At 33.9% G+C, this 60,948-nt stretch overlaps 3 protein-coding genes and 2 long non-coding RNA genes across 5 annotated transcripts in view; 3 read left to right on the top strand and 2 right to left on the bottom strand.

Moving 5' to 3' along the window:
* Positions 1-7,319: 7,319 nt before the first annotated feature.
* Positions 7,320-14,679, bottom strand: LOC103847869. Its single transcript, XR_628881.3, has 2 exons — positions 8,018-14,679; positions 7,320-7,909 (listed from the first exon to the last, which is right to left on the bottom strand). It is a non-coding gene; the product is annotated as an uncharacterized LOC103847869 (long non-coding RNA).
* Positions 14,680-28,239: 13,560 nt separating this feature from the next.
* Positions 28,240-28,809, top strand: LOC103847866 (defensin-like protein 287). The gene is made up of 2 exons (XM_009124904.3): positions 28,240-28,418; positions 28,510-28,809. The coding sequence occupies exons 1-2, from the start codon at positions 28,358-28,360 to the stop codon at positions 28,695-28,697; spliced, it is 249 nt and encodes an 82-aa protein (XP_009123152.1). The 5' UTR covers positions 28,240-28,357; the 3' UTR covers positions 28,698-28,809.
* A 6,736-nt stretch (positions 28,810-35,545) lies between these two features.
* On the bottom strand, positions 35,546-44,422 carry LOC117126615. Its single transcript, XR_004449276.1, has 2 exons — positions 39,256-44,422; positions 35,546-39,217 (listed from the first exon to the last, which is right to left on the bottom strand). It is a non-coding gene; the product is annotated as an uncharacterized LOC117126615 (long non-coding RNA).
* A 201-nt stretch (positions 44,423-44,623) lies between these two features.
* On the top strand, positions 44,624-45,910 carry LOC103847864 (PRKR-interacting protein 1). The gene is made up of 2 exons (XM_009124903.3): positions 44,624-44,952; positions 45,393-45,910. The coding sequence occupies exons 1-2, from the start codon at positions 44,695-44,697 to the stop codon at positions 45,720-45,722; spliced, it is 588 nt and encodes a 195-aa protein (XP_009123151.1). The 5' UTR covers positions 44,624-44,694; the 3' UTR covers positions 45,723-45,910.
* A 13,664-nt stretch (positions 45,911-59,574) lies between these two features.
* The window catches only part of LOC103847862 (reticulon-like protein B10), a 1,814-nt gene continuing 440 nt past the window's right edge, over positions 59,575-60,948 (top strand). Inside the window, exons 1-5 of the mRNA XM_009124902.3 lie at positions 59,575-59,821; positions 59,886-60,066; positions 60,150-60,291; positions 60,370-60,439; positions 60,550-60,722. Coding sequence (XP_009123150.1) covers positions 59,776-59,821; positions 59,886-60,066; positions 60,150-60,291; positions 60,370-60,439; positions 60,550-60,722 — 612 coding nt within the window. The 5' untranslated portion in view covers positions 59,575-59,775. The remainder of the gene's footprint in view (positions 59,822-59,885; positions 60,067-60,149; positions 60,292-60,369; positions 60,440-60,549; positions 60,723-60,948) is intronic.

Genomic DNA, 60,948 nt, shown 5'->3' with positions numbered 1-60,948 from the left:
AATCTAAATCCCTTATAGGTTGGGTTACTTAAACGCAGATTTGTCCATTTGACATATATGCACCATGTTGGTAAGTTGACCACGATTATTGGTGTAACTAATATCCGGTCTAATAAAAAAAGGTAGCTGGTTCGATTATTAATTTTCTAGGTTGTTTGAGTGCTTTTAAATATTTTGGCTTATTTGCAATTTAATATGCTAACTTATTTTATGTTATGTCTCTCTCTTTTTGTTTTGCCTTTTGCGTATTTAATTTGATAATTACTACTATGATTTGATAATAATAAACAGTAGTAATTCATTGATCATTTTTTTGCCAGACGTTACAATCTCATTCAATCTAGCCTGCATATATAGTCCAATTATGATGAAATCGATCTTGTTGATTGACTGATACACACACTTCAAAAAATGACTCAAGTCATGGGACAAATCTTGGCAGCTTCCATTTCAATGCTGGCAGTATCAAGACCATCCAACATGGAAGAGTCCTTGCTAACCAAAGAAATCTTGAGAAGCGAGAAAGATAAAAAGACATTATTAGTAAACAGATGATGATATTGCAAATTAAGCACCATCAATATAATATTAAGAAGGAAAAACCAGGATTGGCGTCAGCTGTCCTTTTAGGTCAAGCAGACCTTTAGCAAAAGCAGATGCAGACATCTGGTCAACATATGCGAACCAGTTCAAACATTATTTTTTTTCCAACACATATGCTTAATTATCTTCAGTAGTATCAATGTAAAAGGTGTACGTACCTGAACACTTCCTCGTCAGAGCTGTAAATTTTAAGATCATGACGGTATGTACTATGGAGACGAAGCAAACCAGTCCCTTCACCTGAAAAAGCATGTAATTTAAGGCCATTTCATCGGTGAAATACTCCAAAATAAAAATAACAGATCAGGGAGCCTTACCTGGATACATATTGTATCGGATGAATCTACCAAGCTCTCCTGCCTGCATGTAGATGAAGCAAACATTAATAAGTTAAACAATTCTTCCATATTTGGAAAACATATATATATATAACAATGACAAATTAAATGGTAGAGTATGTAAACACATGTTTTCTACCAGCGTGAGTTAGAACACCGCCGTATTGAAGAATCATAAGGGCCTCTACAGGTCTTTCTTCTTCGCCTTCACCATCCCACTTCAGCGGCTTCAGTTGAACATTCCTGTATATCCCTGAGAAATTTCCTCTCTGCGCTATTCCAAAAGGTTCTGGGCTATGAGAAAATGACCTCATGAATTAAATAAAAAATGCATAATGCTAGCTTACTTATAAGATAGTATATTCAACAAAAAAATGATATAAGATAGTATTACTAAATGATACTATGTAATACTTTCCCCGGACTATATTCAACAAAAAAAAAGAGAAAGTACTAAAGAACCTCTTCAAGAACTGCTTTAATTTGGCGAAGCTTCTCAGCATGTTCAAGGTCTTCTGGATCACTATCACTCCCACGACCTGGTCTACATATAAAAAAAGGAAGACCATATTGTCGTTACCAGTATTCAACACATGGAAAAGATAGACCGGACATGATTTTTGGAGACAAGACATAAATAGTTGAGTTCAGGGTTCTACCTTGTTCCATTGTTGCATCTAATAGGTCTTACAACTGGACTGCACTTTTTAGTTTTGTCTACAAAAAGAAGAAAAATATATAAAATGAATCAAGGCTCTGATAAAAGATGGATGACAGAAAAGCTGGAGCCTCTCGCACCTCAAGCACACAAGCAGCATCGTCGTAATACCTTAATAGTATGAGAGGAGAGATTTGTGAATTATACTTTAAAGAATGAAAAGAGAATGTTTGTATTTTAAGACCTTGGGTGTCTGCTATATATATACAGTCGATTTATTTCTCATATTAATAACGCACAATATTTTGCATAATAAATAATGAAATCGTTTAAAGAAAGATATTAAATGTGTATTGTCAGAAAATGATTTGCATATGATATGATTTTAACTTATTAAAAAGGTAAGTTATTAAAAACAAACAACCTAATTAGAAACATTAAAATATTTTGTAAGCAATGTAATAATTATGATATCAACATGCGAAAGTTTACCGTTTGAATAATAAGGAAAGTTTTTAATATTTGTCTTAATTCTAAATCTTGTCCAAGGGTAAACTAAATCGATAATATTTAATGATTTCAACTTGCGCAAGTATTCCATATTGTAAATAAGTGATTTGCATATTTAATGATTTCAACTTGCGCAAGTAATCCATATTAGAAATGTAAGTTATTAAAAACAAATTTTGTCAATAAGTTATTTGCATATTTAATGATTTCAACTTGCGCAAGTAATCCATATTAGAAAGTAGCCCTGCGACTACGGTTTTCTGAAACCGAACCGAACCGTCGGTTTTTGGTTAACCGAAATTTTAAAAACCATTTCTGAAAGTAACCGAATTAAATTTCGGTTCAGTTTGGTTTTAGGTTATTTTCGGTTTCACCTAAATTTCCGAAAATAACCGATTTTTATGATTTTTGGTTAATTTCAGTATAGGTTTTTAAAAAAGTTTGGATTTTACGGTTAAATTTGGTTATTTTCGGTTCAGATTTTCGGTTATTTTTGGTTATTTACTGTTACTTTCGGTTATTTTTGGTTTTTCCAAAAAATAAAAAATCAAAAACCGAACCGAACCAAAAACTGGATTATTTTTTAAAATCGTACCGAACCAAACCGATCTCGAAAACATAACCGAACCGAAAACCGAAAATGTTGATTCGGTTTGGCTAGTTCGGTTCGGGGCAAAGTCGCAGGGCTATTAGAAAGGTAAGTTATTAAAAACAAACAACCTAATTAGAAACATTAAAATATTTTCTAATCAAATGTAATTAATATGATATCAAGATGCGCAAGTGTACTGTTTGAATAATAAGGAAAGTTTTTAATATTTGTCTTAGTTCTAAATCTTGCCCAAGGCTAAACTAAATCGATAGTCATTATCCCCTAGCTATATATAGGCTTAACGAAATCGACAATAGTTTTGGGCTTGTCTATATAAACGATTGATTAAAATAAATGAAAAATAAAATTCAAAAAATTGACCAATAGAATTATAACAATTTTTCTTAGAAGCTCTATATTAATAACATGTCAGCAAAAATCACTAAAGTGACTTCTCTTTTAATGTATAGGAGGATAAGCTTTTTATTAAATTAACCATAAATTAATCATAAATGTTCTTTATTGTTTCCTTAAATAAAAATTACGGAATTACCTAATGTGGCTAAAGTATAGATGACAATTAATGATTTTGAATAATAAAGATTTGATAAAAATCAGTCTATTCTCTATCTTTTTTAATTCATTTTAAAATAAATTAAATAACCACATTAACTATATAATAAAAAAACAATTTTTTCGTATATGTTATATTTTGAATTTTAAAAAGCGAATATAAATGACTAAAGTTGTTAAAAATCTTACACTGAAATATTTGTGATCCATGGTTTAAAATTTATGTTATAACAAGATACAAATGATTACGAAATTACATAAATAGAAAGTCTCATTTAATAAATAATATATATATGCATATTAATATTTTTTAAAAATAAATTATGTACCATATAAAATACATAAGTATTTTAATTTTGAATTTGATTAAAATTTTTTGATAAACATTTTGAAAAATTATTGACAACTTAATATTTAGATTTTAAACTTTGCATTGAATGTTTTTAAAATTATAAATTACTAAAACTATTAAACATCCCATAAATTTTTTATTATTATCATTAATTAAAATTTTTTCTATAAAGAAATACAAACGATAAAAAATAATATGAGTATAAAATATTTTTTAACAGATGTCAATACTAAAAATCTATATATATAAAAATATGTTCGCCTCCCTCCTGTGATGCCACGTCATCAAGTCGTGCGTTATGGGAGTGACACGTGTCCCATTTTATATTTGAGGCCAAAATAAAACAAAAAGCTGTCAGGGGTAATTGAACTCAGCACCTAAAGTACTGGTAATTTCTCTTATAACCACTAGGCTAAAGTCATTTTTTATAAATATGTGACCGTGAAAATACTTATTATCGTGTTGGCTGAAAGTCCATTCTTCTTATGCTTGTGGCCAGGGCCGGCACTGAACTGACGTCAAGATGAAGATCGTGAAATTAAAAACTTTGCTCCAAACAATTTTGCAATGTTTCCAACCTTTATAACTTAATGCATATGATATATATCAAAATACATTGTTATACACGCTTTTATTATTTTTTCTTTTAAAAGAAAGTATTTGCAGTTATAAATGTTTTGTGCCAGTGAAGTAATGATTGAAAAACCTCTATACATATGTCATTTTAAAATAACACTCAACTTCTATATATAGTCAATACATATGTCCATGTTATATTCTAGACTAAATATTTTCTCTTTTAAAAATATAGAAAACAGTTTTTTTAGTCTACAAGCAAATGTTGTAGAGCAAGTATGCATTATACAAATTAATATATATTTAAAATCCATACGCAAAAACATAAAATTTGATATATGCCTCTTTCTGACACATGCACACTCCACTATGAATAATAATTATAAAAAAACAGTATTATCATCAAACTTTATCACAAATCCACATTTGTACATCTATAATTATGAATTGGACAATTAGTTAATTTGATACAATACCAAAGCAAGAATAATCGAAAAACAACTATACCACCGCATACTAATAAGTAACACATAAAAGACAACCAAATTCTTGAATCTTAAAACAAATTTCAACTCGAGCATTTAGTGAATATAAAATTAACTAATATCCCGCCCGTAGGACGGACCGACCCTAGTGTAATATATATCTATGTTAATATCATTTAAACTTAATTTTATAACATATAAAATAGAAAAAATAGTGTTTGTCTGGATAAATAAAATTTATTTACGTATTTGTACCAATTTAATTTATATACGTAATAGTTACTAAATTTTTAATTATTCAATATATATTTATTATGTTATAATATGTAAAAAATATATAATACTTAAAAATAATTTATATATAATATTCATTCCGCGCAAGGCGCGGGTCTTAACCTAGTATTTGTTATTATGAATCATATATGATTTCATCTTTTAAAATCTAATATCTTCTCAGCTTGTATTTAAATAGGTTGCCTTGCTATCATTTATTCATCACAGTCTTATTCCCAAAACTTCATTACAAATTTCATTTCTCAAGCAAAATACTTATGGTGGGGTTCTACTCAGTTGCGGATTTGAACCATTTAAGACAATGTGGAGAGTTAGGGTGAATATCATCCGATTGTGGAAGCTATATTCCTGTGCTTGTGGCCTAACCATTGAAATGGTTCTCATTGATTCAAGCGTAAGTCTTCTCTTTTTAAGTTGTTTATGTTTTGGGAACTCAAAGCCACTAACTGTGTCTTGAAGAATAAAAACTTATACGATATTGTTTTGTTTTGTACAGGGAGATAAAATTCATGCAAGTGTGAAGAAAGATTTGTTAAATCTATTCGATCCTTTCCTTGCGGAAGGGAAAACATTAACTTTTACCTAATTTTTCAAAATTGTGTTTGAGCCCAATGATGTTCCAAAAATCGATGTTTTAAGAATGAAGTAATACAGTTCGTTTAATGCTTTTGTTTAAATAAAAATGTTTAGTTTCATAAGCTAATATCTTTTCTTATTGATCTTAATAGGGTTACAAATGAAAGGGTTCTGAAGACACTTTTCACAACATTCATGATTTTTTAGTTTTTTATTTATTTGTTTATTTATAATTTGTTCCTATTACTCTGTTATCTATGTTTCCTTTTATCTTATACTAGTATACCTCCCGTGCTCGCACGGATCAATTTACTATCTTAAAAATTACTTGATTATGTTAAAATTTTAACTCACAATAAATAAAATATTTGATGACCAGTATCTGCATTTAAACAAAACAATTGAAAGAGGTAAACTGATAGTATTATAAACATGTATCCAATGTTTTTCACAAAATAACTAAAATACTTAAATATAAAAAATATAGTTAAAATACTATATTTATTTCATTACCTTTCTGTTGTGCAGGATATCAAATATTTAATTTAACATAATATAAATTTGGAATGTGATATGGTGTATCTTGTAAATTAATAATTTTAATCACTTTGTAAAATTTTATTTTAAATTTTGATTTTATCTATATTTCATGTTTATTTATCTAGCATTTTTTTAAACACATACACTTAAAAAAATCATACCACGTTACTTATTTTGATAGTTTTTTTTGGCTCATATTTTGATAGGTTTTTGAATGTTTAAGATATAATTTTACAAATTTGAATTGCTTTTTATAAAAAGTCATTTTCTTAGATTACTTTTTTAGGTTTTAGGAGAATTATTGGTTCTATTCAAAAATATTATTTCTTATATGCTTTATATATTTTTTAAACTACAGATTAAAAACTTGATAAATTTCTAAATTAATTATAAAAATGATTTAAAATTAAATTATTTCTGAGAACACGACTTTGAGTCACTTTGACAACTTAAATGGTCAATAAATAGTTTACAGCATTAAAAATTTTAGGCTATATATATTTTGATTAAAGGATAAAAAGTAAACAAATTATTTTTTACCTGGAATTCTAAATGGTCAAATGTTTTGCATTTTACCCATTTAACCCATTCGTCTTCAACCTTCCCGACTTTACCGAGGAATAGTTCTGATCCAAAAAAAAAAATATTTGATTTCTCGTTCTTCTTCAAATGACTTTGAATTCTCAAACATGTCTGCAGCAAACTATAATAATTTCAAAACTGAACAATACAAAATATTTATGCTATTCTTTTACTTTGATTTTGTAGAATGAGTTTCATATGAATTCGTTGCATACCACCAGGGATACCTGCAAATTCTAGATATCATGCAACAACCTCTCCAAAATCATCGATGCGCTTTCAAATTGGACTACCACAATGCAATTGATGCTCCGAAAGAAGTTCCAAGACGACTGTTGTGCTTTCAAAGTTTGTTTGGAAAAATGAAAACTGAAAATTTAGAATAGATAAAAGGATCAGTTGTGCTTTCAAGGTTCGTTAAATTTATGATATAAACAGGTTATACTTATATTAAAGAGGGGGAGATCGTGGATTCAAAACGAAATGAAAAAGATAGAGATCGTGGGTATATTCAAACAACGGTTTAGAGACAGATGTTAGTGATGCTTTTTTTAATTTTGTTTTTCCAATTAATTTTAAAGCACAAGCCTTGTGTCAGAATTTAATTGGCCATGTGACTTGTGCTTTAGTATATAAGAGATTTATAATTTTAATTATGAAAGCAATTTATTTTGCGTTTTAAAAATATACACAATTTCGTTCAATTGTTCATTATATAATATGTAATATTTGTGCCTTTGAATTTTACATTCTAATACTTATAGATTAAAAGTTAAAATATTTTTTAGCCCATTCACTCCGCGCAGGACGCGGGTAATCACCTAGTAAAAGAGGTAATCTCATACAAGTCTACTACAATAATCAAGTCGAGCTAAAGCCACAAACGACTATAGATAACACAATGTTTCTATCTTAATTCCTTCTATATGTTTTCATCATACGTAATTACAATTTCTTATTAGTAATATATATATTCTTGAGACACAATACAAAATCAGAATTTTAAAAATAGAAGGGTTCTCATATCTTACACTAAAAAGATAGCCATATCTTTGTGTGTCAAATTTGCTTCAATCAAGCTCATATTGAGTATTAAGTTAATACTGAAAGCGTAGATGAAATTTCTCAAATCTTCTGATATTGAATTGCATGTCCGAGCGGAGATTGAATACTGTTGGATTTCTTATGAGAATCACACATAAAATCTGACTTGGTACAAATAGCACCAATCTGCAAGGATTTACATAGTCCACATCATTATTTCTCTAACGAACTCTAAACCCACAGATCAGCAAAAACAACAGTTATAACAAATTAGAGACGAGAAAACTATCAAACCTTTCGAATTTGTAACAGTGTGAGCTTTAGATTTGAATCATCTTCATGGTTTTTGTTTTCGGTTGTTAAATTTGTGGGAGTAAAGAGAGAAGATGAGAGATCTTCACTGAACCGACATCAACAGAGAAAACGGGAAGATATTAATTAGTTAGGTTCTGATCGTACATGCATTTACTCTTTTCATAAAAAAAACAAAATTTTTTTTTGTAATGTTGGGTTTAGTCTAATTTGAAAATATAAATATGGCCCAACTGATCTAATTACATGTTCTACTGTTCCATTTAATTGTCAATATTTTCAATCAAAGACTTATTGTATTTATTCATTAAATTATTTGAATTTTTTTCACAATTAAAAAAAATATTAAAATAATATTCCAATATATATGAAATTTAAGTTTTAAAATATATATTTACTGTATATAAATAAATGAAAATGGACATAAAAACGAGTAGAACTTCTAATAATTTAATTCTTATTGTGTTAATAATCAATTTAAACCAAAAAATATATTCAATAACAAAAAAAACATTCAATATATATTAGTAAGATATTATATCAAAATAAAATCATTTTATAATATTGAAATAACTATGAATTTTCTTGTGTCCAAAAATAAGTAATCTATATAGATATATATATATATATTGCAGTGGTGGATACAAAGGTTTGAAGATATTTCGTTTGCTTGGGGTGGAAGAAAAAAAAATAGAATGGAAGACATTTTAGCTAAATCAAGAATCCCAAATGACAATTTATTTGTCTGTCATTATCATGTTCCTCCAATAATTGAACATTCTCTTCATGAAGATTATGTAAACTCTCTCTAAAGTTCAATAAAATTGGGTTATAAAAAAAACAAATATATATATATATATATATATAATAGCCTATTATTGTTAGTGAAATATATTAGTGTACAAGAGTAATATAGAAATAACATAAAAAGTCTCTATATATTTAATTAACTATTGTTTTATTTATCATACAATTTGCGGTTAAAAAGTACATTGTATAATTCAATAACATGGGCATTAAAAGTACATTGTATATATATATATATTGTACACTGTTTAGTTAAATATATTTGTGTACAAGAGTAATATATAAATAACATGAAAACAAAAAGTCTCCAGATATTTACTTAACTATTGTTTTATTTATCATACAATTTGCGGTTAAAAAATACATTGTAAAGTTCAATAAAATGGGTGTTATAAAAAATAATATATATATATATATATATAATAGTACATTGTTTTTTAGTTAAATATATTAATGTACAAGAGTAATATAGAAATAATATGAAAATAAAAGGTTTCCATTTATTTACTTAACTATTGTTTTATTTATCATACAATCTGCGGTTAAAAAGTACATCGTATAAAAATGATGTGAAACTGTATAAAAATTAGTATATAACAAAAAAAAGCAAAACAATATTTAGTTCCCATTATGATATAATAATATTCATGTACAACAAATATATGCTTATAAAATTTTCGAATGAAAACTGCACATGTTATTAAAATTTCAAAATAATATTATGTACAAAGAAAAAAGAAATAATTTTCAAAATAATCTAAAAATATTGTTTCTTTTGTAAATATTAATTTACAAAACCAGTTATACATAGACATCAAAATACTCATTGTGAATAGGAATTGTTTATTGGATATTGTTTATGGTTTTAAAGTTAAATAAATATCATTGAGATATTATAAAATTTGGAAGAATTTGATATTGAACATCCTCGGTCCGGATTGGTTTGTAAAAATCTAAAATATATAAATAAACTATGTGTTTAAAATCTCATTAAAAAAATTTCTAAAAAGGAAAAAAATTCAAAACCCGCGCGGGCGCGCGGTTCAATATCTAGTTATACTTAAATGCGCTTTGCAAACCCATCCCAACATTACCTTTATCGGAGTAGAGGTAACATGTGTCTTACTCAAGCTTTTTATTCTAAATTCTTTGGTTTGCTATAAAGCACAAAACATTTATGTAGGTTTCAGATAAGAAACTAACGTCGAGAAATGTGGATTATATTAAATAATTGTTTAAGATGACATTTCAAAAACATAATAATTTTATAGTTTATACTGAATAATTATATTTTATTTTTGAGATGTCGATTTTGTCATTCGTTTTGAGAGTTTTACCCGAACATCCGCATGAATGTATTTTCATTTTATTACGGATCAGAATTTTATACTCTTCAACACCTATATTGGGTTATTTTATATAAAATAATATATTTTCATTTATATATGTTTATTAATATATTATATAAATGATTCTTTTTATGTGGTTTTTAGTTACTATTAATAAATAATGAAAATTATAACTATATATCTTAAAAAAAATATTGTGTCTAAATTTAGTAAATAAATACTTAAATTGATTTAGGTGGCTTTATAGTTGTTTTAATAGAGTAGATAAATATAAATTAATACTTATTTTTAAAAAATAAAATAAATAGTTTTAAAAAGAATTTTTAAATTGACAAAAGAGAAATTAAAAAAATCGAAAACTAAAAAAATATAAAAAATTTTGATCTTGAAAACGTATAGTTATTAAAAATTTATTTATTTTACTTTTATTATTTATTTAATTATTATGTATATTTAGATATCTTGATATCTATAAAGCAAAGGTATAAGAGTCTTTTGCTTCTTTAATGAAGAATATACTTGTAAAAATATCTCTTTAATGAAGGTAAACATGAATAATAGTACCAAAAATGTGGTAAACATAAAAATTCCCCATATCTATGACTGTTCAGCCTTTTCCAAGAAAGAAAACTGAGAATTTTTTATTATTATTATTAGTTGTTTGGATATTGTGAGCATAATGTAAGATTTCGGTAAAAACTATGTTGATTCTAAACATATTTTCAAAATTGGTTGCAGTTTGTTAAATATAGTCGCCTGTAAAATTGTGGTTGTGTGTCCCTATGCATATACTATATGGGACAAAGTTGCAGGCAGGCTCATAGGAAGGAGAATCAACCCAGATTGGTCAGATATGCTCAGCTTTGTGCATGAAGGAGCTTTTACTCACATCGATCAGTTTCTCATTCGCTAACTTAATTTTTCAAGTGATAGTCTATCATGTCTGGTGGGAGAGAAATATTAGAAGGCACCAACAAGGGCATCAGGGAACAGATCAGATGATCATCATGAATAATAAAGTTGTCAAGGGTTATAAGGGAAATCACAAACTTGAAGGACTTCTAAGAAGGTGGTTTGAAGATTTTGAGTAAGCATGGAGCTCTTAGTACAAATTTCAATTTTCTTCTATAGTTATACGGAACCTCATTCTTTTTAGAATAGTATTCTTTGTATAAATTATCTTTGATGATGATCAATAAATTCAAAATGTCTTTAAAAAAATTGTGGTTGATTTGATTGAGAAGATATTGTGGGGATTTGGTTATGATTTTTTTAAGATCTTCCAAAATTATGTGTGGAAAGCTCATATGTTTACTTTTGTGGTATTTTAATTAATAATTAATGTATAAAAAAATATGGATTTAATTTTTACCAGGAAATTCACGAAAAATAAATCAGATTTAAAATTCTATTGAATGTTGAACTATAAATATGAGTACACGAGAGAAAATTGTATAACAACATACATTATCACCAATGAAAGACTAAGAATGAACCTGACAATTACTTTTTTTTTTGTGGTTTACGTCATGTCAGAAACTATGGATGTATATGGTATTGAATTTTTTTGTAGTTTTTGGTGATATCCTCACGATGGAGAAAGTGATATATTGCTTGGCAAAATTATTTGGCAAGAATTAAAACGTCTACATAGAAAGGTGTATGAACATTTAAAAGAAATGGTCTTAGATAGTCCTATAGCAATTTTTTCTTCTCATTCTAGACCTCAAGGTTCAAAATCACAAAAATATTTTATTTAATATTGATATTTACTATTTTACCCTCTTGTCTTCTCTTTTAATTACATTTTATATTTTTTTGGAAACTTACCTCGACGGTTTCGGCGTTTCATATCTCTGCCGTTGTCATCGCCGGCATTTCTCATCTCCACCGTTGTCATCTTCGGCATCGCTCATCGCCGGCGTCGCTAATCTTCGTTGTCATAATCTACGTCTGTCTCCCTCAGCTCCAATCGTTGCGCCATTAAAAATTTTGATGTCATTATCTTCGACAATCTCCGTCACTTTTGCGGTATCTCGTTGTTAACCTGTCAAAGTATTTTGTATCATGTTGATGATTAATTTTTATACAAAATTATATATAAATGATCTATCGACAATGCTTTTGTTCCAAGTTACTCACACTTTTTACTATATTGATGTTTAATTTGATAGGATTTGTGGTTTTAGGGTTCAATTATATTTGATTTTGTTCCTTTTAATTGATTTTCGTTTGATTTGGAATGTTTCATCCATGATTTAGTAGAGTTATCATGAACTGTCTCTGATTCACAGCTATACGATGATCACATTTTGATGGATTCGTGTGATTTTGTTTCAGTTAGAGTGATTATGTTGTTTTCATTTCAATTGCTTTGGAAGGATTTAGGAAATTTATCATCATTCTATGTTTGTAGTAAAGACTTCTGTTTGTTTGTATTCAGTTATCTATGTTTGTTTGTAGATCAATGTATAGAAAGTTATTTTCAGCTTGCTTTGCATTTGTTGGACAACTTACTCCTTTGTGGAGCGTTTCGTTTTAATTACAGTGAATCAGTCTGACTTTGGTGCAACTAGATTGTCTTTCTCATTTCAGTGTGTTATGAATGAGAGGTTCTATTTTAAAGTTCCCTTATATTACGTTTTTATGTTTTACTTTGGAGTTGGAATTTTATACTGTGAGGGCAGAGTCTAAATGCCAATTTTTGAAAAATTATTTGCAGAATAGAAACTATTTTGCAGGAATGCGTTGAATAGCATCAATATTGGTGACATAGGTGACATATATGACCCAGTTCTGCTTCAGTAGATCTCACAACTGTTTTAGAATATGAGTTCAGTTGTGTCTTCTGCTGTGTTGGTGGCAGTAAAATCTAGAAGAAAAGTTAAGTTGCTTCTTGCTGAGTTAAACGAGGTTCATTAGGGAAACGATAATCTGCAAGCGGAGCTATCAATATGTACATATGAAAATCAGTAACTTTTCAGGCAGAAGAATGTTGTGGAAGATGCAAAAGTTGAAGTCATATCACATTGTGAAAATTTATTAGTAGATAGGCTATATCAAGAGGATTCTTCATCCATGGAGTTTGTCAACATTGGTAAATAGGTTACTATTAGTTGTTAAAGAGTTTGTTGTAGTAAATAGCAAGAATGTGAAGAGAAATGAAAAGGAGATGAAAGTAATCATTGCCAATTTGCAAAAATAATATCTTTTCTCTTGAATTATTCATGATACATTTCCTAAACATGTAATAACTCTTTCAAAATATTGCAAAATTAGCTTCTTCTTTTTTTGACGTCATTCCAAAATTAGCTAAATATACAAAGAGAGAAAAAAAATGTCAATGCTTTTCACTTGATAGAAACATAGGTTAAAGGTTACGCTGAAAGCATATCTCCATGGTAGAGATTTATCTACTTGCACATTTCCTCAAGTTTTCATGAATAGGTGATTTGTACTTTTGTAAATGTATACATTTAAATTTTTGATATGAACAATATTCCACCATAGTCTAGCGGCTAAATCACTATTTTTACTATATATATATATATCCAAAATCAAATATGTTCCGTGTTTGAATCCAATTTTTTTTCCTTTTTGATTGAATATTAAATTTCTTGGAAGCCCTTCCTAAATATTTTAATTGTTATCCTAAATGTTATATGTTCCAGTGTAACCTATAGGCTAAATCATTACTCTTACTATACTTGAACCACACATACATGCGTTCAATTCCACTCGAAATCCATACACTTTCCCCTTCCAATTTAATATACAAACGATTTAATACAATTTTTTATTAGCTAGCCCGATAGATATAATATCCTAACCCATCAGCTAGCCACTATAATCCATACGATATCATTCAGAATATGTTCTTGGAAGCTCATACTAAATATTTTACACAATATATACAATTAAGTTTTAACTATGACTAATGTTACAGAATAGAACCATGCCCATTCTGCATTTTTCTTCACTGTTACAATGCTCCTAGCGAGGAAAACATGTATCATCTTCTCTAACAATACTAAATGCATCTCACTCAGTTTGTTTAGAAGGCGCATAAAATTTTCTAACTTAACAATTTTCCACTGTATTATAGCGGTTAAATCACTATTTTTTACTATATCCAGAATCAAATATGTTCAATATTCATTCACGTGGGAATCCAAATATTTTTTCTTTTTAATTAAATATTAAATTTTCAGGAAGCCCTTCCTAAATATTTTAAATGCTATCATAATATCTATATATATAGATATATATGTTTTCCTCTCTCCTAAGCTATCCACGTGGAAAGTCACTCTCTAACAGGCCGACTGTGACACCCCCGATCGTAGATAACCGGAAATGACACGGTCGATGTTCCTCGATGGTCGATCGGAAGTTCTCAGAATACCTCCGATCACCTTAGACCAACAACCAAAGAACACCAACGCTCCTATCGAATATCACTCTAGGCTTTTCAACCCGAAAAAGAAATATCCGATAGTTAGTTCGTCCGGACAAGGACTAATATCATATGGAACCCATACTTTAAAAACAATCTTAATATATATATATATCATTTAAAGGCATCTTACAAAAATTGTTATAAATTAACCTCGAGGTTTTTGGTCTACAAATCTTATAAATAAGATATATCAAAATGATTTTGCAAGGATAATAAAACTACCGCTGGCTAATGACGTTCCTTCCCGTCCTAGAGTAAGGTCTCCCGTCTACTGGTTACCTGCATCACAAATGAGTCATGAGTAACTAATTTACTCAGTGAGCCTAGTCCCTCACCCCAACATATATTAATAATATTCTCAAGCAATCAACTTCATTTGTATGCAGTGGAAATATATTCCATAACTGAATATTTATATATAAGGCCTATCCTTCCAACATTGTGAATCTAATCATATACCTCACTTCCTATTCCCGTCTCTCATATAATTCATATAATCATATTTATATATATATACCAGACCCGAGAAACCACAAAGGCTAAATGAGTCTAGCGAGTTAGCATCACCATCATCGCCATCAGATATTCAAAGATCGAACATCTAACGCTGCATGCAGTTACACGGCCTCTAGGGTGCGACCCCATCATCGTGTCTTCGTGACCTTGTTCCATATCGCAGGACCAATTCACGGTAATCATCATTCATACGAGAATATTTTGGAAGACAGGTTTATAATAAGACTTCACATGATTAATACTTCCATACTTAATTATATTTAATACTATACATATGTATTAGTACTTGAGAACAAGTACTAAGGTTTGGAATAAACCTCTATGATCATTCATAAATATTTAATAAGTGTTTACACTAAGTAAACACCTTACCAATTCAATATTGATCAAGAGACAAAGCCTATCAATCATCTACAATCAGTACGTTCAATCAAGAAATATTCATTCACTACTCACCACTCATCTATCTAGACTCACCTTTGATTCCATGAGATTGGCTAGGGAAGACTAGACTCGAGCTCAACTAATAACACTCCATTTCACTCCATTTTACTCCTGATTCAGAATGTGTGGATACAAGATCAGTCAGGTTGATTCCAACAGAAACTCTACTCAGCTTAGTTCAAAGCAGTTCAGTTCGGTTGAAGGATAATTCAGTTCAGCTAAGCCTTTAAAAAAATATCTAAGGGACATAACTGAACCAAGATCAATCCACAAACAGGTTTAAAAACTAATCTGGACAGGAAGCTTAACAAATCAGTCCACTTGTTCCAAACAAAACTTCTCTGAACTAGTAGCTATGGCTTACCGATTTCCTCAAGGTTTAAGATGAACTTGGTTGATATAAACTTCAAGCTGAACACACGTCGAACCTGTTCAGGACAAGATACCCATGATAGGTTCAAGATCAGAAACAGACCAAAACGTTTTGTTTACCTAACAAGAACTGAAGCTCAAGCAAAACTGATCTCATCAAACCCATATGTTCTTACCGATAAAATGAAAGGCTAAAAAACTTGGGTGATTCTAAACTCTTGGACGCCAAACCTTCAGCCCTTAACCACACCATAACACACTGGATAAAGTCACAGGATGGTGAGAAAGTTTCGTCCTTGCTTAATTCTCTTCTCTGAATTTTTTTTTGAATTTTTCAACTAATTTTTCTCACAGATTTCTCTCTCTTATTTCTCTCTTTCTCTGTGAATTTTTCTCTGGTTTTTCTTGCAGTAACAGGACGTCCAGAAGAGAAAAGAGGGTATTTTATATCATAAGAAGTTGCTTCAGATGAGGGTTTGCTCCCACAAAAGACAAAGCTGAGGGTAGACAGCTGGTGACATGCTTCAGCAAACCAAGCAGCACAAGCAGCTGAATATTTCCCTTCCATGAAGAAAGATACAAGCAGCTGAAGCAACAGCTTGTGACCAGCATGTGACTTCTAATGAGCAAGTAGGTAAGCAAGTAGGTGCATGTCATGTGACCTAATTACTGAGGAAGCAAGTAGGCTAGAAGGTGCAAGACATGTGACAGTTCAGAAATAATTTTAAGAGTTGTGTCGATATTTTTTGGACTGTTTCGACTAAATATTTTTCATCATTCGAATCTCGTCCTGCTCTGAATAAACTCGTCCTGCATGAATAAAAATCGACAATAATAATTAACACTCGACCAGAACCATCAAGAGATGGTTTTTCGACCAAAAGACATCCCCGTCGAGAGATTAATTCACTGTGTCAATTTTATTTAAATTCTGATCGATCAATCTTCAAACTGATCTTAGATAATTTTATCGACCAAAATTCTATCTGCTCGTGCGGATTATTACATTCTTTTCCCCTCAAAAGAATTCGTTCCCGAATTCTCATAACATAGATGTACACACTTTACTGAACAGTGGAGATTCTGCAAAAATTCTGGATATCAGCTCTGAACTTATCTTCACTGCCTATGTTTAAACAACTGATTGTCGGATCCCCAACTCTTACAATCAATCATTTCTTTTCTGAGCAAACACTTTGAGGAAGAAACAAATTAATTACTGCTACACAACTCTTGTCAACTGAGGTCTGGATACTTTTCTAACAATCACGAGTAGCTCTGAAGACTATCACTTCTGAAACTTTTCTAATTGGCTTTCCCTGATAACAACAACATGAAAATGTGGAACATTAGGTGATGTGCCATATGTGAAGGTAACATCTCGACTCTGGTGAATGTTAACGTGATTAACCGTGCAACAATCAAACAAGAACAGGCACAATCAATCACGCTAACATGAATCAGACCAAGGGTGCTACTCTCAAATACACACACTCACCCATTCCAAGATTGATTTCCCTTACGATATTCTATACACTGCTGATCTATCTGAGACCATCTTCATAATCTTCTGAACAACTTAATCTCTCCTATGTTTCCCATTACCAAGTCTGGTTCTATTGCTTTCTGAATTCTTTCCTATGCCCATCAACCGAGGATTCAACAGGTCCGTCTATATCAAGCTTTATTCACCGACTGAGTACTCTTGTACCACGACTTCACACTTTATGTATTGATACATCCTCTTATATCTTAAAAACCTTGGCATTCCCATATGCCTTACGGTCATACCTATTCCTTAACTCATCAATCTTCTTCGGCGTTCACTTAGCATCTCTTTTCTACTCATCTAGTTTAATCTTCTGGTAAAACTTGAGTTCCTTCTCCCACATCTTTTCTAACTATCCTTGTGTACATAACACTCCTCATATAATCCACTGAAATTATCTTCATTCAGCTCCTCCTAAGTTTTCCTTAAGTTCTAATTTCTCAACTGTGTTCCTCAGATAGAAACGAGTAAGCCATCTTGATTCACTACTTGCGATCTTGGAGACTCTATGCTCTCTCCTGGTATAACAGCCAAATCAATCATTTTTATTCTGCTTCTTGAATTTTGAGTTCCTTCTCCATATTGACACCAACTTCCCCTCTCCTCAAAGGATAAGCAATTGCATCAGTGAACACTTGCATTCTTTCTCCATACTGAAATGATAACCAATTCTGAAGAGCAAACAAAACTGTAGCCAACGCTTACTCGTGCATTGAATAATTTTAAGTATGCCTCTTTAGCTCCCCTGATACATAAACGATTATCCAATCGTCTTGCGTCAGCATTCACATAACTGGTTGACATATTAGGCTCATGCAAGGCTAAGATGTGTGTAGAGACATAGAGACTTCCTCGAACTGGTTGATTACTTCTACAATCATTTTACCTTATTCCAAGGTAACACTTTTCTCAGATAGTCGGCTCACTAGTTGATGGGTTCCAAATTTCGAACACACTTCTGATGGTAACCGGCCAATCCAAAGAACTTCGAATCTTGATAACAATCACTAGACACGACCATTATTCAATAGCAGCAACCTCTTTTTAAAATCTCCGACAAATCCTTGTTCCAACTTGCTGACTATCGGATCCAACATCCAATTTCCCAACAGTAGCATTTACTAAAACTTGATGCATCCATCGAGCGTCTTTGAAAACCGTTTGCACCTTGCAACTGATCTTAACCACTCTAGAAAGTTTATACTTGACAATAGTCATGACAGCTATAGTTGAACATAACCACAAAATCTCATCCTTCTTCTTTATCACTGACATGACACTCCCCCAGAAAAGATCTAGATCGAACAAAACCTTTCTTAAAACAAATCTTTTAAATGCTACTAGAACTCGGCCAGAACCACTTGGTGAGATACCTAGGCTATGGCAGCGAATCCAGGTTCAACAAGAATATTGAACAGCTTACTTCTAGATAGCAACAACTCTTCCAATTCCTTAAGCATAACTTCAAGTTCTCTAGCTATCGGATTGTTCACTATATTCTGATCCTTGTCACCTTCTCTTTTCCTAATGATCAAGATAATGAAATACACATCTTCACCTTTTCCCAAAACGTCTTCAACTCCCAAGACTGATACGAATGATGCTCCAACACTTGGTAGAATACCATTGTAGGCCATTGGCGACTAGTCTTCTTCCAAAAAAATTATTTCCTCCACATCCTAATTGAGCTCCGTAACTAGATAGCCAATCTCATTCTAGATAGAAACATACTGCTCTAACGGAAGTACTAAGGAATGGGGAAGGCATACCATTACTTCAAATGGCAGCCAAAACTTCCACAAATAAGAACGGATACTTGAATTCACCAAAGTGAATCCTTTCTAATACTATGACAATGCTCGGGAACTACAACTATGTGTTGTTCCCGAATAAAACACGATATGGGCGGAAAATTCCATCCATAGGCAAGGTCTCTTACGACACCTTGATCGCAATTCACATATATATATATATATATATATATTTTCAATCATTTATAAGATTTAAAAAACGCACACAACACACAATAGGATAAGAAGCAAACCTGTGATTGGACCTTTCCGGGGTTTTGACGGTCCAGACAACTATAAAGTGTAGGCTCTACCCAAATAGCCTAACACTTGGATGTGGACTAACAGTAAAGAAACGTGATCAAGTTCAACAAGTGTTATCCTAGGTATAGGTAAGGTAGATCGGGTAACTTCATGAGGAAGGGTAACCTAAAATCCTAACTCTTCACAAGAACCACCAAAGCGCGAATGATGCAAATGTTCCAGGATGTCCCAAACTTTGACAATCACAACCATTCTGTCCTTGCTAGTCACAACCATAACGGCTCAAGGTCCTCGATCTTGATCTGATGAAATGTACACCCAAAATCATCCCCAACGACTTACTTAACTCACTTCTTGAAACTGACCTTTGATCTGCGGCGGTTGGAAAATAAACGGTCTGCATGACTTGGTTAACTTCTTCAGCAATAATAGCTTCTTTAACATTCACGTCATACTCTAACATCTCCTCGAAGCTTTGAAACTCCATGGTCTTTTATCTACTCCAAAATTCTTGGCTAAGTTCCCAAAGATTTTCTGTGTGATCTTTGGCTTATTCGATGAATCAAATTCACTCGACCACATATCTCAATGCTAAAATTGTTGTATATGACTAACTCAACCTGAACCTCCTGGCGGAAATATCCCACTGTACCAACACCGTAAACTGAATCTTCAATCGGTCCCATATCTTGTGTAGAAAATTCTACTTCTTGAACTCTTGAGATCTGTCCAACTCGATCTCACCTCTCTGAAGTAATTCTTGACTCTCGACCAACAACTAATCGCGTTCATCTCCAAATAGCTTGCTACCAAATCCTTCATGTAATTCTCTGAACATTGGCCACGTCAATGTTTTGCTCTGGGTGTTTCATCCCAAATCTGCCTCAAGCCAAAGTATACCTCGAATGGTTTAGTCCTTCTTCAGTATCTTGTGGTCCCGCTACTTTGTCCATCATAACCTTCAAGATGTATTGTTGCCAACAGAAAGGTTCATGTGTGTCCATCATCTGGTACTACAGTCAAACCATCTCTTCCTCCAACGCTAAGATCCAAATAAATGTCGAACAATTCAGGCTTGTATGGCTCTGTTTCTTGTACGTCTTAGCATGAGCTGGTTACACTTGAGAAGCCGGAAGAATAAGTGCATCTGAGTGATCATGTGCATTTGAATCGGATCATAAACAACACCCACCTTGACATCGATAACACACGAGTCCGGAGATGTATTCGATGTATCAATTCTAACCCATAAATCTCTCTAAAGTATTAGCATCCCCCACTAAAACTCAGAAGAACGGCAGGAAGGCATGAGGTTACTGACTTCTAGCAGGACGGTAGTGAACCCCACCATGAGGGTAGCAAACTCGAGCCTGATGATAGTAACACCGGTAAGCACAGTCCACCCATTCAATCTTGTCTCGGTACTTCTGCTATGAAATATCACTGTTAGGTAACTACCATGACTATCTATCCTAAAATGAAGGAACAAGCCACAATATCCTAGTTATCCTTGCGACTCATTTTGACTCGAAAAACATTTGAAACAAGTCCCATTCAAGCATCGTATAACCATGCTCTGATACCACCTTTGTGACACCCCCGATCGTAGATAACCGGAAATGACACGGTCGATGTTCCTCGATGGTCGATCGGAAGTTCTCAAAATACCTCCGATCACCTTAGACCAACAACCAAAGAACACCAACGCTCCTATCGAATATCACTCTAGGCTTTTCAACCCGAAAAAGAAATATCCGATAGTTAGTTCGTCCGGACAAGGACTAATATCATATGGAACCCATACTTTAAAAACAATCTTTATATATATCATTTAAAGGCATCTTACAAAATTTGTTATAAATTAACCTCGAGGTTTTCGGTCTACAAATCTTATAAATAAGATATATCAAAATGACTTTGGAAGGATAATAAAATTACCGCTGGCTAATGACGTTCCTTCCCGTCCTAGAGTAAGGTATCCCGTCTACTTGTTACCTGCATCACAAATGAGTCATGAGTAACTAATTTACTCAGTGAGCCTAGTCCCTCACCCCAACATATATTAATAATATTCTCAAGCAATCAACTTCATTTGTATGCAGTGGAAATATATTCCATAACTGAATATTTATATATAAGGCCTATCCTTCCATCATTGTGAATCTAATCATATACATCACTTCTTATTCCCGTCTCTCATATCATTCATATAATCATATATATATATATATATACCAGACCCGAGAAACCACAAAGGCTAAATGAGTCTAGCGAGTTAGCATCACCATCATCGCCATCAGATATTCAAAGATCGAACATCTAACGCTGCATGCAGTTACACGGCCTCCAGGGTGCGACCCCATCATCGTGTCTTCGTGACCTTGTTCCATATCGCAGGACCAATTCACGGTAATCATCATTCATACGGGAATATTTTGGAAGACAGGTTTATAATAAGACTTCACATGATTAATATTTCCATACTTAATTATATTTAATACTATACATATGTATTAGTACTTGAGAACAAGTACTAAGGTTTGGAATAAACCTCTATGATCATTCATAAATATTTAATAAGTGTTTACACTAAGTAAACACCTTACCAATTCAATATTGATCAAGAGACAAAGCCTATCAATCATCTACAATCAGTACGTTCAATCAAGAAATATTCATTCACTACTCATCACTCATCTATCTAGACTCACCTTTGAATCCATGAGATTGGCTAGGGAAGACTAGACTCGAGCTCAACTAATAACACTCCATTTCACTCCTGATTCAGAATGTGTGGATACAAGATCAGTCAGGTTGATTCCAATAGAAACTCTACTCAGCTTAGTTCAAAGCAGTTCAGTTCGGTTGAAGGATAATTCAGTTCAGCTAAGCCTTTAAAAAAATATCTAAGGGACATAACTGAACCAAGATCAATCCACACACAGGTTTAAAAACTAATCTGGACAGGAAGCTTAACAAATCAGTCCACTTGTTCCAAACAAAACTTCTCTGAACTAGTAGCTATGGCTTACCGATTTCCTCAAGCTTTAAGATGAACTTGGTTGATATAAATTTCAAGCTAAACACACGTCTAACCTGATCAGGACAAGATACCCATGATAGGTTCAAGATCAGAAACAGACCAAAACGTTTTGTTTACCTAACAAGAACTGAAGCTCAAGCAAAACTGATCTCATCAAACCCATATGTTCTTATACTGATAAAATAAAAGGCTAAAGAACTTGGGTGATTCTAAACTCTTGGACGCCAAACCTTCAGCCCTTAACCACACCAGAACACACTAAGTCACAGGATGGTGAGAAAAGTTCGTCCTTGCTCAATTCTCTTCTCTGAATTTTTTTTTGAATTTTTCAACTAATTTTCTCACAGATTTCTCTCTCTAATTTCTCTCTTTCTCTGGTTTTTCTTGCAGTAACAGGACGTCCAGAAGAGAGAAGAGGGTAATTTATATCATGAGGATTTGCTTCAGATGAGGGTTTGCTCCCACAAAAGACAAAGCTGAGGTTAGACAGCTGGTGACATGCTTCAGCAAACCAAGCAGCACAAGCAGCTGAACATTTCCCTTCCATGAAGAAAGATACAAGCAGCTGAAGCAACAGCTTGTGACCAGCATGTGACTTCTAATGAGCAAGTAGGTAAGCAAGTAGGTGCATGTCATGTGACCTAATTACTGAGGAAGCAAGTAGGCTAGAAAGTGCAAGGCATGTGACAGTTAAGAAATAATTTTAAGAGTTTTTTCGATATTTTTTGGACTGTTTCGACTAAACATTTTTCATCATTCGAATCTCGTCCTGCTCTGAATAAACTCGTCCAGCATGAATAAAAATCACGAATAATAATTAACACTCGACCAGAACCATCAAGAGATGGTTTTTCGACCAAAAGACATCCCCGTCGAGAGATTAATTCACCGTGTCAATTTTTATTTAAATTCTGATCCATCAATCTTCAAACTGATCTTAGAGAATTTTCTCGACCAAAATTATATCTGCTCGTGCGGGTTATTACACCGACACTTATCCGTCTTCTGTGAAACGCGGCGCATCACTTGAGCTTATCGGTACTGGGTTTTATTTCTTTGGCTGGGCTTGATTTTAACTTTGGGCTTATACTATGAACAATTGACATGGCTTTTTACTCGTTAATATATATATATATATATATATATATATATATATATATATATATATATATATATATCTATATATAAATATGTTTACCTCTCTCCTAAGCTATCCACGTGGAAAGTCACTCTCTGACAGGCCGACACGTATCCGTCTTCTGTGAAACGCGGCGCATCACTTGAGCTTATCGGTACTGGGTTTTATTTCTTTGGCTGGGATTGATTTTAACTTTGGGTTTATACTATGAACAATTAACATGGCTTTTTACTCGTTAATATTATTGAATGTGTTAATTATTTCTTAATACATAGTAGATAAAAAAAACACACACACACATTACGATATGGATGTTATATTATCATCAAAGCAATCTTTACCCTATGTACCTCATCCTGTGATAATTTATAAAGTAGCAACGAATCTATGAGTTCAGCAATTTTGCAATTACATACATCATAATTTTAAGTATATAAACAGTCAACAGTAGTGTGTTGAATATTATAGTCATGTGATTTAAAAGCCTTAACAAATTTTTTATTTTTAAACATACACCAAAAACTTTATGAAAGTAAATATCCATTCAGGTTCTCAACCACTTCAAATACCACCAACGCCAAAAAAATTTAATCAAGTGCACGAAAACTATAATATATTTAAAACTACAATAAATACATTAGTTAATGAAAAATCCTTTTTGAAAAATATTATGGATGCATACATAAATATTAAGAGAAATGCATAAAAGGAAATAAAAGTAACAATAACTTGAAGAACAAAATGTATAAGACTGAGAATATTTATGATTTGTGGTCTAAGATATATTCAACTTATTGTCCTAATCAAGGTGGAATAAACATTGAATAATATTTGTTTAAAATTATATATAGATAGAAATATTTTTAGTGGTAGGGTATACTTATAATTTCCAATATTTGGCCAAATAAAGAAAAATGAAACCTGCATGTATATAACCATGAAAAGAAAACTACTTTAAATAATTAATCAAAACAACAACCACGTACAACTAAACCCGATGAACGTCCCAACCTCAAAAGAAAGATGGTATAAGAGAAAAAATCCCAAGACATGACATATAGTTTTGTACTAACAGCTTACCAACCATTTTAATTTACATAGTTCATCCAACAGTAATCAAAGGAAGCAAATATTGGTAGCTTTATAGTCTATTTAGTATTCAAATACATTAACATGTACAAATTTAATTAATATGTATATTTTTATATGATACAAATTTATATTAAACATTCATTCTAACTGTTTAAATTTTTTTTAAATTTTCATCCCGCCCCCTAGTGATGTGTGTGTGTGTGTGTGTAAGCCCTTCATAAATGGTTTATTCACTTAGAAAAAGATCTCAGTATGAATATTTTCTAAAGATGATTTCCAAAGATTTTCGTATTCAAGAGGAAGATATAAGTTTGAGCTATGAAATTTTTTTGGAGTTCAAAAATAGGGTTGAAGATGTTCCCCCAATCTCCATAGGAAACACTCGTCAACTAAGAAGTTTAATCGGCAAAACTAAAGGATTTGATGAAATCTGTCGGTTGTGTGTAAATGTTTGTTGTTTTATATCAACTAAGCATTATTCATGATAGCTTTCCTAATTATGTACTAAGCCTTCCAAACAAAATGAATCATGCATGTTCTTCCTGATTCAGGTAGCTGCAACAAGCAATCTACTGATTCATGTGCTTCTCAAAATTCTACATCACAATTTGAAACATACCAAAACTGTAGATATCAAATCCTTAGTTTTTGATATCATTTCATTTAAACTTTGTTAGATAAATACACACTAATATATTATTTCTGGAACCTATCCAAAATTTCCAAATGATTTCCAACTTATAATATATAATTTAGGTTTAAATAAATTTATGTGTTTGATTATAACAGATGATTATCTTCAGCCTAGTGGCTAAACCACTACTCTTCGTAAACCTGAAAGTCACCCCCCCCCCTGCGTTCGATTCCCCACGGAATCCGAACGTTTTATGTTGGTTATATTTTTTAACTTACATCAACAAACAGTTGTAACATCCTTGGCATATTGGCCACAGACTATGATTTCATATCCTAGAGTTCTCGGGTTCGATTGGTGGGATATACTAGTATATTATTTCTGGAAGCCCATCCAAAAATTGCCAAATGCTTCCCAACATCTATAACATTTTTTCTATTTTTTTTTTTGGTTTTGTAAAGTCATCCAGAATATGTAAAATGCTTTTTTGTTACATTCAGAAATCTGAGAATTTTACAACATAAATCTCCAACTGTTTTGCCTTGGCTCCGAACCAATAGGATACTTCAGCTCATGCAGTGCTAACCTGAGAGGCACTGAAACTCTCATTGTGTTACTGTCATGCGTAACCAAGAATTGGTTTTTTCAAATTTGTTAATATTGGATTTTCTGGACACCTTTCCTAAAACTTAAAAAAAAATCCTTCCTGAAATCAAAGAAACAAGCCACAAAGTTTCACAAACACAAGCAATCGACTAGAAATATCATAAGCAAATTCAAGAACCTACCAAAAATATCAGTATGCGTATAAACAAGTAACCAAGCAAATTGTTTCCCTAATTACTAATTTGTTTGATTAACATACATCTTTATCTCAGTATTCTGATTTTATTTCCTAATTAATGGAGATAAATATGACTACACACTACACAGTCAGGCTCATGTTTCACACTCCTATGCAGTATCGATGGCTACTCCATCAATACCTCAGAAGGCCTAAACATTTTACAAACTCTTCCTAAATTTGAACACAATAACATCATTAAGCTGACCTTCAGTTTGAGAGACTGTTTTTGGGACATTAACTTAAAAAGGTCTAATTTGAAGAATTTCCAAAATTTAATGTCGAAAATTATAAACGGGAAGTAAACCACAAAAGCTTATAAAGTAATTCATTTATAAATAACAAATTTATTTTTAAATCACATAATTATATGATCACGTTCATTTAGGAAATATTCCATAAACACTAATAAAACATTGTCCATAATATCCCCTATATATTATTTGAGAAGCATTGCAACATTTTTTTATAGCCACGTGTCATCACTAGAATAATTCTTAGAATCCTTAGAGAAATATGTTGGTCCATCTAAATATATAATAAGTTTTTTTATTAAACCAACCATAAATACATTATTAATGTGCTTCATTATTTCCTTAAATAAAATTACGGAATTGCCTAATGTGGCTAAAGTATATATGACAATTAATGATATTGAATAATAAAGATTTGATAAAAATAAGTGTGTGTTATATTATATTTGTTTAATTTTAAGCTATTAAAATAAATTAAACAATCATAGTAACCATATAATAAAAAATTTAAAAATTATTTATATATTATATTTTGAATTTTTAAAAACGAGTGTAAATTACTAAAACTGTTAAAAGTTTCACATTCAAATTTTGTGATCTATGATTTAAAACTTTTGTTATAACATGATACAAATAATTACATATAAGTTGAAATTCTCATTTAATAAGTATCAAAAATAAAAAGATATATAAATATATGTATCATTTTAAATTAAACTATATGCCATATAAAAATACATAAATATCTTAATTTTGAGATTTACTTTGAACATTTTTTTGATAAAAAATTTGAAAAAATATTGACAACTTAATTTTTTAAAATATTATAAATTACTTAAACCATTAATCACACAGTACAAATTTTGTTATCAGTAATTTAGATTTTTTGCTATAACATATACAAATGATAAAAAACAATATGCGCAAAAAGTATTATTTAATATATATTAATATTAAAATATACCATATATATGTTACTATCATTTAAATTTAATTATATACCATTTCAAATAGAAAAAAATATTTTTTCGATTTATAAAATTTATTTATATGTTCGCACCAATTTAATTATATAAGTAGTAGATAATAACTTTTAAATTATTCATTATATATTTATTATTTCATAATATGTTAGAAATATATAATATATAAAATAATTTATATATATAATGTTTATCTCGCGCCTTGTTGTTAGTAAAATTAAATAATAATAGCACACTTAACGTTTTCACATCAATGCGTTGCTATTAGTTAAAATATATAATGTTAATAAAGATTTGTCAACAGTTGTTAAGGGCCTCAATCTTACAAAGTATATTTTTATAAAATAAATCTCATAACTGCTCTAAAGCTTAGAATATCATTAATTTGTTCCATATTTTTTTTGACTTAGCATATTTTTGTAAAAGAGAGTGAGTGCACTCTACTTTATATATATATATATATATATATGTGTGTGTAGATTCTGGACTTTGCTAATATTAAATTTTTTATATATATTAACTATGTTTTAATATAAAGATATAACTTTAAAATTCAACCATATCCAACAAATCCATGTTTAAAAGGACATTTACAATTTTTACCTTATAATATATATGCAAATTCAATGAAAACATGATCACAAATAAACCATTTTGAGGTAACGTAATAACCTTCTTGCCCATGACGCTTCTATTTATACCTCTGTTATCCCAGTGTACGGTGTACCATCACTGAAACCAAACTTAAACCAAAACAAAAGAAGGCAGTTCCGAAATTCAGAGAGAGATGAACAATTTGCGCATTACTGTTTCATTATTTTTGGCCACTCTTGTCTTCACCGCGACGTGTATTTAGCTTCTTTACCTCAAACTAAATTTTACATATTGTCCGCTACAATATGAATGATGATTTAATTAAAATTTTCTTTGTTTTGGCAGTTTCAAACTCTGTGGTGCAAGCCAAAAAAGAAATAATAATCTCACTCAAATGCAAACAGAAATCAGATTGTCTATCGAACATTGCGTGTCAGGCTTGTGTTGATTGCCGATGTGATAAGAAATTGTGTAGATGCCATGGTTTCAAAGAAGAAAACGGGAATACAACAGTTGCACCATTACCAGTTTAAATTACTCATCATTTTCCTATTAAAGATCTATGCCTTTAGACCAAAAAAAAAAAAAGATCTATGCCTTTGTAATGCAAAATCTATATAAATAAAGTTAAACTCTATCCTCTCATTACGCTACCTCATCCGCCGAGTAATCTGAGTGTGCCACATCATCACTGCTCACACCTTTCCCCGAATGAGATATTGTTTTAATTTCAAACTAATTTTAAATCTTGGTCCATTAGCTATTTCAAAACATAAATCTTTTTATTGGGTTGAGTTTTTTATTTCTTCTCTTCAAATGATCTTCCTTCAACCGTGTTATTGTAACACCGGACATGCAAGTATGCAACTCCTGACTTGTTACGCCTGGGATCAACGTTACATACAAGTAATTTAATATGTGACTAGATGATAATCCGTGCGCGCATGTGCAGAATGAGTTCCTATAATAATATCTGTTTATGAAATGATTGTAATATTTTGCAATACTACAATGTTTATCGATTATAAAATGATGAATACAAATGTTGGTCTCTTAAGTATATCATCGTTCTTGAAGAGTTAACATATTACATCTCATTTTAATTATTTTTAAGATTTCATATGCACAAAAGAAAATTAAATTTTGCGGCTGACACAAATCACCAAAACCAAATAGGCAACATCGATTGTATAATAACAAAAGGGGATAAAATTTTCTGTTCTCGATTTATTTATTATTGACTCTCCATAAATGATTTCATTTTCTACCTCTATAGAATTGTGTTTTCGTTCTCGTCTTTGTTTCATTGATATGAATTAAGTTTTTTTAACTTATTTTATGAATTCAGTAAATTACATAAGTGTCAACTAAACAAAAATGGACATTTGTAAAAATTAGTTTCACTCCATATACATATCTAAGAATCAAAATTTTGAAAAAAAATCAGCGGCAAACTATATTAACAAGTTAGTGTTCAAATATAATATATCAAGCTGTTATAGAATATCCGTGCAGACTCGGAATATAAATGTTTGTCTAGTATATATTCACCAGCTCAGTCTAAAAATCATCTAATTAGAACAACAAAACAAATTACTTATTTCACCAGTTCGGATAATATCTGAATCCGAACGTGTAATATCCGAACCCGAATGGATATCCGAAGATAACCAAACATAAGTATATTTAACTCTATATTTCTAGTTTATTTCTCTCATTTTATTCAAAATATTTATATTAATGATTTTTATTTCTCAAAATTAGATAATATACATATAATTATGGACAAAATCATTTGCTACTCACTTAAAATACATATCAACTTCTTGTTTCTTGCATTAACAAAGTTGCATCTAAAATTTCAAAACAACAACTAAATTAGTGTCTTTCTATTTTTAAAGTTTTATCTCCAAACCTACTAATAGTTTAATTTTTTAAAAATTAAAAAAAAATCTAAGTTAAAATATATTTTAAATACAAAAAACTTAAACAATGAATAAATTATTTTATTTTTTTATAAAATTTAAATATTCGAACCCGAACATAAAATACCCAAACGGGTTCTATACCTTTATACTGAAATATCTGATACAAACCCGAACGTGTATCCGAACGCCCACCCCTATGATATATGATCATTTGTATCTTGCTTGAACAGAAAAAAATTAAACTATTGATCACAATTTTTTCATGCGGGGCTTTTACCATTTTTAGTAATTTATAGTCGTTTTTAAAAATTCAAATTATAACATATAAGAAAAAATCTAATTTTTTATTATATGCTTAATGTGATTTTTTTATCTCTTTTAACAGCATAAAGTTAAACAAAAAAGAGAGAGGTTAGAATTTTTTCTAATCAAAAAGTATTATTCATAAATTCATAATCATTAATTGTCATATATATGTTCACCATATTAGGTAATTTCGTATCTTTTATTTAAGAAAAGAAAAAATATTCTCTTGTACACTATTAATTAATTTGATAGTTAGTTTAAAAAGCATATTATATGTTTATATGAACAGTTTGCTCGATCCAACTCGCCCGTTCAGCGAGTTGGACGATGGGTGTTTCCATGTCCAGGATCCGTTGTCCGAGGCTTTGAGTAACCTTTCTCGAAGACTTATCGTGTTAATCATTTTCAGAATTGTTACGGAACTCGATTTAGGTGTTCCCACTTCTCTTATGTTTTGAATTTTATCTCTCATTTTCAAGGAGGACATTTCCGGGGAAGTTTCCTATGTTGATTTCATTGTAACCGATTTTGACCCCAACAGTTAGCTCCCCAGCTCGCTAGAATTTTCTTGATGTTCTTGCGAGCGGTTAGGCAGGTCAGGTAAGTTAGGCGGAATTATTGGTCGGGAGTGGTCTGTTTACTCTACTCAAAGTGGAGTGCGATAAGATTAGTGTTGTGCCTTGTGAAGGCTGCCTACGTACCCTTGTCGAAGGGATCAAGCCTTTCGTAGTTCGTTCTGGAGTTGAGATTCTTACAAACTGTTTTCCAGTTAGACCTTTATGGTCTAGTTATGTGTCGCATAGATGTAATTGAGCATGTTGTTGCTGATGGCATTTTATTTTGGACCTTTGTCGGCCTCGGGATTGGCCTCGTAGGCTGATTTTTTTGTGTGGGTTATCTCCTTTTAAAAACGTATAGAGAGGCCATAGGCGGAGATGAGAGAAAGAGTGTGAGTTGTCTTCTCATTTCTGACTCTGCGGATCGTGATACTTGTCGTTCCATAAGATGAGAACGTCCGAAGACTTGTGTTTGAGAAGTCTCCTAAACGCGCAAATATGACGAAGGGACATGTTTTAAGATCTCGTATCTTTGATATCATGCCTTGAGATGTTGAAGACCAATGTGCTGGGTTTAGGGCAAGACATAGGCTTAGTTCTGGTTTGAGGGTGTGCGATGACTAATTCGGCTTACGTATCCCGTTGCAGTTTCAACCTGATTCCATACCGATTTAAAGTCCACAATAGGTTCTCGGCTTATACAACTTGTATGGTTTTAACCGAGCATCTCTTCGAGGACAATTTTTAAGTCTCCCGAAAATGCTGACCAAAATTTTGGAATTTTTATATGGCGCTATTACCGTTGTGTCGGGTGTTCGAGAGCTATCTCTACGAGATGGCTTAGTCTGTTTAGGACGTTAAGAGTTTGTTGTGATCAGCAACAAACTTATTGGTAGATTTTACCGTTTTTGAGTCTTCACGAAGAATACGTGTTTGAGAAGATGTTAGTATGTATGACTGTTTGGTCTTCCAAGAAGGTGCTTTTATCGAGGAAGGTAATTTTGTCAAAAATGGTTCTTCAGGCGTCTGCGACATCTCGTAATGCTGAAAATTTCTTTTTATTTCGTATTTGTGTGCTTGAAATGTTTGCGGGCTTGAAGATGTTTCGCGATATTTCAAGGGTTTACTCTTAACCCTACGTTTGAGAAACATTTTGGTTTGTCTACAGATGTTTGCAGCCAATATTGTTGTTTCTGTTTGGATGCTAATAATTTGATTTGCGATCGAGGAATTAGGACAAAGGGGTCGCGTAAATTTGTCCTTGGGAAGAAATGTTTTCCTTCGTAGTGCTTTGTGAAGTGTTGGCTTTCCGAGATCTATTTCGTGTATATTTGAGGATGTTTCGTATAGCTCTAGGAGCTATGTTACGAGTTTTCCTCACATGCCGCATTTTAAGAGTAAAACAGCGGGCTTTAAAGTTAATTGTGGAACATATTGAACTTGGTCGATTTTTGACAAGTTTAGGTTTTCCGTTAACTGTTTGGTTGTTAAGACTGAGTTTTGTTACGAAGAGTTTATCATATGATTTACGACTATGGGTTATACGATAATTGTTCCATTAATAGACACATGACGTTTTTAGACAAATCGCAGATTGTCGTTTAGCCGTTAAGTGATGGAGCAATGGTTGCTCAAATGCTTTGGCTTGGCGTGAAGAATGTGTTCACTCAGATAGCCAAAGACGTTGTAGGTTAAGGATTAGACCATGGTACTTTCGTGTTAACATGAAAGTCATGTTAGTTTACGATTGTCCTTAAAGGAGATGCCGAATTCTGGTTCGGACATTTACTGAAGGGTGTAACTGACCGAGGGCCAAAGACCACTTGCCAAGATTGATAGGCCAAGTTTGTCGGGGTTAAGATGGCCGACAGACATAGAAAATCATTCTCCACTTCTTAGGTTTCAGTTATACGATGAATGTTTCCTATAATGTTACCTATAGTCTTATAAAAATTGATATGTTTTTGTCTGAGGAAAACGAAGCCTAAGAGGTTTGATACATAACTAGTGCGAAGTTGGTTGCGGGATGATCGCATGCTCGAATGTGACCGAGGGTAACAAAAGGCAGAAGCCAGCGAGCCGCATGGCTACAAAAGGAGATCTATTAGATCGTAATGCGAAGAAATAGAGTTTAGATTGAACATCCAAAGTCGGATCTTACAGCTTCGTATTTGCTATAAGAAAATAATTCTTCGTAAAACCTGTTATGTTCACTTTTGAAAGTTTCTTCGTATGACTTTATGTGATTGTACGAAAGATTTTCGCGTAAGTAATGGACGACCGGTTTTACGAAGGTTGTAAATCAATGATATGTATACACATGTCAAAGTAGCGTTGTTTCTGCGGGTTTTACGAGAAACGTTTTTGCTTTGATTTCGATCTTTGATGAAAGTTGCTTGGAGTGGTGATCGTTTCTCGATTTTCAGAAAGTTTAGAACGGTTTGCAAGATCTGCCTAAACATTTATGGAACAATATACCGAGACAGGAAAAAATCGCCTAAGACTAGTTCGTTATACTATCCACCTAGGTTTTAAGTTCCCTCAAATTCTATGTCAGTCTCAAAAGCATTTTTATTTCTTAATACTTTCCTACGAAAATTCCAAGTCTGATTTCAAAAGATATCAAGTCGTACATACCTTAGTTCTCTCGAAGATTTGAGTTTACTTCTTCTCCGTTTTTCTTGCTCATTTCCCCTTCCTCTTCTTGTGTATGTACGCCCTCTCGATATTGGTGTTTGTCCTTCTAAACTTGACAATAATCTTCGGAACATGAATTTTATCTTCTCCTTTGATACAACGTCAATTTTTGTAAAAAAGGTTCAAATTACTCATATTGTTGAGGCAGCTAAGGTGTTAACTTAACTGTTGCTCTTTTATACGATCAATTTGAATTCATAGGAGAAAACAAGTCTTTGCGGTTTTTATCGTTAAGTTCCAATGGTAATTCCAATCGAGACGAGACAAAAGAAGTTTTAATCGATATTCGAAGGAGAACGCAAATATGGAGGTAAGGGCGAGTAGGATTCTCAAGAGGGAGAGTAGGATGCCCAAGAGGGCGAGTAGGAGCAAGCCAAGGAGTTTAGGCGAGTCTTACTTCTTTTCGTCGTAAAATCTCAACGGAAACTCTGATTGAGACGAAACGAAAAGCGTTTCGATTAGGATTCAAAAAAGAACGCAAAGAATGAGCCCTTGAGGGCTGGTCCAACTCGCCAAATGGGCGAGATAGACGACTCGTTCGGTGAGTGGGATCAACTAGCAAGTCCTCCAACTTGTTTTCATCGTACGATATCAACGGAAACTCTGATTGAGACAAAACAAAAAGCGTTTTGATCGGAATTCAAACAAGAGCGCAAAGGAGGAGCCCTTGGGGGCTGGTCCAACTGTACAACATGCCAAATGGGCGAGTTAGACGGTTCGTTCGGCGAGTTAGATCAACTAGCAAGTCGTCCAACTTGTTTTTATTGTATCCGATTGAGATGAAACGAAAAGCGTTTTGATCGGAATTCAAAAGAGAACGCAAAGGAGGAGCCCTTGGAGGCTGGTCCAACTCTCCAACTCGCAAAACGGGCGAGTTGGACGAATAGTTCGGCGAGTCGGACGGGTTCAACTCACCGAACGAGCGAGTTGGACGGTGCATTCGGTCCAACTCGCCGAACGGGCGAGTTGGATGGTTCATTCGGTCCAACTTGAGTTTTTATGGTACGTCGATGCAGTCGTTTCGTAAATGCTGTCAATTTTATTCTACGAAAGTCATATCGTAACATATTGACTTGTTCCACTTTGCGAAAAATGTTCCATAAAAAATTGTCAAGTTTAATTTTACGAAAGCTGTTTCGGAAAATATTATCGAGCTTTAATTTTATGAAATTTATTCCAAAAAATGTCATGAGTTTAGTTTTCGAAAGTTGTTTCATTAAACGTTGTTTAAGTTCAATTTTATGAAGTTATTTGGAAGAAGTACAACCGTGGGGGATTGTGTAACCGGTTTTTTGTGCTTTCTTTTTTCGCGAGTAATCTAGGGTTTTCCCGAAAGATATTCAGAATAAGTACAGCGGTGAGTTATGAACCCGATTTGTTGTGCTTCCTTTTTCCGCGATTAATCTAGGGTTTTTCCGAAGGATATTCGGAAGAAGTAAAGCAGTGAGTTATGTACCCAATTTGCTGTGCTTCCTTTTTTCATGATCAATCTAGGGTTTTTCCGAAAGATATTCGGAAGAAGTACAACGGTGAGTTATCTACCCAATTTTCTGTACTCCCTTTTTCCTCGATTAACCTAAGGGTTTTCCACGGCTTTTGGGGAGAACAAGTTTTAATTCTCTAAAAAAAAGTTCGGAAAACGTCTTTCGGTTACGCGTTGAGACTTCTTTAGCTTGGTAATGGGCCAAATCTTACGGAGTTTGAAAAAATTTATTGTTTCTATTTATGTTTAGAGAGAGAAAACGCGAGGTCGTTTCGTTGCTCTTCCTGTGGCGAAAAGTCGCGACTTGGTTTTAGATTTTCTAAAGAACTGTGGTGTTTGCATAAGCAGGCGCAGTGGCTGCTGGAATTGTTTTACCAGCGTTGTTGCGAACTTCGATTTTGTCTTTCGTATTTCCAGACATCATTTTGATAAACCGTTTTGCGGCTATAAGTTAGAATAATCCGTACCCCCCCCCCCCCCCGTCCTTCTAGCGCCAAACTGTGGGAACCGAAATTTGCACTGTCAATTTATGTAATCGGAGTAAAGCCAGTAAACCCTAACTTTCCCTGAGGTCTCGGATTCTCTGTCAGAGCCAACGGCAAGTGACCAAACAAATGCGGAAAATAAGTAAAGACAATAAATGAGTTTAAGAAAAGTTGATCTTATTTCGAATCTGCGTATGAGCGTTGCGATCATTACAAAGATGATTAAAAGCTTTGGCCGCAAGAGCTGTCAGCGAGTTACATAGTACTTGTAACCTAAAACCTTAAACCTTGTTGAGTCGCAACTCGATAACAAAAGACGAAAAGGACACGAAAAAGATTTTGATTTGATTTCGGACTGAACCTTGTGAAAGGCTGCCTACGTACCCTTTTCGAAGATCATACCGAACGTAGTTCGATTGAAAGAATAGAACAAGAGATCGAACTGACTGGACGAGTTCGTCTAGTAATCGAGTGCCAGTCCTAAAAACAGAACATGTTGGGAATAATGCCTAAAGGTTTCTAAGTGCAGAGAGTTCTAAGAGTAAAAATAATTGTTTCTTTGCCTCTTAAACCTCGAAGTCTTTAAATACTCCTCATAGAGGCGGTTTGCTCTTTCCTTTTCTGCCATCGGTCGAGTTTATCGCTTCGCGGATATATTCCATTTTTCTTCGATCTTTGTATTTATCTTCGGAAACTTCACATTTATCCTCCGAACTTGACAATTATCTTCTCCTGCATAACAAGATGTAAACCGTCATAACGATTGGGCTTGATGTTGTATAAAATTGTAAGTGGGCTCTTAGTCGTGTTTTGGGCCCATGCGGGCCGTTTTCTGACTTATGCATTTTTACGATTTTACAAAAAGAGCGCTTTCGAAAAGACGTCGATTCCGAAGAACATTCAAATTCCTCGTATAGCGTAGGCAATTCGAGGTGTTCAGCTAACCGTTGCCGTTTTATACGATCAATCCGAATGTTAATCGAGAGAACGAGTTCTGGAGGTTTTTTAATTGTAAAGTTCCAACGGTGACTCCGATCGAGATGAAACAAGAGCAGGTTCAATCTAATCCCGAAGGGGAGAGCTACGAGGACGGGACAAAGGCAGACTGATTGATCCAACTTGTCTAACGGGCGAATATGACGGCTCGGTCGATCCAACTCGCTTGCTCGGCGAGTTGGACGGTTTTCTCGATCCAACTCGCCCATTCAGCGAGTTGGACTGATCCAACTCGCCGAACGGGCGAGTTGGTCGGTGCATCCGGTCCAACTCGCCCCTTCGGCGAGTTGGACGATGGGTGTGGATCCGTTGCCTGAAGCTTTGACTAACCTTTCTTGAAGACTTATTGTGTGAATCCTTTTCAGAATTGTTACGAAACTCGATTTAGGTGTTCCCCCTTCTCTTATATTTTGAATTTTATCTCTCTTTTCAAAAAGAACATTTCCGGTGAAGTTTTCGACGTTGATTCCATCGTAACCGATTTTGACCCCAACATACACCATATTGTCCTTTTCCTCTCATGAAGCAGTTTCCAGCCAATCATAAATTATAAAAAGGGAAAGCAAGCACACACGCAGCTTGTGACTGTCATGTATTGTTACTGAAGAAGCTAGGCAAGCAGGCATGTGGAAGTCACGGGACAGAATAAGTGAACAAACAGGATGGTGGAAGACATAACTCAGTTCAAAAATTATTTGGAAGTTGGTCTATCGTTTTAAATCATTTGTCAACCAAATATTCCTTGTCTTTGGCTCTCGTCTTGCCCTTGGAAAATATCGTCCAGTTTAATAAAAATTCGACCAAATATTTAAGACTCGACTAAAATTATCAAGGGAAGGTCTTTCGACCACAAGACAGTCCCATCGAGAAATTGCTCTACCGGGTCAATTTTTAATTTTATTAATCATGGTCGAACCAACTAAAAACTGGTCGAGCAGAATTTTTCTCTACCAAAAATTTATTGGCTCGTGAGGGTTATTACACTCTTCCCCCCCTCAAAAGAATTCGTTCCCGAATTCTCAAAATACAAGTGTACACCCTTTACTGGACGACTGGGGTATTTGAGAAGAGTTCTGGGTAATCAGTTCCAAACTTATTTCATCCTCCCATGTTATAACAACTCTCTGTCGCTTTCTCCAAAATACTTGAACTTGCAAAATTTCCTTTTTCTTCAATTTCTTGATACGACGTTCGCCTATCCGCAAAGGACCTTCAGGATAGGTTTGGAAAAATTTGGAAGTTAGCTACTCGTTACATTGGGCCATACCCAATTGTTTCTAGAGTTGGAGAAGTTGCCTATAGACTAGAACTTCCACCCGATATGCATATGCATCCGGTATTTAATGTATCGATGTTGCGTAAGCATATACCAGATCGGAATATGGCCTAGCCGCAGCGACCAGAGAACTTGCAACTTAATACCACCCTTGTGACACCCCGATCGTAGATAACCAGAAATTACACGGTCGATATTCCCCGATGGTCGACCCAAGGTTCTCGGAATATATCTGATCGCCTTAGACCAACAACCAAAGAACACATACGCTCCTATCGGATATCACTAGGTTTTTCAACCTGATAAAGAAATATTCGATAGTTAGTTCATCCCGAACAAGGACTAATATATTTGAGAACTCGTGATTTATAAACATCTTTTATACATTATTTATTTACTTTAAACATCTTACAAAGTACTATAGTTTTATCCTACGGCCTATCGCCCAACAACGTTTTAAGTAAATATACATCAAAAGGTACGTTGCAAGAACAACAAAATACTAGCGGTGGTTGGCCGCTTCTTCCATCCAAAAGAGTAAAGTGTCTCCCACCTAAGGGTTACCTGCACACACAAATGAGTCGTGAGCAACTAGTTTACTCAGTGAATCTTGAATCACAACACAATCAATAGTAAACTAAACAATTACCAAATGCATATACATGACCATGCATGTACTAGTACTATCCTTTAATATCAATCATCATTGTGAATTCTTATTTTAAAAATCACTTCCACAACACCCACCCGTTACCATACTCATATAATACAATATATAAACTAGACCCGAGAAACCACTAAGGCTAACCGAGACTAGTGAGTTAGCATCACCATCATTGTCGAATGTCTGGTATGAACAATCCGACACTGCATCATCATGCAGTACACGGTCTCCAGGAAACTACCCTATCATCATGTCTTCATGACCTTGTTCCGTTCGCATGACCAAGTCACGGTAATGCGGGGACTTTAGGGATATTGAATATAATAAGACCTTACATGATTTTCACTTCTATGATTATTCCCGAAATATCCATAATTATTCCTTAATTAATCTCAGATTAATTCATAATTAATCTTATATTAATCTTTAATTAATCCAAGATTAATTCTTAATTAAACAAAAATTAATCCTTGATTAATATTAGTAGTTGAGAACAAGTACTAAGATTAAAATTAACCTCACTTTAACATTTTGATTAAATCTTCAAGTAAGTGTTTACAACATCCATCATTTACTTTAATTTAATCATGATCTAACTCAACATCCATCTAGACTCACATAAAAGATTAGTCTTGAAACTGATTGGATACCTAAAGCCTTACTCCACCTCTGACTCAAAATCTAAACCGTTGGATGAACTCAGATGGTTCTCCTCTTTAAGGCAAGCTTGCGGCTGGACTTCTAATCTTTCTCAAAGCAACAAACTGAGAAAGGGTTGAAGATTAGATCACCAACAATTTTCTTGATTTATTTTCCTGAATTTTTCTCACTCATTTTCTGTTCTTCTTTCTCTCTTTTTCTCTTTCTCTCTAAATTCTCTTGATTTTTCTCTAGGTTTCCGGACGTGGGAAGCAGCTGGAGAAGGGTTAAATACAACCTGTGGTTACTTCATATGAGGGTTTAGCTCGTAACAAAGCTTGGCTGAGAGCAGACAGCGGGCAACCTGTTTCATCATCTACACCATACTGTCATTTCCCTCTCATGAAGCAGTTTCCATCATCTTTGGCTCTCGTCTTGCCCTCGAAAAATCTAGTCCAGTTTAATAATTTGACCAAATATTTAAGACTGGACCAAAACTATCAAGGAAAGATCTTTCGACTACAAGACAGTCCCGTCGAGAAATTACTTTACCGGGTCGATTTTTACTTTTATTAATCCTGATAGAACCAACTAAAAACTGGCCAAGCGGGATTTTTCTCGACCAAAAATTTATTGGCTCATTTAGGGTTATTACAGGGGGTGTCACAAAGGTGCAAAATTTCTTTCTTCCTAATCGATTACAAACACACCATAAATACTTAGTGCGGGTTTAGGATTCACATTTTGGCAGCGTATGTGGGAAGATTACAAAAACGCATCCTTTCTATGAACCCGATCTAATGTTTGATAGCAGCCAATGGATCCCTCTCTCACCGAACCACAAGTCGATGCTGTCGATCTTCCCGGATCTGAATCTAGCAATGAGACTGATAACTTGCTCACTGATAAAGAACAAAGCAAATCAGTAGTGGCCAAAAAGACAAGCTTGCCGCAGAGGGCATCGAATCCCTTAAATATCTTGGGATACTCTACGATCCCCAAACAAGAAACTGCCTCATCCGAAGGAAGCCACCACCAAAGGACAACATTCTTTTGTAGTAAACAGCCTGAGCAAGAACAAACCATCCACTCATCACCCTAGTAAATTTTTCTCCTTCCACAACCGAAAATGTCATTCCACAGAAGAATGCTGAGCTGTACTAAGAAATATCATGACAAATAAGAACAAAATTAGAATGCTTGTGTTCTAGAGTAGCTAACTAGGACCATGTTCTTAGATAATTGGACGCAAGCGGAAGCATGATCCTTTGTCTGATCTAATTCATATTGTGCTAGGATTTCTAGAAACAAGCGACAGCTGATTAAGTTAAACCTAGTGAACACGTTCAAACCTGCTCGCTAAAGCTTGCTAGAAGGGACGTCGATGGACAACTCCACAGTTGCATCGATCAACTGAAAGGTTTATCGATCGACACTTTCTCAAGACCAACAAACGACAGTTGAGGTCTTAGATCTAGACAATAGATAATATAAAAAAACAGAAGTTGATAGATTATTCCTTAGTTTGAGTTCTAGAATATTTAATATACAACCTTAGTCTCTATACTACTATAATCCTGATTGTCTGAATAGAATCCTAAACACTTTTCATAACTGTTCAAAACCTCAATCAACCAACCGAGCAACGGCCTTGCTCACTACTGCAATTTATATTACAAATACTTGTCTAGCTTAATCATAAATTGTTTAGATCTATTGTGTGTCATATCTCCATGTGGATTCGATCCCTAAGTAATACAGTTCGACCTCTTATTTGAAAGAGTATAAATAACTTATGTAATTTGAGTGATATCAAGATCCAATAAAAGTATGATTAATTTTTCAACTCATAAATTCTCGCTACACCCAATAACACGACCATTAAAATCACGACATATAATCATACATAAAACAATATAGCTATGTTAGGCTTGATCCCTCGGCGAGGTACGTGGGCACCTAAAGATCGAACACAGCCACCTTCCCCCAGTAAAACCTTTGCGTCATACAAACTCAGGAACGCACCTTTCCGAGAAAATTCAAGTTCTACTCCCCATGCAAAAAGACACCAAAACCAAAGAAGGTTGGTCAAACACCCTAAAAGACCTTTAATGCATTTTGACATTCTCCTCAAAACGACTGACAACCCATATAAATTATTTAAGAATGAAAAGCCGCTCTTAGAATCTGAAAACCACTATTAGTTCATCCTGTTCCTCACAACATCCAAACGAACTTCTGATAGAGACAATCAAGCTGTTGGCCTTTCCTTCTCTCACACTACCACCTCCTCCTCCGCCCATCAACTTCAATGGTCCACTGACCAGCGAAGAGAAAAAAGGTGTACGATAAGGTGTAAACACAATCTCCGATTACATTCTTTACCGAAATGGAGACAACCTCAAACTTTACAAGATGGACAGCATTCACGACTACCTACGTAACAAGCTGGAGGTTGTGAGGACACTCTTCTCTGTCTAGATTTCCACTAGTCAATAGCAGAGGAAGAAGCTAAAGTATAAGAAAGTTTGTAACTTCTATAAATAAAAGCGTTGAGGTCCAGTAAAAGTATGATTAATTTTTCAACTTGCAAATTCTCGCTACACCCAATAACACGACCGTTTACTGATTCTAGTCCCTGATCAAGCCTACAAATGTAACGAAACTGAAAAATTAATGTTCTACAAATGTAACCAAACTAAAAATATATATTGTTCAAAAATTAGAAAAATATAAGAAATTATCTATAATATAATTTGTACATATTTTGAATTAAATTTTATATAGCACAGTCATCATTGTTAGTGTAGACAACAAGGAAGCAGATAAGGACCTGCGCTCAGTCCATGATATCAATGTAGAAGCGACAAAGCCCACAAGTAGGCAACGGTCATATGGTGAAAAGAAGAAGTGTACGATGATGACTGTGCCTATCCATAACCAATTTGATACTCTCTTATCTATACCAGAAGGACAAGATGGCTTTACAGCTGTGTGAGACAACGGTATCAAATAGGACAAAGGCCACAGTCTAGGGTATTCATGAGATCACTATAAAACCATGTTGTAAAACACTGAAGGAGGTTAAGGAAAATAAAGTATTATTCAGTAAAAATATACTCTGTTCTTCTATCTTTCACAATCATTCTCTTTAAAACCCAAAATTAAACATAATTAAGAAAAATTATTTAATTTAATCATGTACCCAAACTTAAATATAAATTACATAAAAATATTTAAAGTAAGAAATCACTTACAAAAATATAAATTATGTTAAGTAAAATTATGTCAACTAAATAACCATGCGCTTTAAAAATACGGGTCAAATTCATTTACTACTTTGTGTCAAGGTTGAGATGAAAAAATTAAATAACAACAAAATATTGAAAATGAAATTTTAAATAAATTAGTTTTCATCTAACTTAAAATATTTAGATTCAAAAATCACATATCATACGTCAAAATTCTCTTCAAATCCCCAAACTTCAGTCTATCTATACAACTTGATGGACTGATGGGAGCAAGGAACCATCGCGCAAGTCTCTCACCTCTTCACTCGGAGGTGGAAACATTAATATGGACAATGGAGTGTATGAGAAATTTACGTTAGTTTCAAGTAACGTTTGCAACGAATTGTTCTCAATCGGTGAAGATGGTTTCAAAACCAGACGAATTGCCAGCATTTACAAGTTATTTGGTAGATATCAAGAGTCTGAAAGAAAGTTTCCTCAACTCAGAGATCATTCATGTACCTCGGACGGAAAATTTAAGGACGGGAAGTCTAGCACGCAGGATCAGAAAACAATTGTCTTTCATCGTTCACATGGATGCAGAGTTACCAGCTTGGTTTGCAAAGTTAATCTGAATCTGTATATGTTGATGACCAGAAAAAAAATCTATACAACTTGTTAAATTAAACCATCTACACAAATATTAAAATCATTTTAAAAACACATAAATTAGGAAAAATAATTATAATTTCTTTTAAATAAAATTGTTATTGACTAAAATTTAATCATGCATTTTCAAATCGAGGATCAAAATCTAGTTGGCAGTGAAAATTCATAATTAAAGCTGAATTTATAAACCAGTTGTTGATTAAAATTAAAATATCATAAATTTATTTTGAGTCATAGAAAATATCCCTTTGAGTCGGATACAGCTGGTTGACAAAGACGGATGCCATTTCACAAATAATGGAAAATACATGGTGAAATTTGCGTACCAAGTAGAACGTGTCTACCCTGACAAGGATAAACCATACCAGTTTTTGGTCCTTCAGTTGATATTTTGAAGGCGTTTTGCTTGAAAATAAGATGTCCACCAAAAATGAAGCATTTCTTATGGAAAATAATATCATGATGCATTGCAGTTAAAAAAAACTTGCAAGCAAGGGGATGCAAGGGGATATTTGCTGTGCAAGGTCTGGAGCACGGGAGGAATCAATAAACCATGTGTTTTTTGAATGTCCATCGGTGATACAAGTTTGGACACTCTCAAACATCCCATCAAATCCAGATGTTTTCTCTAATCTATCACTTTTCGCGAATATGGATCATTTGTTTTGGAGAGTTGTTCCACAAATGGAGGATTATCAATTTGCTTGGATATTATGGTATATTTGGAAGGAAAGAAATAATTAAGTTTTTAGTAATATATATATTGATCCTAGAGACACTTTAAAATTGACAGAAACAGAGTCTCTATTGTGGACTGAAGCACAGGTTTCATTGGCACAAAGGGTTTCCCAAAATATAGAGGTTGGGGCCACAAATCTACCAATCATTCCAAGTAGATGGTGCTTTATGGATGCTCATGGAAAAATGAGGAGATTTTTTTAGGACAAGGATGGTATAGCACTTTGGAAGGTTTTGATGGTTTGATGGGCGCAAGGAACACAAGGGCAAGTCTGTCACCCCTTCACGCGGAAGTGGAAGCGCTTATATTTGGGCAATGGAATGTATGCGAAATTTACGTCAGTTTCAAATCATATTTGCAACGGATTGTTCTTAATTAGTAAAGATAGTTTTAGAACCAAAAGAATGACCAGTTTTTTTCAAGTTATTTAGATGATATCAAGATCATGAAGGAAAGTTTCAATAACTCGAACATCATTCATGTACGAAGAATACATAATACACAGGCGAATTGTTTTGCAGTGCTAAGAAGCAGTCGTCTTTTGTTGTTCACATAGATGTAGAGTTACTGGTTTGGTTTGCAAAGTCTTAGGAATTAGGAGTTTGATGACAAAAAAAAAATCATAAATATATTTTTGAAATAATTAATTGCAGGCTATAACGGCCAGATTATAATTTAGTTTTCAAAACATATAGAAGTCAATAGTCTCTAAAATATAGAAACCCAGCTCAAACCCAAGCCCAAGCCCAAACCTTAAAAGCTTGACTGATAAAGCAAGCAAATACTAATATCGTCTTGTGTGGGAATCGTAAGGGGGGAGAGATATCCCCAATTGGGCATCGGGTTAGGGTTTTCAAGAGGATGTCGAGCGGGAAACCTAAGCAAGAAGGCGATACGAGATTGGTGGTTGCCGCCACGACGGCGTCGGCATTAATGGAGGCAAAGAAAGCTGATAGCGGAGGAGGATCTACATCTATCGTGGAGTATAAACCTCCGGTGATGCTCGAAGACGAAGAAGATCTAGAGATAAAGCTTAGAAGAATCCTGGAGAACGTCCCCGTCCGCGTTAGCAACACCTCTGGTAGTTCCGCTGGTTCTGGATCCGGCGATTTCCACCAGGTAATCAAATACCATCCTGAAAATTATTTGCTAACAAAAGGCCAAGATGGATGTGGTTTCCAAGTTATAAAAAGAAGTTATGTGTCATTAGTAAGATAGGGATCTGAATGTTCTTAGTGGACATGTGTTTTGTTTTCTTAGTTTTCTACTGATCACCATGTGTCCATGTCTGGTTAAAAGGTGATAGAACTTGAATTTAGAGTAATTCTGTGCGAGAGGGTAATGTGAGTTGTAGTGATTAGTCAGTGCTTATTATTGATTATAGCCTTAGTGCTTTGAGATGTTTAGCCCTGCAAGTTTTAGTTTTGGCTTTTGATGGCATCAAGCTGCACTTGTCAAAATGTTTTCTGTATATAGAAAGAACTTGTATACGTCCTTTGCTTATTTGATTGATATCTCTAGAGTTGTACCATAATGATGCATCACTCTCTTTTATACAGTACCGGCAAATGAGGCGAAGAGAACAAGACCGACTCACAAGGATGGATATTGACTACAACAAGCGTTTGAAAATGGCGGAATTTACTATAAGAAGAGAAGAGAAACTGAAAGCTGCAGAGGAAAAAACATCAAAGAAGCGTTTGAAACGTCAAAAGAAGAAGCAGAGAAAGCAAGAGAAGAAGAGAAAACCAAACACTGAAGAAGAGCAAGGAGAGCAACCTAGAGAAGAAGTATCATCTGGGGACGAAGGTAATGAAGAAGAGTCTGTTGTCGAGGCTCGTCCACGTCCGATATTTAACAAATCAAGGTTTCAAGAGAAGCGTCCTTAATCGTTCGTTGTTACATGTATCCCAAAACTTTCGTTGCAAGATGCGTTTCTTTTTCTCCTTTCATTTTCAGCATTACATGAATCTATAAGAAAAGAATCGTAGCAGGTCTTGACTTGTTTGTGTACGTACGCAGCAAAAAAGATGATGGAATTGATGGATCTCATAATAGCTAACCAGATTTTGACTCACTTTTTTAAATTGTGGATTTATACTTTAAAATCTAATTTTAACAATAAAAATACATTTTGGGTTTTCATAATTTTAAATTTAGTTACATTTATAATCCGTTATAATTATGTAGAATGAATTTTTATTTAAATTGGGCCAAAGAAATTAACTTATGTTCAACAAAATTAATTTATAAAATTTTATAAATGCTTTAACTAACTAATAATATATCATAAATTATTTTAAAAACTAATTATATCTTCAATTATATCGTATGAGTGGTTTTATCAGTTTTCAAAAAAGTACAGCTGCCTACGCGAAGCTTAATCGCATAGAGAATTTTAATATTGTAATAATAAATAACTAGATTTTGATCTGCGCTTAAAGCGCGGCTTATTTTGGATTATAAATAAATTTTGATAGGAAATAGTATTTTGTAATTGTTGTAAATTATTATATTACAAAGTTGTATGATATGACATATTTTTGGGTATTCGTTTGAGTTTTTGGGTACGTTTTTGTATCAGGTATTTTTTTGAGTTTTCGCATATTTTTTGGATTTTTGGGTATTTCAAATTTTTTTCGAGTATTAAATATTCGAACTGATCCGGACCTGTTATGTATTAAAAATACAGGTATTTTACAGGTATTTAAATTATGGATACAAACATAAAAGGAACAATCTAAACTCAAACAAAAAAAATCAAATACCTAGTTAGGTCCAAATGTCTAAGATCTGAAGGACTCAAACTCGAAATGAACCGATCTGTACCAACCCGAAAATTCGATGGCCATGCTTATTCTATTTCTCATTATATTTTGTGTGCATTTTATAATAGTTACATTTGTTAAATTGGTAAGACTTGAGATTAATTTAAATATTTTAGCTAATTTAATAGTATAGATTTATACTGTTTTTAATATAGTTTTTAAACTTATATTAAATAATAATATTTTTTAATAAATATTTTTTAATCTTCTATTACTATATATTTAAAATGATTACCAGAAGTCTAACCGATAAACCAAGTAATCTAATATGTAATCGGGTATGATTTTTAAAAATATATATAATTTAAAACCCGTAAAAAATCTATTTTTTGAAAATTAAATTAATTATTTTATTGTTTTAAAAATATATTCATATCGTACTATATAACATGATTCTTTTAGCATAAATAAATTATACATAGGAAATTAATAAAAGTATCATCCCATCATAATATTATATATACTCACAATAGTGAATATATTGAAATTAGTTTTGTGTCCAAAAAAAAAATTGGAATTGGTTTATTCACGTTATGCAAATATCTATTCTAGCTATAGTAATCTTTGAAAAGAAATAGTTCTAAAGTTAAAAAAAAAGAGCAATTGCACATGATATACAAGATAAAAAGATTATTTAGGTGATTGGTTTTGTACTGTTTCATTTTCCTTATATCCCAAAAGTAACCCTGTTGATATTTTATCTTGCTAACAATTCGTAAATCTCTCCACGATTTGACTGGTTTCAATTTCTTCCATTCATGAGACTTCACCTCTGATCCATGCGGCTTTGCTGGAGTTTACTGTGACGGCGATAAAGTAATTTCTCTCAACCTCGGCGATCCCAGAGCCGGTTCACCCAGATAAAAGACCTTCGTTTCTTAGCAATCAGCCAGAATTTCATCTTCGGGGAGATTCCGGCGAGTCTTGGCGAGATTCACCGTATCAGAACGCTCGATTTGAGCTACAATCAGCTAGCGGGAACTATTTCTCCGTCCATCGGATCCTTACCGGAGCTCTCCAATTTGATTCTCTGCCACAATCACTTAACCGGATCAATCCCTCCGTTTCTCTCGCAATCGCTAACCCGAATCGATCTCAAAGGCAACAGCCTCACCGGTTCAATCTCTCCCGCGTCTCTCCCTCCGTCATTGAGATATTTATCACTCGCTTGGAACCAATTAACCGGACCAGTTGACAGAGTTTTACTCCGGTTAAACCAGCTTAACTACCTCTCTTTCGTCTGACATCTCTGACACAGCATGTTTTGTGCGGTGAATCTTGCATGAGAGATATTGGCGGTGGGGATTTCACGTCGAGGTGGAGGGACCACCGGAGACGCTCGTTCGATGGATGCTCCTGCGTTTTAATGGAGATCGCCGCTGCCGTTTGCCATTATATACATTAACTCTTTGCTCTTTGTCTTGGATGGATAAAGGGGTTTGGTTTTGTGATTGAAGAGAATGAAAATGAGAAAGTGTTGAGATATGTGGAGTGATGAATGAAGATGCGTATTTATACGAACGTAATTAATTACATATATATATGGCGATGTTGCTGGATTTTTCTTTTCCGTTTCATAGAATCATCTTATCACTATGATTTCGTTTTAGGGATAGAAGGGTAAGTTCTCATTCACCGATTTATCCTCATACCTAATTAAAAAGTTTTATGCATAGTTACCTAAATAACTTTTATTCTATGTATTTCCAACCAAATAGGCCAAAAAAAAAAGTAATTATGTTTTATTTAGGCAAATAAATAATTAATCTTTGCAAATATCGTAGTAGCATAATAATTGTTTTATTTATATATCATATCAAAAAACAAAAGTAAGGTAAAAGCATAAATAATTATGTTGTAGTAAAAAGTATATATAGTTATGTTGCTCAAACATATAATACACTATGTGCATCGTGATAGTACTTCTTTCATTGAACTCTAAGAAATAATATAATTCATATATAGTGTATATATTATAATAAAAATCGATTAGTTTCGTAAGGTGCCATTTAGTATCAGATTAATTATTGATTGGTTATAGTGTTTCTTTTAAATTGGTTAATAATGATTAATAAAAATAATTAACGTAATGCTCCTTTTTGGACCAACATAATGTTCCTTATAAATATGAGTATATATTTTGATTGATTATGGCAAACATTAAATAAAATATATTATTAATGAAATGGTCCAACAACCTTTATAAGTAGATTTCTCAAGACTGCTTCTCTTTTAATAGAATAGATAAATATTTTATCATTCATAAACTATAATAATTCATATATTATAATATAAAATTTTATTAAAAAATAATATAATTTTTATTATTCGTGAAGTCATATATTGAATCATTTTTCTTCCTTTTTGTTGCTCGATATATCGTTTATACATATTTACACAGTTCTTCTACACATTACTTATATTTAGTTTTAGATTTTGACTTGTACTTTCAAAGCGCGAGATTATTTTTTGTTGACAAATTTGTTAATATGTTTGTTTGTTCTTTAATATGTTTAGACATGAGCATTCAGTTTTCAATTCAGTTCCAATTTATTTATTGTTTCTTGGTTTTCAGTTAGGTCCATACTCGGTTGTGGTTTTTGGTTTTTGTTTTTTTTTTGGTGGATTCACAAAATTTCCTAAAACAAAATTTCTTTTGACTCAAATTTTTTTCTAAATTCTTTTCATGAGTATCAATATTTTTGTTGTGTTGTAGAAAAAGATCAAGACTCAAGAACAAGCTAGACTTGTTTTTATCACTAAGAAAACATTTTTTTGTTCAAAGAGTATACCTGGTTCAAGTTTCTTTAAAGAATGGATAAAGTTATCGAAGACATCGTTTGAAGCAAAAAACTCTCTTATTTTGTCAAGACCAAAATGTTTCTCTTCTTCAGAAATAACAAACACAAACAAACCAGTGTTACACTGAACTAATATTATCAGGTGTTTTATAGTGCCTATGAGAGTCAAGAGAGAATGATTTAGCATTTGTCACACAAGAGTTGCGGAAAGCTCTTGATTCACTCACTCTCTTGTTTATGGATATGAAACACCAAGACAACATGAGAGGTTCTCGATTGACCAGGGTTCACACTCCCTGATAATCAAGTTGTTCGTAAGAACAAATGAATAATCAAAGTAATTTTGTTGAGATTTTTTTCTAGGGAAAAATATACCTTTTCTTGGGCCTCTTGATTCAATACTTGGACATAACCTTTCTAGGACATGTTTGCATGTGTTCTTGACTTACTCTTGATGGAAGAATGCATTGATTTACCAGAACAAACAAGAATTTCATTTGGCCATCAGGTGACCTCCATAAGCCAATATTACCGAGAAAGTGAATGCTTTGTCCATCTCTCAATTCACCATGATCCATGCTGCTTTTTGCTCGATTAGAGTTCTCCAAAATTCTCTTTGAGTTCTGGTTGGTCATTCTTTTCCCAAAGCTTTTTCTTCGTCTATTTTGGGTAGTCTTGATCAGTTGCAAAGCCGGTTGGGATTGTCTCAAAAGCTATAGATTTATTCGCAGTCAAAAATATGATGATTTTTGCATTACTTCTTAGCCTATTGATTTTTGGGCAATTTTCCTAAATAGACTATTTTAAGTTTTCATCCCAAAAGTAGCATCTCAAGCTGAAAATCACAAAAATAAATTCATTAATAGGCTAGAAGACTTTAATACCCTTACATATCAATATAAATATAATAAAAAAAACAAAAAAAAACTTTTGTTTCTCTCTCGACATTCTCGTCGACGAAACCGGAGAAGAACACCGACGACGACACCGGCGACGACAACAGTGTTAAATTACGGCGAATCTACATTGTAAGTTTGAGTGTTTTCAATTGTTATTTGTAATTAAGAACTTTTGATTCAAAATTTGGGGATTTTGCTTCGGTGATGTTGCAAGAGAATTTCAGCTGAAACAATGGGAACCTTCTTTGTATTCTCAGTGAAGCTTACCATGGCTATGGAGATGATTGGGTTTTTTTGTCAAGCTCTCTTCTTCACTTGTGGTTTCAGATTTATAGGCTTGGAGCTTCTTCTGTCAACACTTCACTACCCCACACGGATTCTGATTTACAGAACAGATTCGTGAATCCACAAATCCTGCTATAGGCATGCAATGTTTTTGAGAGCAAAACTATGGGTGATATCACGACAACTTCGACTACTATTGCGAGAATGAAAGATGGTGGTGGATCATCGATAAACTGTCCGATGCTTACATCATCGAACTACACTGTATGGGCTATCCGGATGAAACTTCTTCTTAAAGTACACAAGGCATGGGAGACGATAGAAACAGAATCGCACGACATCGAGAAGAATGACATCGCTACTGCACTGATCTTTCAATCAATACCGGAGGCACTTGTTCTTCAAGTTGGAGACCTAGACAACGCGAAGAAGGTATGGGAGGCTATCAGATCAAGACATATGGGAGCTGATAGAGTAAAAGAAGCTAGGCTACAAACCCTAATGTCAGAATTTGAGAGGCTAAAGATGAAAGACAATGATACAATTGATAACTTCGTCGGCAAGCTATCGGAAATTTCATCAAAATCTGCAGCGTTGGGTGAAATTATAGAAGAACCAAAGCTAGTCAAGAAGTTTCTAAATTGTCTTCCTCGTAAGAAATACATTCACATGGTGGCCTCATTGGAACAAGTCTTGGATCTCAAAACCACAAGCTTTGAAGACATCATTGGGCGTCTCAAAGCCTATGAAGAAAGAGTTGCGGATGATGAAGAAGAAGCTCAAGACAACAGTAAACTGATGTACGCCAATACGGAGCCACCACAGAATAATTCACAGCGAGACTACAATTGAGATTATCGAAGCAGAGGTCGTGGAGGAAGATCGTATGGCAGAGGAGGACGAGGACGAGGAAGGTCGTATCGAGATTTTGACATGTCGAAGATCACCTGTTTTCGATGTGATAAGAATGGCCACTTTGCGTCAGCATGTCCTGATAGGCTGCTGAAACTCCAGGAGGCGTATGAAAGCAGGGAAGATGTGACACATGAAGCGGACAGTCTGTTGATGCATGAGGTAGTATACTTGAATGAGAAAAATATCAAACCTGAAGAGTTTGAGACTAATGAAGACAGAGATAGATTATGGTATCTAGACAATGGGGCTAGTAACCATATGACGGGAAATAAGAAATATTTCAAGAGCATAGATGAAACCATTACGGGAAAAGTGAGATTTGGGGATGACTCAAGGATTGACATCAAAGGAAAGGGGTCTATCCTGTTTGTAAGTCAAGACGGTGACAAAAAGGTTCTTGCAGACGTTTACTTCATACCAGAGTTGAAGAGCAACATCATTAGTCTTGGCCAAGCTACTGAATCAGGCTGTGAGGTGAGAATGAAAGGAGACGTTTTGACGTTGAGTGATAAAAGCGGAAAAATCATCACAAGTGCGAAGAGATCACCAAACCGTCTGTATAAAGTACTGATGGAGATGGTAGATGCAAAGTGTTTACACTCGAGCGTGCAGAATGATGGAGCACGATGGCATGCGCGGCTAGGCCACATCGGAATGGACTCACTACAGCTGATGATAAAAAAGGAATTGGTACTAGGGATACCAAAAATCGAGATCAAGAAAGAGGCTTGCGAAGCATGTATGCTTGGGAAACAAGCAAGACAATCGTTTCCACAAGCAACCACGTATAGAGCAGCAGAAAGATTAGAACTCATACACGGAGATCTCTGTGGTCCAATCACACCGACAACTGCAGCAAAGAAAAGGTATATATTTGTCCTCATAGACGATCATTCTCGTTACATGTGGACGATACTCTTGAAAGAAAAGGGAGAAGCGTTTGAGAAGTTTAAAACTTTCAAAAATATCGTTGAACATGAAACAAGAACGTCTATAAAGACATTTAGGACGGACAGAGGAGGAGAATTCACCTCGACAGAGTTCAATAGGTTCTGTGAAACATCAGGGATTCAAAGACATCTCACCGCTCCCTACACTCCACAGCAAAACGGAGTGGTAGAGAGGCGTAATAGAACTCTGATGGAGATGACTCGGAGCATCTTAAAACACATGAGTCTACCTAATTATCTTTGGGGAGAAGCCGTAAGACACGCATGTTATCTTATAAATCGAGTTGCAACACGGTCACTGAGCTCTCAGACGCCTTACGAGGTGTTTAAAGGAAGAAAACCGAGTGTCAAACATCTGAAAGTTTTCGGTTGCATCGGCTATGTGAAGACAGAGTCTCAACACTTGAGAAAGTTGGATGATAGGTCAAGAAGTCTGCTGCATCTCGGAACAGAGCCAGGATCCAAAGCATATAGAATGCTTGATCCAACAAGCAGGAGAATCATAGTGAGTAGAGATGTTATTTTTGGCGAAAACAAAGCTTGGAAGTGGATTAAAGAAACTAACAATACAGATGATGAGCCGGGAGAGTTCAAGCTTACTCTTGGTATGTTTGGGAACCAAGGGATTAAAGCAGAGGAGACCGAAGAAAGTGATCCCGCCATTACCACAGAAGAGCAAGAGATCGATGAACATGAAACCGTCTTGCCTGATGATTCAAACGCTAGCACCACAGAAGAAACGCAGCTTAGGAGATCATCTAGAGAAAGTAGGAAACCATCCTATCTAGATGATTATGTTTTGCTTGCGGATATCGAAGGAGATCGACTTCTATTACTTCTGAATGAAGAACCTTGGAGTTATGAAGAAGCAGTAGAAGAGAAAGTTTGGAGAGATGCGTGCCAAGATGAGATAAAAGCGATAATAAAGAACAACACGTGGGATCTTGTCGACTTGCCAAAGGGTGCTAAAGCAATAGGTCTCAAGTGGATATTCAAGATTAAAAGAAACGCAGATGGAAGTATAAATAAACACAAATCAAGACTGGTAGCTAAAGGATATATACAACGACACGGCATCGACTTCGAAGAAGTTTTCGCCCCTGTAGCTCGAATAGAAACAGTCAGATTCATTATTGCACTGGCAGCTTCAAAAGGATGGGAGATTCACCATCTTGATGTGAAAACAGCATTTCTAAACGGTGAACTAAAGGAGGATGTCTATGTAAGCCAACCAGAAGGATTCAAAGTCGAAGGCAAAGAAGAAAAGGTGTATAAATTAAGAAAAGCGTTGTATGGACTAAAACAAGCACCCAGAGCTTGGAATGAAAAGCTAAACAGAGTATTAGAAGGATTGAAGTTTGTCAAGTGCTCAAAAGAAGCTTCCTTATATCGCAAAAGGACGAGCAATCAGTTTATTTTGGTTGCAGTGTATGTCGACGATCTCCTAGTTTCAGGGTCATGTCCGACGTTGATAAGTGAGTTCAAACGGGAGATGTCAGCTAACTTTGACATGAGTGATCTAGGATTGCTAACATATTATTTGGGCATTGAAGTCAATCAACAACAAGACGGAATCACATTGAAGCAGGAAAGGTATGCGAACAAAATTTTAAGTGAAACAGGCATGGAAGGATGTAATGCTACACATACTCCCATGGAGTTTGGTCTGAAGATTTCTAAAGCTCAAGAAGAACAGAGCGTTGACGAAGGAGAATACAGACGCAACATCGGGTGTCTTAGGTATCTATTGCACACAAGACCGGACATCTCTTTCAGTGTGGGACTGCTTAGTCGATATATGCATGAGCCAAAGACATCACACGCAGCTGCATTGAAGCAAGTGTTGAGATATCTCAAAGGCACATCGTCTCTCGGACTCAAGTTCTCTCGAGCAAACAGTATGAAGCTGGTCGGATACAGTGACTCAAGTCATAACATTGATGAAGATGATGGTAGGAGTACTACCGGTCACGTGTTCTACCTAAATGAATGTCCTATATCTTGGTGCTCGACTAAACAAGAGACCGTCGCACTATCATCTTGTGAAGCAGAGTTTATGGCCGCCACAGAAGCTGCTAAACAAGCAATCTGGCTGCAAGAACTACTTGAAGAAGTAACCGAGAAACCTTGTCAAAGGGTCATGATTAACATCGACAATAAATCTGCAATAGCTCTCACCAAGAATCCTGTATTTCATGGACGAAGTAAGCATATACACAAACGCTATCACTTCATACGAGAATGCGTTGAAAACGAGCAAGTAGATGTTCAGCACATTCCAGGAAACGAGCAGCGAGCTGACATCCTAACAAAGGCACTTGGAAGAATCAAATTCAAGGAGATGAGAGAGCTTATTGGAGTTCAAGATTTGAGTGAAGCTAACATCAAGTTTAAGGGGGATAATGTTGAAAGTAAACATGATGTTAACTTGGAGTCCAAGAAATACTAATCCTAGTTGAGTTAGGATTAGGAAAAAAGGAAATATGGTTTGTTAAGAGAGATTAGGAAATATAAGGATCTATATAAGGAGATGCCAAGGTGTGGCATAACTTATGAGTTGTGAGAGATCTTTTGTGAGAGCTTAAGTTTTTGAGAGAGTTTTCTTAAGCTAATAATAAGAGTTGAGTTATTCTTATTGAGATCTTTGAGAGTTCATACTTTGAGGTTAAAACAACAATTGGTATCAGAGCGGTTGACGAGAAATCTGCAAGAAGACCAAAATACCCTTCGAGAGATGAATGGTATCCTATGAGTTAGGAATAAGGGTGTGTGGCAGAAATCAAGTCAGAAGATCCTGGAAGTCAGTTGTGGGACACGAGATGAATGTGATCCTTAGTTTGAAGGAGAGAATGTGAGATAACAAACTAAGTTCCACATTGGAGAATTAGACAAAGAGTGTCTAATATATAAAGAGATGTCCAACTCTAATTAGTACGAGGCCTTTTGGGATGGAAACCAAAAGTAAATCCATGCGGACTTGACTCTTAGGCCCAAAGTGGACAATATCGTACTAATAATCGGATAATATAGAGTTGGAGACGGGATTTCACAATCCCAACAGATTCTGATTTACAGAACAGATTCGTGAATCCACAAATCCTGCTATAGGCATGCAATGTTCAGGTGCTGAAGAAACCTTGGGTGGTTCTATCTACGACCCTGCCTACTACACCTCTCTTTTTGAAGAGACCGAAACCAATATGAATTCACCAAATGTAACACATGTGACTCTTGTGTATGTACTTTGTTTTTAGTCAGGCTTATGGCTTTGTTAATTAGTGTCGAGTTTATGTAATTTTATCTACCAAGGTTTCTTAATTTAAGTTATTTTTCTTGTTTGTATCTGGTTCTTACTCTAAATGGTTTACCTGTAGTTGATGAAATACAACATACTGAGTCTGGAGTTATTTGTTGTTTGCGTAAGATTCTTCGTGAGTTTATAAACATGATCAAGACAATTTGTGTAACTGTCTGAAAATGTTAGAGAACATTTCATTTAGAAAAGTATTCCAGAAGACTTTTGCTTATTTTTTTCCTTCAACCCGTATTGATTGTTGTTCTGGCCTTTACATAGCTATACTAGTATGGTAAAGAAGCTCATATATCTCCTCTTTCAAAACAAATAAAACGGAGCAAAGTTTTACTTTTGCGCATTCATGACTTTTCACTTTATACTTATCCTATATTCTCCCCTGCGGCTTGGTGTTTTCCGGATGCTTCATTAGGCATTACCACTGTGCTTTATCTTAAAGACGAGATCACAATTGCCACACCTGGAGCACTAGATAGGTACATGCACTTATTTTGTATATAGGGTTTTGCTACTCCATAGGATTTATAGCTATGTTGTTTACATCCCTATGGTTATTATTATGTTTGTGGTTTCAGGAAAAGAGAGCACATGGTATAGTATCATTGTCCCATGACTCATGTGAAACCTTACTCACAGCATCATGCAAGAATGACATATCTGATTTTTAATATATACACTTCTAAATTTTTCATAGTAATTGTCTAGTACTATGAGAAAGTCCTCGTTTTGAACTTGTTTAGTTGTTTAATTTACATTTGAGCTTGTTTGTTGAGTCTTTGGCTTACTAAGAATATTAAATATGTTTGCCTTCTCACTACGCATTTAGAAGAATACTCTAAATTGATGTGATTAAACACATGCTTTTAACCAAAGTCAGGTCTTCTTTGGATGTATTTTGCATCTTTATTGCATAACTGCCACTAATTCTAGATTGCTATCCTAAATTTGAACACCTGGAGCACTAGACAATAAATTTGAACACCTTGAGCACTAATTCTGGATGGCTATCCTAAATTTGAACACCTGGAGCACTAGTTCTGAAGATTTTGTTTTTGTTCGGGATGACTATCTTAAATTTGAACAAAGTCTTACAAAACAATTCAAAAAAAAAAAATTAATCTTAATACAATCCTTGTTCAGGATGACTATCCTAAACTAGAACAAAGTCTTCAAAAACATTTAAAAAAAGCGAGTAAGGAAATCTCTATTCAGGATGGCTATCTTAAATTTGAACAAAGTCTTCGAAACCGGCAAATCAAAATTTTTGCTTTGAACTCCATTCTCCACAAACACAAATAATCTCAACAATATGTCGAAAACTTGTTAAAAAGATCAAACCAACTGTGAATCAGAGACATTCGAACAAAACCCTCCAAAAAAATTCAAAAGCATACAAGGTAATCTTAAGGCAATCTTTGTTCTGGATGGCTATCCTAAATTTAAACAAAGTCGTAGAAAACAATTCAAAAAGAATACAAGGCAATCTTACGACAATCCTTGTTCAGGATGGCTATTCTAAATTAGAACAAAGTCTTCCAAAACATTTCAAAAAAGCGAGTAAGGCAATCTCTGTTCAGGAGGGCTATCCTAAATTTGAACAAAGTCTTCCAAAAGCGGCAAGCAAAAATATTTCATTGAATTCCATTCTCCACAAATACAAATAATCTCAACCATCAGTTGAAAACCCGTTAACAAGATCAAAACCAGATCTCAAAGAGATCAACCAACTGTGAATCAAAGACATTTGAACTAAATCTTCCAAAACAATTCAAAAAAGCGTGTAAGGAAATCTTAAGGCAATTCTTTATCTGGACGGCTATCCTAAATTTGAACAAAGCCCTCCAAAACAATTGAAAAAGCATACAAGGAAATATTAAGACAATCTTTGTTCGGGATGACTATCATAAATTTGAACAAAGTCTTACAAAACAATTAAAAATAACACAAGGCAATCATAAGACAATCTTTGTTCATGATGGCTATCCTAAATTAGAACAAAAATCTTCCAAAACATTTCAAAAAAGCGAGTAACGCAATCTGTGTTCAGGATGGCTATCCTAAATTTAAATAAAGTTTTCCAAAACGGGCAAAACAAAAAGTCATATATATCATATTTATGTTAGAAGATCCTACAAATTTCAAATTGTTTTGGAAGGTTTGTACATAATTAGGAACACTATCATGAATAGTATAAGAAAGTATAAATTCATTAAAAACAACACTAAAAGGTCTGAAATGATTTACATATTTCTATCCAAACACAAGATAACCAACTCTCTTTCAATTTCAAGATAAACTTTGTAAAAATTACTTGCTTTGACTATCGTTTGTTTCATATATGGTGTCCACATTTATTATATACTTTATATATGAAAACTTGTTGTAGCAAATGTTTCTGAAGATCAAATTTGTCCCTTGATGTTTCTCTCTTCTTTGTTTGGAAAACATCCAAGAACACCAAGATTCCCAATACATAAAGGATCAAGCTTGTGCCCATGTAAAAATTCACATTTGAAGTTGTTGGTAAGATAATTGATCCAACTTAACATTGTTGCACCAAATAACAAATTCTGAAATTTATTTTTTAGATCCTTTAACCAAAAACTGACATTAGCGGTTAGCAAAAGGCACATAAAAGCATCTTCTATCTCTGCAATTTCAGCTTTTTCATTGTACCATTCTCCAATATATGTGTATCCAAAATCATCCTCCTCTGAAACATTGCCACTAAAATGTTTTGTATATTAGTGTAAGCCTTTTGCATATTTCTTCTTCTTACGTGTAACAACTAATAATTCCATGTGACATCTACATATGGGTTTCATATCAGAATTGAAAACCTGACTTTTGGGAATCAAATGCAGTAAAGTAGCTCTTTGTTACTTAATTTCTATGATTTAGGAGCCAACATATGTTTCTTCTTCCCATGCACTGTGTCTTCTTAGAAACATTATGTCAAACACTTTGTGCACAATATTCTTATTCAAAACATGAGGCCCTTCCTCCATAGCTAATCAGTCCTCATGATGAATCACAACATCAATTTCAGGATCAATATTTATTTCTCCATAGCTAAACATTATGTCAATCATCGTTATGTTACTTCGTAAACAACATAACCAACCTAATTGAAAACCTTCCAAAATGATTTGAAAAGATTATTTTTTAAAATAATCAACCGTAGAAGACTATGGATATGATACACCTTGATGATGCCCATAATAAGATACAACAAAACTGAGAGAGATCGTCGACATCAAAGCTGAGGGAGATCGTCGATGGCAGATCGACAACAACGGAGCCGAGGGAGATCGTCGACGGCAGAGCTAAGAGAGACCGTCATAACTGACTTTGACGGAGCTGAGAGATTGTCGCAAAGCTAGGGAACAACGATGGCAGAGCTGACAGACGATGACGACAGATCTAGGGGACGACGAAGGAGAGTGACACCAGAGCTGATGACGGTGAGATAAATGAGGTGAAGATGACGAAGATTGAATAATTTTGGATTCATTTTTTTTTAATTAATTGGGAAATTAATGAGAAAAATAAAAAGTTAATTGACCATCTTGAATGAAACATTTTTGTGACATTGGACCTTGAAGTCTAGATTGGGAAGAAAAAGTTGGCATAAGGCTATCTAAGGCCATTTCTCTTGATTTTTTCTTTCAATGTAAATAAAAATAACAAAGGTAAAAGATAGAAAGTTGAGAATGGTTTTTTTTTTTTTTGTTCAAAGAAAGTTGAGAATGGTTTTAAAGGAAAAGAAACCTTGCTTTTAAACCAATTTACAAAAGTTTCACCAAGTTAAAGTATTATTTAAATATATTTTAAAAAGCATGACATTAAAAGGATGTGCGAAGAACAAATAGGTAACACACAGTTTTGGAAAAAAAGGAGGGTCGCTCAGTTTCTGGTATTGGTTAGATCGCTGCAATTTCTCCTCCTTCCATGGATAAAAAATCTCATCTTCTTCAATCTATCGGCAATGCCTCAGGTTCTCTCTCCGCTTCAATCCTAATCACTGTATTCGATCTCACCGCTCAATTGATTTTTCGCAGTCGCCGATTTGGTTATGTGGAAGAACAAACGCGGAGGGATTCTTCTGCTGGGATCAGCGACGTTGTTTTGGATCCTCTTCGAGAAATGTGGATACAGTTTCTTTCCCTTTGTCGCTAACATTCAGCTACTTGTCGTCGTTATACTCTTCCTCTGGGCCAAATCCGCCATTCTCTTCAATAGGTTAAATCTAATCTAATCTTAATCTTAATCTAATCTTAATTCTCTGAATCTTGAAAGTTTTATGTCTTCTTCTGGATTATTAGGCCTATGCCTGAGCTTCCTAATTTTGAAATCACTGAAGCATCTCTTCTTATGGTTGCTGATCCTCTACGGCTCTTGATCAATACTCTTCTCTCTATCGCTCGTGACATCTACGTTAACAGAAACGCCAAACAACTCTTTCGGGTCAGATTACTATTCCCGAGTGGTCTCGTCCTTTCGTTTTACTTTTTTTCTTCTTATAATTTGTGATTGCTGTGGCAGGTTAGTGTTGTGTTGTGGACTATATCACTTGTTGGCAGTTTCTTAAACTTCTTCACAATACTCTATCTTGGTGAGTAGTCTTGTTTGCCTTTCACATTGTTCAACACTTATGTAGAGAGGGAAGAGTTGTCTTTTTTTCAGTTAAACTTCTGACTTTCTCTGCGTGATTTAATTGGACAGGTATTGTTCTCGGTATGTTGATTCCCATTCTGTACGAGAGGTACCAGCATCACATTGATGAGAAGCTATCTGTCACACATCGGATGATTCAAACACAATACAGGAAGATTGACGAAAGATTACTACAGAAGCTCATTGCTAAGCCCACAAGCAAGATTAAGAAGATGCAATAGGTAAGCAGCATTCACAATGCGCTTTTGAATAGGTTTTCTCCTTAAGTGTAGTGCATGACTATTTCACTAGCCTATGTGTGGTTAAGAACGTTGTGGCTTTTTACCATTTTACCTGAGTCCTAAATGTTTAATGGCGTGTGTGCATTGGTCAAGAGTTTTTTTTTAGAAATTTCTCTCGTTAATGAAGTTTATGCTTTTGTGAATTCAATTTAAAGAGGAGTTGGCT

The sequence above is a fragment of the Brassica rapa genome, chromosome A07 (genome assembly GCF_000309985.2).
Source record: "Brassica rapa cultivar Chiifu-401-42 chromosome A07, CAAS_Brap_v3.01, whole genome shotgun sequence".
NCBI classification, from domain to species: Eukaryota; Viridiplantae; Streptophyta; class Magnoliopsida; order Brassicales; family Brassicaceae; genus Brassica; species Brassica rapa.
The sequence above is the reverse complement of the archived record's forward strand: the minus strand, read 5'-3'. Positions and strand labels throughout refer to the sequence as shown.

Excerpts from the sequence above, each read along its gene's own strand:
- LOC103847864 (XM_009124903.3), top strand. The coding sequence starts at position 44,695 with ATGTCGAGCGGGAAACCTAAGCAAGAAGGCGATACGAGATTGGTGGTT. Across the intron at positions 44,953-45,392 it reads GATCCGGCGATTTCCACCAG|TACCGGCAAATGAGGCGAAG; the intron begins GTAATCAAATAC and ends TCTTTTATACAG.
- LOC103847866 (XM_009124904.3), top strand. The coding sequence starts at position 28,358 with ATGAACAATTTGCGCATTACTGTTTCATTATTTTTGGCCACTCTTGTC. Across the intron at positions 28,419-28,509 it reads TCTTGTCTTCACCGCGACGT|TTTCAAACTCTGTGGTGCAA; the intron begins GTATTTAGCTTC and ends TTGTTTTGGCAG.